General features: G+C 35.8%; 5 protein-coding genes across 6 annotated transcripts; 2 read left to right on the top strand and 3 right to left on the bottom strand.

Annotated features, from left to right (window-relative positions):
* Window positions 1–2372: 2372 nt before the first annotated feature.
* On the bottom strand, window positions 2373–13841 carry LOC110728611. The gene is made up of 2 exons (XM_021908254.1): window positions 13361–13841; window positions 2373–2618 (listed from the first exon to the last, which is right to left on the bottom strand). Exons 1-2 carry the CDS (start codon window positions 13604–13606, stop codon window positions 2454–2456), a joined length of 411 nt encoding a protein of 136 aa, XP_021763946.1. The 5' UTR covers window positions 13607–13841; the 3' UTR covers window positions 2373–2453.
* Window positions 13842–37677: 23836 nt separating this feature from the next.
* LOC110728609 (cyclin-D-binding Myb-like transcription factor 1) lies at window positions 37678–44215 on the top strand. 2 transcript variants are annotated; one of them, XM_021908251.1, is made up of 4 exons: window positions 37678–37823; window positions 38640–42186; window positions 42964–43794; window positions 43887–44215. In XM_021908251.1, exon 2 carries the CDS (start codon window positions 39490–39492, stop codon window positions 40789–40791), a length of 1302 nt encoding a protein of 433 aa, XP_021763943.1. In that variant the 5' UTR covers window positions 37678–37823; window positions 38640–39489; the 3' UTR covers window positions 40792–42186; window positions 42964–43794; window positions 43887–44215. The 2 variants fall into 2 exon arrangements, with proteins under 2 accessions (XP_021763943.1, XP_021763942.1); XM_021908250.1 differs by having other exon boundaries at window positions 38640–43794.
* LOC110728669 (RNA polymerase-associated protein CTR9 homolog) lies at window positions 38676–39467 on the top strand. Its single transcript, XM_021908313.1, has one exon. It carries the CDS (start codon window positions 38676–38678, stop codon window positions 39465–39467), a length of 792 nt encoding a protein of 263 aa, XP_021764005.1.
* A 93-nt stretch (window positions 44216–44308) lies between the features above and the next one.
* LOC110728610 (C-factor-like) lies at window positions 44309–54261 on the bottom strand. Its single transcript, XM_021908252.1, has 6 exons — window positions 53826–54261; window positions 49206–49358; window positions 48355–48448; window positions 48170–48252; window positions 47684–47837; window positions 44309–44944 (listed from the first exon to the last, which is right to left on the bottom strand). Exons 1-6 carry the CDS (start codon window positions 53964–53966, stop codon window positions 44709–44711), a joined length of 861 nt encoding a protein of 286 aa, XP_021763944.1. The 5' UTR covers window positions 53967–54261; the 3' UTR covers window positions 44309–44708.
* Window positions 54262–56458: 2197 nt separating this feature from the next.
* On the bottom strand, window positions 56459–58195 carry LOC110728608 (uncharacterized acetyltransferase At3g50280-like). Its single transcript, XM_021908249.1, has one exon. It carries the CDS (start codon window positions 57987–57989, stop codon window positions 56616–56618), a length of 1374 nt encoding a protein of 457 aa, XP_021763941.1. The 5' UTR covers window positions 57990–58195; the 3' UTR covers window positions 56459–56615.
* Between the last annotated feature and the right edge of the window lie 13894 nt (window positions 58196–72089).

Genomic DNA, 72089 nt, shown 5'->3' with positions numbered 1-72089 from the left:
GTTCAATGGAAATTGTTATTCAACTTAATAGTGTTTTACATTCTTACAAAATTATCTTCTTTCATTGATTCCGTCTTTGCTTTAGCTGAATATATGTTGATCTTGTTCATTCAAAAACCAAAATAGACTGTAACAGTCTGAATGTCTGATGTTGTCTTTCACTGAAACTTATATCGTCGTTATTAACTAGTCTATAGTTATTGGATGAAATTTGAGGTCCAGGGTCGGTCATACTTTCTGATGTTCTTGTTTCTTTTCGGATCACAACGTACATGTAAGTTAATTGGCATACGGATGATTACTGTTAGCTTAGCTCGCCTATTTAGGACAACAGATGGTGGCACAGGGGATGCTGGAAGATTAAAATTTAGCATTTGTGTCAGAAAGTGACTTTAACATTGCAAATTTAGTTATGCACAATAATAAAAATGATTTTGCAACATTATGAGTAAAAAAGTTTGCAGTTCTGCACTATTGTTTAGACAAATTCTTATAGTTCATGTGTTTCTGAATTCCATAATGTCGTAAAAATCATTCGTACCTGCATCGAAATATGACTCTTACCCAATAACCCATTCAAATCGAGTCAATTGGGGTTTTCTAAGACTAACTCATAGTTGAACCAAATCCTACTTATATGATATGGTTAATTTTCTGGCCACAAATAATTAAGGGGCCTTAAAACTTAAGCAACACTCTCTTAGAAGACAACCAAATTACTTGATGAGCTATCACTTGTGTATGGGTGCACCACAAGGGGCTTCAGCCGCGCTTCTCTGCTGTTAAACCATGCCGTAGGTCTCTGAAAGCACTAATTGTGTTTCATATATGACCGAAAACTTTGCAAGGATGCTGCTAATTTGATAAAAACCTTTTTTTGTGACATAGTAGAAAAGACTACTACAATCCAGTAATATACTTGAGTCCTCTCATAGGCTTCATAATAGCAACAACTTCAGAAAAGAAAAGATAAAAATGGTTTCCTATTATATCAAAGAAAAATAATAACCACTTGTATAATATATAGTTTCATTTTGTCAAGAATGCTCGAAAACTTCACACATAAAAAAAGCTCATAAAACAAAATCTCGGAAATAAAAAGTAAAGATGATACATTACCTAGAAAAAACATTTATCCAGCCTTATAAATACCATTTATTCTGGATAAACATTTCGTCAAGAATGCACGGAGTATGTTTTTTGTATGTACTCTTTCCCTTAGTTCACCTAGCCATTTTGATCAATACTTTTTGTCATCATATTTGACTGCATTCTTGTAGATATTAAGCTTTATATGGCCAAGAAATCATTGGATATAGAATACATTTTCACATTCCTTGAGGCCTCATCTTGCCACCTATAAGTTGACAGTTGCGTCGTGGTTTTTAGCAAGTGATATACGGAGTAGAAGGGTACATTTTCACAAATCTATAGAGACGAAGTTGTTTTACACTGCCATCACAAGGTTAAAACTCTGAAAAGCATGTCCAATGTAACGGAATGCCTCCTTTCTTCATTGACGCGACATTTTTCACTATCTGATTCATTATCGTTGATCTTCTCTGTTTAGCCTTTAAAATGCACAGCTCCTGCAGGCACGTAACATTGAGTTGAACTATTTCGATAAAATAACAAAATTTGTAATGGGGCGATAACAAGATTGCCAAGGAGCTCATACCTCAATTACATCATAAGATCTTTTCACATAGCAGGTTTTGGGGTTCTCGGGAATGTAGAGGAAGTGCTAAACTTCTGACTCAAGGAAGTGCGATATTGTAATTTTTACTGGCCTTGACATAATAGACATATTAGACATTAGCACTAAAAGGAGGAAGACAACTTGACAAAAAAGCTTCAACTCACAGCGTATTAAACTGTCTCATACACGGTCACAACCCCATGCTGTATGTAGATCTCTGAAATCGTTTTCAGATAATACCTGCACAGCTGCATTAACAGCGTTTCTATTTCATACGTTGCATTTACATGACCAAAAAACTTTACAAAGATGATTAGCTTGCTAGTTTACCAAGTATATACTCACTACTACAATCCAGTCCAGTGTATTCATTCACATAGGCTTCAAAAATGCAACTTGCTCGATCAAGAAAGACAAAAGATATATGCCGGCTTTCTATTATACATCCCAAAGAAAAGAAGTTACTATAATATACATTTCGTTTCATCAAGAATGCTAAAAAAATTTCTTCCACTCACTCAAAAGCTTATAGAACAAAATCCCAGAAATATATATACTGGCTTTCTATTATACATCCCAAGGAAAAGAAGTTACTATAATATAAAGTTCATTTCATCAAGAATGCTAAAAAAATTTCTTCCACTCACACAAAAGCTTATAGAACAAAATCTCGGAAATAAGAAGTAAACATGATGTGCATGTTATTTAGCTTTATTAGTACCATAGGATTCTTACAATATTCGTATATAGACCCTTAGAGCTTTGAAGTGGGCTTAATTAGATAGTTAGAAAAGAAAGATGATACAGGAGAAGCATAGGCTTTGCTTTTAAGCTCCTCATTGCTTTCACCCTCGAATTCTTTGCCTTCGGCTGCTCTGCTTTCTACTGTTGTTGCTTCTTCCTCGGCGTCATCTACCATCTATTAACTCAGTCAAATTGCTTTATCAGTTGATGTATGTTTGAAGACTCCCCAACATCATGGGTGTGGAAATAAAAAACCAACTTCAAACGGCAACAATGGCTCAATATAACATCAAACATACATGAAATCTTTGTGAAAGACTAAAGCAATACTTGTATATATAGTTTATTATGTAAACCAATTAATGGATTACGTTACTATGTTAATCTTGGAAAAGGATCTTCTCACAAAAAATGGATGCATAATTATGGCCCTTTATTAGGAGGGAGTCCCAATTTCTCATTATGAGAAACACTTATTTTGGAAAATAATGTGATGTTTTTCACTAGTGGGAATCACGTATGTATCATGAGTGGGAGCCTCATATCTTGACACATACCCCATGAGAAACAAAACTTGTTTCTCACAATGAGAAACGGAGAATTACCCCTTTGTTAGATAAGTTTAGTTAAATGAGATAAGTTTCGACAAATGAAGGTAAATAAAACAAACACAACTTAGTTAAGGTGATAATCGAGCATTAGATAGACAATTAGCTAAGACACCCCCATTATGTTTATATTGGAAATGGGGTAACAAATAATCAGCAGAGCACAATTATATATAACACTATATATAACCAGTTAATTGTTAGAAAACTTCATTGGCACAATAAGGGGGATAACCGATGACCTCGAACTCCATCGATAAAAACTTCTTTATCAATATAATCAGGGCATTCATTTGGTATTATTGTAACATTTGCAACTACAACATTTAGATGCAAATTGTTTTGTTTGAAAAGTTTACAAAATTGCAATTAACACCGTCCTTAATGATACCCTTAGGCCTTGTTCTTTGAGCTTCTGAGCAGAGTAGAGCAGATTTCAGCAGAGTAAAGCAGGTGTGAGCAGATTATTAGTACTTAATAGAGCAGAGCACGGCTAAACAGCGTAGAGCAGATTTTAACAGAGTGGAACAGAGCAGACCACATCAGCTTAAAAGAACATGGCCTTACTCATCCTAAAATTACCCCTCCCCTAAAAAAAATTCCAAAAATTACCCCTCACTACTAATACATGCATCTTGCCAACTTTAATTTAATGTGAAAACTCTAGATAATTCTTTTTTTTTAAAAAAAAAAAGAAAAATAGTAAAATACAAGGATTTGATTAGGAACGTCTTCTATTACCTAAATCGTCACTTAGGAAATATCTAACTATCTAAGCCACTTTTAACTTTGCAAACTTTTTTAGAGCATTCGTTCAACTCTAGCTAAACTATTTTAACACTAATATATAAGTTGTGTATGTAAGTTGTAATTGTCATTTGAGAAATCAAATACAGTAAACATTTTCTCTCTTATATTGGTATTAAAGCCTAAGTAACTATATCTAAAGTCCACTCTCTCCCACAGTTAATGAAAGCTCAAATTCTTCACAATTATTGAATTTCATGAAAGTCCCATTGTTGTATACAAATTATACGGAGTATGTGTTTGAAATGCTGCATAAATTATTGAGTTTGTGTGATTTTATGCTGCGAGTTTTGAAATTCCAAAAGCAGTTCAATTATAATGCTATGTATTACAAATTTACAATCTATATATATACTACATATATAATTTTTATAATAATAAAAAAAATAAAATAAAATAAAATTAACCCTTTTTATTATTGGCAATATGATCTCTTATCTCTCCTACCCTTCCCTTCCTTCTCGACTCAATCTACCTACCTCATCGGTTTTTTTTCATTGAAATTACATCTTGAAGCAAATCGTTTGTTATTTTCAGATTAAATATCTTTCCCCGTTAATTTTAAACCCTAATTCATATATTAAGTATTAAATTAATCACACTTATTAAAACTAAATCGAATTATGTTCAATTTTTTTTTTTTTCAGATAATCCAAACCAAACTCAAAACTTTCACTATTTCTGTTCCGTTTTTTTGGACCGTATATGGTTAAGGATACTTTTTAAATTTTTAATTAATTTCTTGAGATAGTTGGATAATTGCAAAATACTATGGGCAGTGAATCATCATCAAATAACTGAATCAAGAAGATCAAAATCAAAATCAAATGTTGAAAAGTTTCTTTGATTATGTATATGATGATGAGATCTGACTATCTCTAATAAATTAATAAGACAATTTACCATCTTAGTTATATACAAATAAAGTTTTAAAATGTAAAAAATAAATAATTTAGGTAAAATATCTTAATCAATAACATAATACTAAAATAGACACCAGAAATGACACGTGTCATTTTCTGGTGTTGTTTTTCCATCCAAAACTTCCCTCTCCCTTTTTAGCAAAAATCTTTTATTTTTGGAATATTTGGATAATACAATTAATATAATATATTATTCTTAATCTTATATATTATTTTTATAATAATTGTATTCCTTTTTATTTCGTATTCTATTTAGTTAAAATAGTTACACAAGATTTGGAGACCTTTTAATTAAGAAAGAATAAGCTATAATTTAGAAGGTTGAAATATGATGGAGAGTGTAAAATAATATTGGGGCTAAAAATACAACATTATTACCATTATATGGTTGTATAATAGTGGGGTTCAATGAAGAAAAAAAAAACAAAAAAAAAAAAACATTTTTATTCGTGGTGTTGATTTGAAATAATAATAATAATAATAATAATAATAATAATAATAATAATAATAATAATAATAATAATAATAATAATAATAATAATAATAATAATAATTGAGTAAGTTTTCCATTAAATATTTCTGTAATAATTTTACCAACTTATAACATTTTTTTCCTTTCAAAAAATCTATCTATTAACTATTACTAAAACAGGTCATGCTTACATCGATCATTTTGGACATATGTCAAGCTATCATTAAAAATATTTCTCGCAAATAAAATATATGATTTCAGCTTTAAGTTTTTTTAAAAAATTTATTCTACTTAGCTTATTTTTTGGAAGTACATTGTATAGTATTTTAGTTTTTGGGACTAAATGAATTCATTTATAAAAAGCCATACAACATCTACATTGTATAGTTTTATTGGGAATAACATGCATCATTAATATATTATAATGTACACTATTTTAAAATATTTTCAACACAATTAATAAAAAATAATTTATTTTTTTCTCAATTGTAGTTTTAATAATGTTTGTCTTATTATTTCATCTTTCTTATATGCATTGCATTTGTTTATTCCACATGAGTTGCCGTATTTTTATATTACATCACAAATTAATTATGGAAAAAAAGATTATTACTAGCGTACATCGCACGGGCACTAATCTAGTAGTATTATATAGTGGTGTGCTGCTTTAGTAATACATAGTGATACGTGATGTTTACTACAAAATTTTCGCATATTAAGCCGTTTTAAATTTTTAGACAAAATCTTAATCATCCATAATTCTGTTTATGATGTAAAATGTAAATATAATGTCAAGTATGTAAGAACACTTGATATTATTGCTTTACTTGAAACGATAAAATAGTCAAAATACAATGACATAAATTGAAATAAATTGCACCAAAAAAGAAAATAATTTGAAATATTTTAATGATGGTAACAAAGAAGGTAGTTAGTGATCCTAATAGGGTTGAAATATAGGAATGTCAATGGGGCGGGGCAGAGACGAAGGCGGATGTTGGTCTTCCCATCCCTATCTTCACCTAACATTTTCATTCCTATCCCCGCCGCCCCAGCAGGTACAATTCCAAAACCATTCTCGCCTCACCTCCACTTGGATATCCACCCTCACCTAATCTCTACCCAAGATTTGCCTAATTCACGCCTCTCAAATACACAATCCTACGTGATTAACATAGATTACAATAAAATAAGTCATTGTTAATATTACAAACTTTTTTGTTGATAATATAAGTGTATTAAAAAGTATTATATTTCCTCCATTTTTTTTACTTGCATCATTTTGGCTTTCACAAACCCCCAAACATTTTTGGAGTAGAGAAAGGTAGAGTAAGAAAAAAAGGGGGTCATGTGATAGAAGAAAGATAGAAAAAATTAATTAGTTAAAAAAGAAAGTGATGTATCTAAAAAAATGGAGAAAGTATTTACATATGTTTTTTTTAATTTTTTTTTTTTTGAAACACGGCCCAAAGGCGCTTAGCTTTCATTCATAGGGGATTCAAGTTCCACAATAGAAGCAATACAACTCGAATAATCCGAAAGTCAAACTCTACTACTAGCACCACATGGCAAGCAATGTGCAAGCTCATGGGCTACTTTATTACATTCCCTATGAACAAAGCTCCACGAAACAAACTCAAGCGAACTACAAACATGATAAGTATCATCCAATATCAAATGAAGACTACTTCCACCTCTTTCTTGCGACTTGATTGCGGTCAAAAGTCCCTGGCAGTCCATCTCCACCGTAAGCCGTGAGAACCTCGCATTTATAGCAGCCTGCAACCCCAAAAACACTGCCTTCACCTCTGCTATAATTGGTTCCCACCTCTCCTCAAACCTCCACGCAGCAATCAACACCACCTACCCCTGGTGATCTCGAACAACAGCTCCAACAGAAGCCCCCAACCCCTCAACAGACCCTCCATTCACATTAAGTTTGAGAAGTCCCTCCCTTGTTGGTTTCCATTTCTGCCGAGACAAAACCCCACCAAATCTCTCCCCTTTTCCTCTTTTTGCAGCTCTTTGACTAACTTCATGACATACCCAATTGATTGAGTGGGATTACACACCTCGCCCTCAAAAATCCATCGATTTCTTGTTGTCCCAATCGTCCAGCAAACAGTAAAGAAGAGACCATACTCTTCACGGTGGATGCGAGCAAGGCAGGCTTGCACCCAATCAGTGACCTCCGCAAAGAACCCATTCTCCTCTAGCTTCAATTTGCAGCAATCCCAAGTCAATCTATCAATCACACAGTCACGAAGACAATGCAGCTCAGTCTCAGCTTCCACCCCATAAATGCTACAAGTTGTCTCTTTGCAAGGAATTCGTTTGCTAAGCCCCCACAAAGTTGGCAAAGCACCCCTGCACGTCCTCCACATAAATTTTTTTATTTTTGGCAAAGTGACAGCATTCCAGATTTTATTCCAAATCGATGTTGAGCTCGAAGCCGAGGTGCTATTTTCCCCATCATGCTCCCCAAAGATCGCCCTATGCGCCGACCGAACTGAGTACTCACCATTCTTCTCTAAATCCCAGCATAACTCATCATCAGGGAGCCTAAAACTCAACAGAATAGCAAGGATTCTTTCACATTCAAAGGGAAGGAAAATATCCTTTATAAGCGTTGTTTAGGTCCAATTTACTTCAATTGGGCCAGTCCATAAATAATTTAATTGCAAAGCCCAAGGTTAAGGTTCAAGTCTCCAAACCATGTCAAGTCAGCTAAGGCCCAGTCAATGTGGCAAGCCCACTTGACTTACGACCCACTTATCTATTAAGAAAAGGTATAAAAGTCTTCAATCCTCTCTCTCTAAGGGATATACACATTAAGCCTCAAGCAATTAATACTCTTGCATAGCTTTCTCTCTCTAAACATTGTATTGACTTTGGCATCGGAGGGGTCTTTCCTCGGCAACACCCCCGAGGCCAGTTTACGTGTGTTTGCTGTGCAAGAAACCCTCGGCCTAGTCATCACTTGGATCGAGATCAGTCTTCATCCCACAAAAAAGGACCTTGTCGAAGGTCCCATTGTTTTTACCTGAAACAAGCTTAACATTCCACGATGCAGTAGGGAGGTGGATAATGTCACAAACTTTCATATCCCGTCTCGACTCATCACATGGAGAAATAACCATCCTAGATTGGGTGTTGGGTATCCACGGACTCCCCCACACCGGAATGCGCAGCTCGTCTCCTACTCTCCATCGAATACTCCTTTGCACCACCCATCTCACCCCCCATATTCCCCTCCACGTATACCTCAGGTTGGTGCCCAACTCCGAGTTTAAGTAATCTCTTCCCTGAAAATATCGGGCACTCAAAATTCTGGCAATAAGGCTCTCGAGGTACTTAATCAATCTCCAAGCCTGTTTTGCAAGTAAGGCTGCATTAAAGAGTTTAAAATCTCTAAACCCCAAACCACCCACCGCCTTGGGTTCACACAACTTCCTCCAAGCAAGCTAATGAATCTTTTGCTCCCCTTTCTTTTGCCCCCAAAAAAATTTTGACACCAAAGACTGCAACTCATCACAAAAAGAAGAAGGAAATTTAAACAAACTCATCACGTAGGTTGGGATAGATTGGGCAACAGCCTTAATCTGGACCTCCTGACCCGCCTTAGATAACATTCCCCCCTTCCACCCTTGTAGTCTCTTCCATAATTTTTCACGAACACCCTTTGTAAGCACCCTCTTTGACCTCCCAACAACAATCGGAAGGCCAAGATACTTATCATGTATATCAACCTGCTGCACACCTAATAGACTTGCCAACTCCCCCCTTCCTTCCTCCGCCACTCCCTTACTAAAAGACACCGTCGTCTTACTAACATTAACCATTTGCCCTGATGCTGCCTCATAAGTATGGAGGATCCCTCTAATTGTCTCTACCTCTTCCACATTTGCTTTAGAAAACATAATACTATCATCCGCAAATAACAAATGTGAAATTGAAGGAGCCATTGAGCCACTCTAATACCGTGCAAGCTACCATTCTCCACCGCTCTATTCAACAAACCAGATAATGCCTCAGCACACAAAATGAACAAATATGGGGATATAGGCTCACCTTGTCGCAAACCCCTAGAAGGGGTAAACTCCCCCGAAGGTGCACCATTTATCAGAACTTAAAACGAGACAGTAGAAATACAATGCATAACACGATCAATTCCACATTTCTGCAAATCCCATATTCACCATTACAACTCTCATAAATCCCCACTCCACTCTATCATAAGCCTTAGCCATATCCAACTTCAGAGCCAAAGAACCACCCGTACTAGTCGAATTTTTCATTTGGTGAAACACTTCAAACACCACTAGAATATTGTCTGTAATTAATCTCCCCGGAATAAAAAGCACTTTGATTCAGAGAAGTAATATAAGATAGAAATAATTTCAGACGATTTGCAAGCACCTTAGTAATCAATTTATACACCGCATTACACAAACTAATGGGACGGAATTTAGTCATTTTATCTGGCTCTTTTTTCTTTGGGATCAACCCAATAAAGGTTTTATTAATTTCTCTCGAAATAAACTCACCATTTAGAACACCCAACACAAGATTTGTGACCGCCAAACCAACAATATGCCAATAAGTTTGGAAGAATAAAGGGCACATACCATCCGGGCTAGGCGCTTTAAGAGGATGCATTTGCTTAAGAGCCACAAGAACCTCTTCTGCTTTATACTCCACGCATAGCTGGTCATTCATGCCATCAATAACACGCCGCTCAACACCCGCAAGAGCATCATCGAACATCGACGGATCAGAGGTGGTAAACAATGAATGAAAATAATCAACCGCCACCCTTCTAATCCCATCTTCATCAGTATGCCGAACCCCATCATCAGTGTCAAGGTGTCAAATGATATATTTATTGCGGCGCTGAGAAGCCTTATGGTGAAAAAACTGGAATTTCGATCCCCCATAGTGAGCCAAAGAGCCCTCGACCTTTGCCGCCAATAAATTTCTTCAACATGAATAAGCTCATTTATCTCCTTCACCACTTTTCTTCTCTCCCTAACCTTATTCACCTCCCTGCCCCCTCTATTTAGAGCACTAAGTCTTTTCCTTTTTTTCCTCAATTCTCTAAACACCCTTCCAAACTCCCTGTCACTCCAAACTTTCAACTCAGCTACACAATATGCTATTCGACTCTCCACCGTACCACCCCCAAGTAGCCATTAATTCTCTACAACACCTTCACACTTGTCATTCTCCATCCAAAATTGCTCAAATCTAATTTTTTTTCCCTTCCTCTAAAGCACCGTACCACCTTCCACCAAATCGAAACGAATTGGCGCATGATTAGACCAATCACGATCCAAGTTGTGAAGTTTCGCCTGAGGGAATAAGTCCAACCAGCTTGTAGTCACAAGAGCTCTATCTAGCCGACATTGCACATTATCCGCCCCACATTGTCCATTATCATTCGTGAACTCATACCCCGTACAATGCACATCACGCTGATTGCAAACATCCAGAGCCTTTCTAAAATTCTCCATTTGCCAAATAGCTCTATCCCTTCCTCCTTTCTTTTCCGATTCTAAGAGAATTTCATTAAAATATCCAATGCACACCCAAGCCTCATCCCTTTGACAAGCAAGATTAGACAAAAGACTCCAAGAGAGATGCCTATTCTGCACTTTAGGCCACCCATAAAAACCAGTCAATCTCCACACCGGATCACCAACCACATATTTAACAAGAACATCAATGTGGTGAACCAACATGGACTGTAAATGTACCTCCACCTCCTTTAGCCAGAATAATGCCACACCACCCGATCTCCCACAATATCTACCACTAAACCATCATAGTTTGGAAATTTTGTACGAATTATAGCCATTTCACCACTAATTAACTTCATCTCCATAAGAAAAACAAGAGACGGGGCCTCCCTCCGAACCAGGTTTTTGAGGTTATCAACTGCAAAGGTATTGCCCAACCCACTATAGTTAATGCTTAAGATACTCATTGACCTTGGCGGGGCTGCATATCAACAGCCTCCGCCACCCGCAATCCAGAAAAAGAACCATCAACCATCATCTTCTTACATAACCCCTCCTACTCCTCACAATTTTTATTCACCTCCCTCACCCGTTTTCCCAAAGTATCATACTCCACTGCTCATATGATGATCAAAAGTACCATTCTACCTAACTAATTTTTTCTATCCCTTTCCCCCACTTACTGACTTCCCTTTACTCACCCCCACCACTAATCCACGTGACCCCACGCACTCCACTCCCTCTATATTCCCTTCCCTTTCTACCTTCCTCTCGTCAAACCCCACCAAAGCAGCCCCCACAACAACACCTTCCTCCCCATCAACGAAAGCTATATTAATTTGTTTATCCCCAAGCTCATCTACCCCCCAAGCACTAAAGGCCTTTCCCTCTCCTCCAACTGCTCAGTCTCACTCTCTACCTTCTCTTCCGAGTCCTTAGTAACAAAGAGTTACCTTCTCGAAGTAATAACCGCAGCTAATTCCTTATCCTCCTTCCCTTTTCCTTTCCTAGGCGATGCCCTAAGCCATCTCCCCCACCCAAGCTTCGTTTTTTACTCTCCTTCGGCACCATACTCCAATCTTTCTCTGAGTGCCCGATCACTCCACAAGCGAAGCAAAAAAATGCATGGCAGCCTCTCATATGTAAACTCTACACACACCGTCCTTCCTCCTTTATCAAGAATGCGCTGGAAGCGGCGTAATGGCTTGGTAATATTAACCATAACCTTTATGCGACGGAAACGATCCAATCCAAGAATATCTTCCTCCAATTCGACACAATTTCCTTGACATCGTCATCGGACCTACAATTAAATGGAAGGTTTTTGATTCGGACCCAAAACAGAGAGTGATAAAGGGGCACTTTTTCAGGTTGTTCATCCCCCTCCACCTCTTTCAAAACTAATAGCTTGTTATTGAAACACCACGGACGGCCATTCAAAACCCCCTCCTAGCCTTGTCCATCCAGTGAAAAACTTGAAACGCATACAAATTAGGGCCAAGAACCCTAATAATTAGTTGATCCGCCCCACTGACATCACTAGTTGAAAATAATAAATATGGAGAAGGAAGGAAGTAGGAAATTTTCAAATGAATCTATACATTTTAATTTCCATTTCTATACATAGATTTGAAGGCTATTCTTTTTAGAGCAAGTTAACAAGTGGTTCATTATTCAATTACTTCTCCATCCTAAAATAATTTTATTGTACTCAGAAATTTTAGTTTTTCTTATCTTATAAGAAATATGTCCTGATTGCGCCCATTACATAAAATGGGCTATGAACTAGGAGAAGAATAAAACTAAACTATCAATTTTAGTTTTGCTGAAAGGGGAGTGGGAGTTTTGGAGGGAAAAAACAGCACCAGGATGTGACACATGTCACTCCCAGTGTCTATTTTAGTATTTAGTTATTATTGATTTTTCGGTAAAATTCAATAATACTCGTTTCAAAGATACTTAAAAAAGAGATGGAAAACTATTTTAAGTAAATGTGCATGGAAAATTTTAGAAAACAGTAAAAAGGAATACATTTTATATAGAGATAATATATAAATTTAGAATAATATTATTTAGTTTTATTATAAAAAACTTCCAAAAATAAAATATTTTTTGCTAAAAGGGGAGGGGGAGTTTTGGAGGGAAAAAATAGCACCAGGATGTGACACATGTCACTCCCGGTGTCTGTTTTAATATTAAGTTATTGATGATTGATTAATGCTTTGCTACATGCTATAATTCCCTTAATCAAAAACTGAAGTTTTTGTACAATCAAAAGCTGAAGCTGATAATAGGATCCCTAAGGCTAATTTGTAAGCTAAGTAAATAATTTATTACTTGTTAGAATCATCATTATTAACATTCAAGTATTATAATTTTTATTAATTTTATTATAAATCAAAATTTTACATTGACATACATACATAGGAGCTAACGTTTCACCTACAAAAATACAGAGTGTCAAGATACACCATTGTTGAATTGTTAAATCCACGAGAATTAACACATCATTTCAAGAAAACTTAGTTCCCACATACAACTATACATATACGAAAGTACTTAGTATAAAACGAAGTACTAAAAATTACCTTAGATGTGAGAGAAGGGGATAGAGAAGGCATAATATCAGCAAGATGAGACTTGATCCTCTGAAGCGCCTCCTTAGTAAGACCTTGCGCCGCCGTAGTAACATCCTTGATCACAGACTCAAAGTAAAGCCTAGCGTTCTCCAACGCCTCGGACGGTACCGAAGCAGCAGCTAGCTTCTCCATCAACCGTTCCTTTACCATACTCATTCTATTCTTTATATCATTTGCTACACTTCTTCCCACCATACTATTTCACTTCACTTCTTCTATTTCTTGTTTGTTGATGATAATATCAAGTATATATATATTTTTTTTTGATAGAAAATTAAGTGTATTATTGTGTTAATTTTTGATACCATAGTTAGGAGAGTATAATTCTCCTTGCTTCTTTCATTTCATCCACAATTTTTTTTTTTTGATTTGATGTCTTTTTTGTTCTTTTATGAAGTTGAACCACTCATAGTTTTTAAAGGTGTTATATGGTTGATTTCTTGCTATTTTTGCTGGCTACGGTTTGATCTTAGGTTTTGTTTTTATATTGTAGTTATATAGTTTGTGCTCTCTCATTTTTTTTTTTAACAAAACTCCCTTTGTCCCTTATATTTTTGCCCGATTGCAAATAAATGGGTAAATTTTTAAAACTTTGATCATAAATTTCTTTTAATCATTAAAAGATAATATAGTCATATGAGGTCTTGTTATATTCGTTTCATTGTATATTTTATTAATATCAAGTTTTTATAATTTTTACGTGTATAGAAATAAACTAATATACGTTTTAATAAGCGTCTTAAAGACCGTGAAAAGTCAAATGAGACAAAAAATAGGGACATAGGGAGTACATTACTTTAATTTTTGTTATACTCTCTCTGTCCCTATTTCTTTGCCCCATTGCAAATAATAGGGTCAAACTTCAAAAACTTTGACTATAAATTCCCATTAATCAATAAGAGGTAATATAGTCATGTGGGATTTTGTTGAATTCGCCTCATTGTATATTTTATTAATATCAAGTTTTTATAATTTTTACGCGTATAGAAATAAGGTTATTTGCGTTACAAGACGCATCTTGGAGACCATGCAAAGTCCAATGGGGCAAAAAAATAGGGACAGAGGGAGTATCCATTTACTAATTTTTGTTATATTAATTGTTTCACTTTTCTTTTGCGATCGTATTTTATTAATTGTTCCATTTCCTTTTTTGGAAACTTTTAACAATAATATTTTCCTCTCAACTAGTAGTCCTCTCATATCATAGTTTAATATTTTCCATAATTTCTTTCCTCCCAACTAATACTTACTTTTTTAAAAAATATATATATTTATTATTTTTTTAATCAACCCCACTTCTATCGTAAAATAATACATTATACTATTTTTCCTAAAAATCCGTGTTTGAAGAAATGGAGCAAATAATAAAATATGGAGAGAGTATATACTAATTTTGTGTCTATTAGCTAAATTTTAGAATAAACTAGATTAGTGCTCGATGCACGGTAGTAATAGTCTTTTTTCCCATAATTAATCTGCAATATAATATAAAAATGAGGCAACTCATGTGGAATAAACAAATGCAATGCATTTAAGAAAGATGAAATAATAATCCAGTAGTTATTAAAACTACAATTGAGAAAAAAAATATATTTTTGATTCGTTGTGTTGAAAATATTTAAACATAGTATACATTATATTACACTAATGATGCATGTTATTCCCAATAAAACTATACAATGTAGATGTCATATAGCTTTTTATTAATGAATTAATTTAGTTTGAAAAAAAATACTATACAATGTACTTCTAAAAAATAAGCTATGTAGAATAACAATTTTTTTTTTTAAGAAAAAAAAATTAAAGCTGACATCATATATTATATTGGCAGGAATTTTTTAAATGATAGCTTGACAAATGTCCAAAATGATCGATATAAGCATGACCTGTTTTAGTAATAATTAATTGATTTTTTGAAGGAAAAAAGAAAAAAAAATTAGTTGGTAAAATTATTACAGAAAACTAACTCAATTATTGTTATTTCATAAGATTTGTCAACACCATGAATTAATGTTTTTTTTTCTATTGAACCCCACTATTTATATAATAGTAATTGCAGGCGTCATTCGAAGCGCGCCTACTTTAGCATGTTGTGAATATGCTTGGCACTCATAGCAAGTGGGAATTGACATACGATTAGGGACAAATCAAAGTAGGGAGCCGCCAACAAGTTTTTAAGGAACTTGTAAACCGTTCACGGATCATTTAAGGCAACAAGATTGACCCGTGAAGGTTACACCCCATTCATAATCCATGAGATTACTAACTCCATATGGTTTGGAACCACGAAAGGAGGATCAGGGATGATGGTATGAAGTGAGTCATGGAGTCACATTCACCCGTATGACCTCTACTCGATTCGTTTTTTGTGAAAAGTAATTCCTGGGATCTCAAAGGCACACAAACAAAGATTTAATTTGCTCCAAACTAAATTAGGCTAAATTGGTTGAATATTAATGCAACACATAATTCTAAAATATTGTGATCACTTGATTAAACAACAAGATTAAAAAGGAACCTAAATCGGTTGTCCAAAATATCTTATTAAGCGTTATATTCAATTACATATTCCCTTTAAACATGCAAACATGTCAATGGCATATGACACGATGTAAACAATGACTCAATACTAACTTAAGAGTTAAATATGGAAATCTGAATAGTTTCAACCCTGGTTGATCGAACCCTAAGAATTGAACAAAAATTGGTGTGATATCAAATTGAAACCTATATTTTTACTAAATCCGAGATTATCTTAATTGAAATCAACACGGTACAGACTAACCTGACCAAAAGTCAATCAATCTAAATATCTCGTGAGTTTATAGTGAAATTGGAAAATCTAATGTAGTCATTTGAAAATTGACAACCACAATTTTAAAATTAATGGCTATGATTTTGATTTTTGAATTATTTTTAAATGCTAAATTAATTAAACTATATTATTCTTATTTTAGGAATTCATTTTAAATTTTTGAAATTTAAGTATTCAAAATTTCAGATTGTTTTACAAATTAATTTATGAAATTTAGCTTTGTTTATTAATAAAATCAAAAAATTAAATTACATTTTTCCAAGATATAAATAAATTGAATTTTAATTAATATTAACGTTTAAAAATAATTCAAAATCCATTAAATCTAAGCTGTTTATTTTTAAAAATGATAGCGATAGAATCATAAAAACTTTATAGTGAAAATGTATACTCTCTCTTTCACAATGATGTTTATTTTCATTTGGAATCTTTTGATTTTATTATAGTAAATCTTCTAAATTTCACTCAATTTTGAAGAACAAACATAGTCATATGGGGTCTTTTACTACAAAAATAAAGTCATTTGGAAATCTAGTTTGATTCGTCTTAAGCAGTTGCCTTATACTTGTACTCCTTCGAAGGTAAATAAAGTTGTACTAGTGTTATCGTTGCCTATTGTTGTTCTCCCCTTGTCCCCTGTATAATAGGCGTCATCCTAGGTAAAGATGGCAACGGACCGGATCTGGATCTAATCCTATTGGATTCGGATCCAAATCCATTTTAAGGACATAGATCCAGATCCGGATCCATTGGATCCAACGGATCCATGAATCCGGATCCGGGTCCACATGTATTTTTTTTGTTTCAAAAATTTGTTGCTTTTAAAACTTTTTTCTGTACAAAAGGAGCTAAAATATAGATTTATAAGTTCAATTATTACATACCTATATGATTAACCCATTATTTTTGTCCAGAATAATAAATAAATAATTAAAGTTTAGTTCATAAAAAAATAAAAAACAAAGTATGTAATATTAGAGAAACTTATAGGTATATATTTATATAAGACTAGTCAAATTAATTAATATATAAATCTTGAACAAAATCATAATAATATATAAAATAAATAAAAAAAACTGGATCCATGGGTCGGATTCGTACCGGATCCGGATCTCAAAAATACCAGATTCAGATCCGGTCCATCATAACGGATTCGGATCCAGATCCACCGGGTCCAAAAATTAGGGATCTAGATCCTGTAAAACGAATCTAGATCCACCGGATCCAGATCGGATTCAGGATCCATTGCCATCTCTAATCCTAGGATAGTTTATTATGTGTGATATTGTAAGTAAGTAAATAAATAAATATATAAATAAAAAATAAAAAAAATTCATAGCCCTAGTGGATTTAAAAACCATCGGAAAATATAAAATTTCCTATGGTTCTAAAAGCCATAGGAAATATTCGATGGTTTTAAAAGATATAAGAAATTTTCAATGGCCTAAAACCATCGGAAAATACAAACTTTCCGACGGTTTAAAAGCCACCAGAAATTTCTGATGGCCTTTATGAAATAAACCATCGGAAATTAATTTAATTAAAAAAAAGTGGAGAAACCCTTATTCTATACGCCCTCTTATACCCTTTTACCAGTCGCCCCCTACTTTATTTCTTTCTCATTTCCCCTCTTCTATTCTCTCTCCTCCTCTCCTCTATTCTCCCCTCTATCTCTCTCCTCTCGATGTATCTTCTTCTCATTTCCCTTCCTTCTCCTTTCCTCTCATCCTCTTTCTCATTTTTCAATCGTCGCACCGTCATAAGTCGTCGCACCGTCGTAGGTTCCCTAGTTGCCGCCTAATGTCCATGTTTTAAGATCCATTTTTATATATATTTATGATTATAAACGAATTCAAGGTTTTTAGATCGAATTCGACCATGAAAACTCAAGATCTAGAGTTTTCATGGTCGAATTTAGCCTCATAAAACCGAATTCAAGGTGAAATTCGAAGGTATGAACTTATTAAGGTAAATCTGGGATGAATTTATGGCCGATTTAAAGGTGTGTTTGTTTTTTTTTTAATTTCTTTCTTCTAATGCTGTTTTTGAGTTTCTTTTCCTTTATTTTTGAATTTTTTTGCGTTATGGGGCGTGCATTTGTGGTAGTGGTTATGCTGGGTGGGTTTAAGGGGGTTTAATTTGCCTGAAGGTGGGCTAGATTTATGGTGGGTTAGTGTGGTGGGTTAGGGTTAATGTGGTAGGGGTGGCAGTATAGGGTTTTCATGGTAGTGGAGAAGGAGAAGGTGGTGGTGTGGTGGCTGGTTGTTAATTTTTTTAATGTGTTATTTTTTCTAACGTAACTAAAGTTAATTTTAATGTAATATTTTATTGGTAAGGTTAACGTGGTGGTTTACGGTGGGAGGGTTTAGGCGATTTTGGGCCATGGGTTGCAAATTTGGGGTTGGATGATGGCGGTTGAAGGGGTTGTTTAAAGTGGAGGAAAAGAGGGAGGGGACAGCCTTTTTTTTTTTCTACAGTCATTTTCGACGGCCTAGCCATCGAAAATTTCCGACGGATTATCTGACCATCAGAATATTCCGATGGTTTTGGCCATTGGAAATCAACCAAGATGGCCGAAAATTTTGAGCTTCCATAGCTCAAATTTTCGGACCTCTTTAGTAGAATTTAGGAAGTTAATTTGCTAGATATTAAGGATTAAAAATGATTGTGTAAATAATATATATTGTATAAAAAAATTAATTAAGAGAATACCAATCATTCACTAAATAAATTAGCTAAGAAAATCAGATTTTCCACACTAGGAAAATTCGAAATTAATAGCCAATCATTAGGAATTTTCGGTGATGAGTACCTTTCACGTTTTAATTGTGTCAAAGTGGGGGCTTCTGTAGAAACCTGATTGTGTCTCCCCAAAAAACCAAACCCGGTGATGAGTACCTTACACGTTTTGGTTAACGAGTTCGGGGAAGAGTTGAAGAGTCTCGTGAAATTTCCCTAAATCTTGATCATATTTCTAACCTATCCAAAAATGTTTAATCCAAAATCATTTATTTCGTGTCTTTAAACCTAAAATAATTCATTTCTTGTCCTCAAAATCATTCATTTCGTGTCCAATCATAAAAACGTTCAAACCAGATTATTTAGGTCCATAATCCTAGTCCAATTATTATTTAGTTGGATGGGGTTTGAAAAGAGCTTTCCAACGATATATTATAAGTCCAAATCCAACTTAAAACGAATAAGTTATGGCCAAAATACTAAACCAAGTTCAAACCGAGCCTAGGTCCACCTTACCTACGACCCAATGATCATGTGAGGGTTCAAATACCTTAATCCCAATCTTAAACCAATTAGGATTTATTAGGAACTTCTAGAAGTCTCTAGAAGGTTCTAATCTATCCTTTCCGAAAGATAAAGATCAAAGAGTTCGAAATTGAACAAAACTCCTCTTTTTGAAAATCCTTGTTCTATTCGAATTTAAAGACGTTCAGATATGATTTTTGTGCCTCATAATTTTTATCCAAATATTGAATAGTTGGATAGCCCTTGAAATTATCTTTCCAATGATATATCATAATCCCAATTCCGAGTTATAACGAAAAAGATATTAATGAAATACCAAACTCTAACCAAAACTAACACTATCCCACTATTTCGATCATATCTTTTATTCTAAAAAAAAAGATATCAATCTGATTCCAATTGGGTTGGAAAGTAGACTTCCAGAGCTTTCCAACGATATATTATTTATCTTATTCCGATTTTTGGATCAAAATATATGATAAAAACAAAAACCGCAAAAACTGTTGTTTATGGCACAGCGATAAAGCCAGCGCACCGCGATAAAAAGAGTTTTATTCCAATTGGAATTCTGACTCTTTTCTGATCCTTCGACCCTCTTTTTTCTTATAAATAGAGGTCATTTCACCCCGTTTTCAATCATCAACAAGCTTGATCACCAACAATCATCATCTTATCCTTCTCTAATATTCTCTCTCTCTTGATTCTTTATGTTCTTATCCTAGCCTAAACACATCCCAAACACACATCCTTGATATTCTCCCCAATTAAACACTCCTTCACGAGATTTGAACACTCCTAGAGTCCTAGCCAACCTCGACGTTGCCTTCGACCTCGATGTGAAAGGTTGATAGTTCGAGGATTTGGTCCCAAATCCATATTTCAATTCTTATTTGATTTATTTATTTGATTTAATCTTTCTTGAAGTTTACTAACGTGTGTATTGTTTTGATAGAAAGAAGTACGAGGCATCAAAGTAAGTAGATTACTTAATTATTCTTTTGATATAGAAATCATGTTTAGAAAATTATTTTAATTCCTAGTATCATGTTATGATTCCTAATATCATGTTAGGATATTGCTTTTGATTCTTAGTATCATGTTTAGGGTGTTAACTAATATTTCTAGTATCATGTTGATTTCTAGTATCATGTTTAGGGTGTTAACTAATATTTCTAATATCATGTTGATTTCTAGTATCATGTTTAGGATAATGCTTTGATTATGATTTTTATTAGTGATATGCTAGGATTTGTTATTAATTCGTTTAGTATCATGCCTAGGATTTTGCTAATCATGTTTTGATGGTATTCTTATGATGATGATTGTTGTGTCAATTTATACATTGCTTGATTATTCATGATTGATTGCTATTGCTTGATCACGCCCCTTTCTGCAGGTTTAAAGGGAATTTGTACTTGAAATCACGCCTAATAAGATAATTAATAATTTGATTTAGGCTTAATATGATTTTAATTCAAGTTATCACCAATAATAGATTTGATTGTGCATTAATAATCAACTAACGTAGATTAAATATTCTTAGGATTAATTTGATGTATATATGTTGATCGAAAAGCGCACATGAATATCATAAGAATTAAGTAGAGGCCGATTAAGGGTGGGTTCAATCGCTTTTAGGTTGGATTCGTACCATCATCCCCGAACATCCAGTCATGGTTCCGGACCACTATGGAGTTAGCGATCTTTGTGATTGTGAATGGAATGTAACCTTCACACCCGTGAACGGTTTACAAGTTCCTAAAACTTGTTGGCGACTCTTCTATCTCTAGCTTCAATTCTTTCCCTTTGGACGCCACCATGCTTAAAAGCATATTACAGTGGGGCTCAAAGTTGAGTTTGAAAATATCTCTATAGCTGCATTTTATTACTTAATCAATTTCTTATTTTTGGAAACCTTTTACAATATCTTACTAATTTTTTCTCTCCTAATGGACCCTTTCAGTTATCATACTACTCATATTTCTAGATTATCTCTCCTTCCAACTACTTCACCAACCCCACTTCCTTTATATTTTATTTTATACAAGACTTCCTTTATAATTTATTATTTTAACTATTTCTCCTAAAAATTCCGCACATGAATTGAAACAAGTAATAAAATACGGAGAGAGTATAATTTTGTGAAAAAAAAATACTCCCCTAAAAAAAAGTACTCCCTTCGTTTTTAAATACTTGCTCAACTTTCTATTTCCGACCGTTTTTAAATACTTTCTTCATTTCCTTATTTGGAAAGATTTTTTAATATTTAATTCATTTCTCTAAACTAGTGAACCCAACATAAATCATAATTTTTTAATTTTATATTCTCTCTCCTCCAATTCTCTCAAATATTTTTGCTTTTTACAATTTTTTTTAATGCTTCCACCTACCCCACTACCTCTATATTTTAATTACGTTCTCCAATTTATCTTAAAACTCCGCGCATGGAGAAAATATTTTTTTTTTTCTTTTTTTAAAAGAAAACGGAACAAGTATTTAACAATAATGGATGGAGTATATTTAAAAAAAAAATTATACGTTATACGAACATGTTTCAAAAAAAAAAAAATTGAAATTACGAAGTACATGTGTCAAATTATTAAAAAAAAAGTACATATCTCAAACCTTCCAAATTCACAGTCTCACATTCTCTTGCTTCTCCACTGAAGCGGCTTCTGAGCTCTCCTCTCCATTGAAGTGGCTTCGGAGGTAAGTTGTTTGTTTTCTTTTCTGTATATCAATTTCACAATCTAGGGTTTTGTTTCACACTATTGTCAATTTAGGGTTTGGATTATTGAACTTTTATTGAAGAATATGATCTGCTTGCATTTCCGACTTCGTTCCTTCTTTTTTTTTTTTTTTTTTGAAAGTAAAATTGCTAAAGTAGATAGTAATTGCAAATTCATTGAATTGAAATTCGATTTTTTTTTATTTTTTTTTTATAGTTTTAGATTAAATATTAACATTTCATATCAAGAGCTTATGCCTTTTAGATTAATTGAAAACACTCCCAATGTTAGAAAAAATTGACCTATACTAATTTGAGATGTTTAGGAAAAAGCTTATGCCTTTTGTGAATTAGTATGAGTTTCTAATTGTTAGTTCAAGTGTTGCCTGATTAGCTATGCCCTTAGCGTATGTATTCGAGAGAAGGTGGGAGTAATTCAACTGATATAAAAGAGTTGCTTTGCAAAACATGTTTCTATCATATTCATGTTTAAGGCATTTTGACAATGTTATCGACAAAGCTTCTACCAATCCTACGTGGACCATATTATGGGAATAAGTTTTTAAACCGACGCAAATAGGCAATTTATTTACAATTAAGAAATTTTTAGGGAAATCGTTCTTTATTTGATTGAAAAATTACAAAAAATAGTTAATTAAATAACATAGTCTACAATTCTTCAAAATGTAGTTAATTGATATTGACATCTTATGAGTTTTTCTGGTGCGGAGGGTTATCTAATTCTTTCATTTTTTTTTTGACCTTTACTTTACTAATAGTAGTAGTACTCCACTACTCCCTCCGTATTTTATTACTTGCTCTACTTTTCTATTGCGGTTGTATTTTATTACTTGCTCCATTCCTATTTTTGAAAACATTTCACAATAATTTACTAATTTTTCTCTCCTAATGGACCCCCAATTATTCGTACTTTAATATTATTAGATTCTCACTCCTCCCAACTATCATACTCTATTATTCTACCAACCCCACTTCCTTTTCATTTTATTACTTTCTACTACTATTTCTCCTAAAACTCCGCACATAAATTGAAGAAGTAATTAATATTATTTGGAGAGCGTATAATTTTGTTAAAGAAAGGGAGAGAATTCATGCTTATCTCCTAGATAAAATGAATTTGTTTATCAAGGGGTATTTTTGTCACTTTGCGTATTTAAGTTGTGGTACTTATGTAAAAAATCAAACCTTGTAATACCCCGTATTTTTATACGTATTTTAATTTAAATAAGTATTTCTTAAAGTATAATAATTCGAAATGAATTATTTATGGTTTTTATTAATTAAAAAAGAATTGTTTTAATTAAAAAGTTTATTTTTAATTATTTAATAATCTTGAAAATATTTATTTTATGATTTGGAAATATTGAGGCATATTATTCTATAAAAAGATAATTTTTAAAGTCAATGGTATTTAAGGAAAGTCAAAATACTAGTTTGACTAGGAAAGGGATCATTAAAGGTAGTAAAGGAATTTTAAGTAGGAGGGATATTGAGAGGGGGTATAAATACCCATCGTATGCCTAAGGTGGAGTGCACCAAAGGTAAACTCTCTCTTTCCTCTTATTTTCTTTTCCCCTTAATTTTTCCCCTTCTCCTTTATTTTAATTTTAATGTTTTTAATCACCACCACCCACACACACCACACACTGGCCGACCACCACCACACGCCACCAACGGTCGGCGGCCACCACCACCAGCCCTCGCCAGCAGCAGCAGCGAGCCATGGTGTTTGTGTGTGCCGGTGGTGTTCAAAAAAAAATTTATTGTTTTTTATTTTTAATTAAATCTACCCTTAATCTAATTATTGTTTTTGGGTTTTGTGATGATTTTAGGATGTTTAATGATAAGTATTTTATATATAAATTTTCAGATTTGATTTTGAATTATAAAGCCCCAAATTGAAAACCCTAGGTTTCTAAATTGATGTATATTGAGGGGAATTGTTTATGGGTGATCTAAATTATTGAAATAAGTGTTTTTAAACATAATTACAGCAATTTTATAAGTTTTAATAATGCAGGTTTTTTTATATATAAACTATAATTATGTTTTTTGAAAGGATTTTTAATTACCCATTAATTGGGAATAAAAGTAAGGGTTTTAAATTAAATTTCAGCTTGTTTTAGAGGGTTTATGAGTGATTTAAAAGTGTATATATTACTGGAAATTTGTGTGGAAGAGGTACTAATACTTCTTTGTAATTTTGGTTTGTAGGAGACTTTCAAGTGAGTGATTTTATTTAGTCGTGGCGATTTTGAGATCATATTCAAGGTATGTTCGCCTACTTAGTAATTATTTGAATATGTAGAAGCATGCTAGGCTTTGTTTGATTAGTTCCAAGTAGTATCATGGTAGGTGATGATTGGAATTTGTTGATTGGATTGATGTTGGTGAATGATTTGTGATGTATGAATTATTTATGGTGAATTGGTGATTGGAATTAATTGTGTTGGCATGTTGATAATGAACCACACTTTTATTGTTGGCATGATAGAGAGCATGTTTAATTAAACTAAATGTTTAATACGTTTATATAATTTTTATTGATGCTTTAAGCATGGGAATTGAGCTATCAAGTGTCTTAGTATACAGGAATAAATTATATTGCGGTGCTTATGTGCACTTCAGATGTTTTTGACACCGAGTTGATAGGATTTGCGGTTGTTTAAGGTGTCTTTGACGCCGAGGTAGATTTAAAAGGGTTCAACTATTAAATTTATGTGGCCACTAATTATTCAAGAATTAAATTGGTATGTTTCATTGCTTGAATGAATTATAATGTTTGATTGTGCTATGGTTTGAGAGTCATCACCAAATATAATAATATGTAAACAACGTAAAGTGAAAGAGATTACACATCAAAACTCTTGGAACGTATATACCTTGAGTATAAACATATGGGGGAGTTATGGGGTTTTATATTTAATCATGACTTCTATTGAGAGTACAGGACGCTGTATTTTCCTTCTTTATTTATCTTATGCGCAGGACGTTCAGTCACTTCATGTGACATTTACCTACCCGGTTAGCTCCCGGTGTAGTTTACCTCAATTTATTTGAGGTAGGGATTTGGTTAGAAACCCGTTCGATGTGTGATCAAAATTAAATGAATGTTGGTATTTTTCTAGGTGTTGAATGTTTTGTATGCTTGTATACAGGTGCAACACGGTAAGTTGTGTGATAATAGGATGAAAGCATGTTAGTGTGTTTTTATTACGCTTATGTACTTTGCATTGGTGATTGTGTATTTGTATGTTTGTTTGGCCTTGTCTTTACCTTGGCTCTACGACGACCCATTTCTAATGGCGAGTAGTGGGGACAAGTAGAGATAAGCTTTTTCAGGTGGTGAAGCATTTTTCATGAAGGACATGAGTGAAGAGCGAATCATACTTAGTTCTCATAGGAATATGATGTGTTTTATTTGCTTTAAATATTATTTATTTTATTCTGCTCATGAGACTAACGCAAAGGTTTTACTATTGTTTTGTTTTGAGGGCCTACAATGGTTCCAAATTATAGGTTGACTTCGTTTGACTTTGTTTAACTTTGCTTTCGTTTGGTTGACTTTTTAAATTGACTTGTTTTTTAAATGGTTTTAAAGATAGTCTTCCGCTGTGTGTGTCTTTGATTATTGACTTAGCCGTTTTCACGGTGGCGGTAATATCTTAGATTTTCCTATTTCGTATTTTTAAAGGGCAAAATAGGTATTTTAACGGAAAGGAATTTCTAGGGTGTTACAAAGTGGTATCTGGGAGCTTTGGTTGAGATTTTTATTACCACTAAAGCTAAAACGTGTTTTAAAGTGTTTTGTTTTAAAATTGGCCAAGTGCTTATTTAATAAAGTTATTTTAAAAGAGAGTTATTTTTAAGTTTTGGAAACTAGAAAAATTTATTTATTTATTTATTATTTTCTTTTTAGGTCCGGAAAACAAAAATTATCTTATTTTGAAAATTTCGAAATTTTTTTTCAAAAAGGAATATCCGAAATTTTTTTATTATTTAAGGTGTCTGAATTCTTTTTTATAATTGGTCGAATATTTTGATCTTTTTCAGGTTTATTTTTGAAAATTAATTTTAAAAGAAAGTCAAAAATATTTTTTTTAAGTATGTTCATTTTGTAAGAAAGCAAGGATTGAGGTAAGATTATGTGTTAAAAGCTTTTAAAAGCATGTCGGTGAGCTTGGGTAGGAAAGAATTTGGGCATATAAGTTAGAAATGATAATGTTCTTGTGTGCATTAATATTTTAGGTTGTGATGTTTGATCATGTGAATTGATTGAAAGCATGTGATTATATGATTAGAATAAGTGAAATTATTTGATTGAACATTGAACTTAATTCATGCAAGAACTGTATTGTTTTTAATTTCTTTGGGAAGGGAATTCTTTGCTAAACCTTTTCCTTTACAGGATGCCAATTCTTCCTAGCAAATTTTCCCAAATTGATACTCTAATCAAGAAAGACTATGAACATCCGTTTGACTATGTCAACAAAATTCAATTCTATTATGCCCAAATGAGTAATGTCTTAGGAGACAAGCACTATGATCTTCCTAATCGTGTTTCTGCTATGATTATTCATTGTCTTCCAGATGAACCCCCATATCTTGCTGTTAAATGAATGTTCTCTGATTTCTATTTACCAGGGGATATCCCAAACTACTCTAATATAAAAATTTCTATGGACAGTGGTACCCTGATTACAGATACTTGATCTCTTACCTTGTTAAAGATGAGAAAGATTATTGTCAGCACTTAAACATTCCATATCCCAACTGCTACTATAATATTCTGGCAGGGAATAATTCCCCTTCAACTAGTCATCAGTCAGGAAGTTCTTCTCCCACTCAGGGTAATCAAACAGGGAGAGGTGGAGAGCAAGAAGATGGAGAGATGATGGATAAGAGTAACCAAACTGTTGATAGTTCCATTATGGAAATTCCAAATCCAAATCCACCTCTAACTCCAATTATAATTGATATTTCATCTGACGATGAGGAAGATGAAGAGTTTGTCCAAGTAGAGCAAGAACCAGAGTCACTTGAACTAATGGAGGAAGAGGATGACCCTGAATTTACATGAGTGATAAAGTTCAAAAGGACTAGATTTTTGTAGTTTCATTTCCTTTAGGATTCTTAGATTCGTTTCCGCATTTTAATTATTTCAGTTCCAGTAAAGTAATAAGTGGCATGTCCATAGTGAGTTAGTAAACTCATTTTATTTCAGTATTCCATTTATTTTCTTACTCATCAATAAAATTTCATTTATTTCCTTGTCAAATAATTCATTTTATTGACAAATCATTCATTTCGATCCCCAAATCATTTATTTCGTATCACTACTCCAATAAGCCTTTCCTTACCCAAAAATATTCCAATAATTTATTTCTAAACTCTGGGAATCCATGGGAATTATTTTTATTTATTAATGTGATGCTTTATTAAATGTGTGGTTGGTTAGCAATCAATATTTGTTTGTAAAGCTGCAAATTTTGGGAATTTTAATCCCAATGTGTTAGCTTAAAATTTAATGTGTATGTGTCAAGGGTTTGAGTTAGTTGGATGAGTTTCTAACTTGAGAGCTAGCCAAGACCGTTTTTAATAAAGACCTCTTTGTTTGAATCCAGGTGAAGAAAGATGGTAGGAGGGAGTGGTAACAACAACGATGGAGGAGAGTTGAGTGAAGTTGTGAAGCAGTTGGCAGCTGTTGCCTAACAATTAGCAAGGAACTCAACCAATGAAGTAGACGCTCAGGGAAAGCTATTTAAGAAGGTGGCGCAGAGCAAGCTGCGCCACCGACCTATCAAGGAGAGCTTGATCCAACTGTACTGGAAAACTGGTTGAGGGAGTTTGAGAAACTGTTCGGGGCAGTAGGGTGTCCAGAGAACTCAAAAGTAGGCTGTGCTACCTATTACCTTAGGGGTAAAGCTGACCTTTGGTGGCAGCAAAATGAAGCTACCATTAAGGCATTACCTGGATTTAATTGGATTATGTTTCAGGAGAAGATTAGGGACAAGTTTTACCCTAGCTTCTTACAGAAACAAAAAGTTGAGGAATTTTCTAATCTTGCTATGGGGAATATGTCGGTCACTGAATACTACACCAAGTTTATTGAGCTGTCACAATTTGCTAAGGAGTCTATTTCTACAGAAAAATCTAAGACTAGGAAGTTTGAGAGTGGTCTGACTACTGATTTGCCGTTAAAGCTATGTGGTCAAGTATTTGAAACCTTGGATGAAGTGTATGGGAGACTGCACACCTATATGCCTTAGAATTAAAGAAAAAGAAAGAGATAGCTGAGATAAAAGGGAAAGAAAAGAGAAAAGAGGTGGGACAGAATTCTGGAAACCCGCAAAAGGTAACCAGAACAACTTTAAGAAGCAAAAGTACCACCGTAATAACAATAACTTCCGCAACAACAATAATTTCCAAGGCAACAATCGCCATGGTGGACAAAACTTTAATGGTGGAGCTAGGAACTCTAGCCAGGGAAATAACAGGGGAGCAAGGCATTTCTATTGCAAGAGGTGTAAGAACGGCCACCCTGGAAAGGATTGTGATGGGAATTTGGTTACCTGTCGTGCGTGCAACAAGCTAGGACACAGGGAGTATGGATGTTTCTCTAAGGACCCTAATAGAAACAGGCAGGGAAATAATCAAGGTGGGGCGCAAAGGAACTTTCATGGGAGTAACAATTATTCTGGGAACAAGGGGCCACAACAGAATGCGGCGAAAACCAACAACAATAATGGGAATAACCAGCGGAAAGGTGGAGCTACAGGAAAGTTGAATGTTATGAGTAGGCATGAGGCTGATTCCACGAAAGATGTCATCACTGGTACTTTTTCTATTAACTCTATTCCTGTTAAAGTTTTGTTTGATTCTAGTGCAACTTTTTCTTTCATTTCAAAGGCCATTGTTTCGAAGTTATCAAACTGTTTGAAAACTGTAGATGATGTAGATTTGCCTATAGTTATTCCTACGGGTAGGGTAGTGAAGTGTAACAAGACCTTTAGAGATGTACCTTTAGAAATCGAAGGAAAAGTGTTTTTGTCGGATCTCAATGAGTTTGGATTGAGTGACTTCGATGTCATTTTGGGAATGGATTGGTTGAACAAGTACAGTGCAGAAATTAGTTGTAGATCACAGAAAGTAAAAATGACTACAACTGATAATGAGTCGGTGACATATTGGATGCATGGTGAAACTAAGTGCCCAAGGATCATATCTGTGTCAAAGTTGGAAAAGTATATTAAGAAGGGACATCTAGTGTATTTTTGTAGTGTGAGTAATATGGAGCATGAGGAGACAACTAAGCCTGAGGATATAGAAGTAGTGAATGAGTTTCTGGATGTGTTTCCAAAAGAGAATCCTGGAATGCCACCTAAAACGACAATTGATTTCACAATAGAGCTAGTTCCAGGAAGACCACCAATTTCCAAGGCACCATATCGAATGGCACCTACAGAGATGAGTGAGTTAAAGGAGAAATTGCAGGATTTGTTAGAAAAGGGTTATATAAGACCAAGTGCATCGCCTTGGGGAGCGCCAGAGTTATTTGTGAAAAAGAAAGATGGAAGTATGAGACTATGTATTGATTATAGGGAATTAAATAAGGTCACCATAAAAAACAAGTTACTAGGCCATTACTAAGGATTGATGACCTATTTGACCAATTGAGAGGCGCAACTGTGTATTCTAAGATTGATTTAAGGTTTGGATACCATCAACTTAGGATTGCAGATGAAGATATTCCCAAGACTGCATTTGGAACAAGATATGGACATTATGAGTTCACAGTAATGCCTTTTGGATTGACGAATGCTCCAGTAATTTTTATGGACTTGATGAATAGGGTGTTTCATTCATTTATGGACAAGTTTGTCGTAGTGTTCATAGATGATATATTGGTGTATTCGAAGAGTAAAGAAGAACATGTAGAACATCTAAAGATAGTTCTGCAAACACTAGGGGAAAACAAGCTTTACGCAAAGTTCTCTAAGTCTGAGTTTTGGTTGGAGAAAGTAGCATTTCTGGGCCATTTTGTGTCCAAAGATGGGGTAGAAGTAGATCCTGCAAAGATTGAAGCAATGTAAGGTTGGCCTACGCCGAAAACAGTGTCTGATGTTAGGAGTTTCTTAGGTTTAGTAGGGTATTATAGGCGTTTTGTGAAAGATTTCTCGAAGATTGCTAAACGTATGACCTCTCTAATGAAAAAGGACAAGAAGTTCGAGTGGGATGACAAGTGTGAGGAAGCATTCCAACTCTTGAAACAAAAGTTAATCACAGCGCCAGTGCTTACACTGCCAGATGATAGTGGTATTTATGATGTATATAGCGACGCATCCAAGAATGGTCTAGGATGTGTACTTATGCAAAATGGGAAAGTGATTGCGTATGCATCAAGACAATTGAAGACTCATGAAGTAAATTACCCTACTCATGACTTGGAATTAGCTGCAATCATTTTTGCACTAAAGATTTGGAGGCACTACTTGTATGGAGTGAAATGTAGGATTTACACAGACCATAAGAGTTTGAAATACATTTTCACTCAAAGGGATTTAAACTCACGCCAAAGGAGATGGTTAGAATATACGACGGATTATGACTTAGACATACAATATCATGAGGGGAAAGCAAATGTAGTCGCAGATTCTCTAAATCGTAAAACTAGTCATGGATTGAATACTTTGATAGTGGCTGATGAGTTATGTAGAGAGATGAGGAAAATGAATCTAAAAGTGGTAGAATGGGGAGTGCCAGCAGGCATACTTGCGAATCTAAGTATTCAACCAACAATATTTGATGAGATAAGGGAAAATCAAGCAGGAAATGTAAAGTTGGATAGGATTCGTGAGAAAATAAAGCAAGGAAAACCTACAGATTTCATGATTCATGAAGATGGGAGTTTAAGGTACAAAGGTCGTTGGTGTGTACCAAAAAAATGTGATGAGGTAAAGAGAAAGTTGATGGAAGAAGGTCACAATAGACCATACTCAGTACACCCAAGAGGGGACAAGCTATATAAGGACTTGAAAAAGGTGTATTGGTGGTCCAGAATGAAGAATGAAGTTGCGAAATTTGTGACAAAGTGTCTAACTTGTCAGAAAGTGAAGATAGAACACAAAAGACCGCAAGGAACTGTGCAATCATTGGAAATTCCTGGATGGAAATGAGATAGTATTTCAATGGACTTTGTGACTTGCCTCCCAAAGTCAAAGAGTGGAAACGACACCATTTGGGTAGTGGTGGATAGACTTACAAAATCAACGGTGTTTATACCAATGAAGGAGACCTGGAAGATGGAACAACTTGCAAAGGTTACATAAAAAATGTGGTGAGGTTACATGGAGTTCCAAAAGATATTGTGTCTGACAGAGATTCTAGGTTTCTTTCAAGGTTCTGGAAGAGTGTGCAGGAAAACTTTGGTACAACACTTAAGATGAGTACAACTTTTCACCCTGCCACAGATGGGCAAATTGAGAGAACCATTCAAACCTTGGAGGACATGTTGAGGGCTTGTGTCATATATTTCCAAGAAGGATGGGAAGATAGCTTGGATTTAATTGAATTTTCCTATAATAATAACTACCATGCAAGCATTGGCATGGCTCCATTTGAGACATTATATGGAAGGAAGTGTCGCAGTCCAATCTGTTGGAATGACATAAGTGAAACAATGATTTTAGGGCCTCAAATGATTGAGGATACAGTTAAAAAGGTAAAGGAGATTCAAGCTAAGATTCAAGCGGCGCAAGATCACCAAAAGAGCTACGCGGATTTGAAGCGTAGAGAGGAGGAATTTGAGGTCGGTGACAAAGTATTGTTAAAGGTGTCACCAATGAAAGGTGTAATGAGATTTGGAAAGAAAGGAAAGCTTAGCCCAAAATATATTGGTCCATATGAGGTATTGCAAAGGATAGGCAAAGTAGCTTATAGGTTGGCCTTACCTATGGAGCTAAGTAAAGTGCATGATGTATTTCATGTATCTCAATTAAGAAGGTATATCCCTGATAAGTCACATGTGCTACAACCTGAAACTATTGAGTTAGATCAAAGCTTATTATGAGGAAAGACCTGTCAAGATCCTTGACAATAAGTGCGTAGTACACGCAATAAGGAAGTTAAGATTGTTAAAGTGCTATGGTCTAACCAAGAGTATGAGGAAGCAACTTGGGAAGCGGTAGATGAGATGAAAAAGAAATACCCTTAGTTGTTTAAGGTATGGTGAGTTACGGGGACGTAACTCGTTTCCTTTAAGGGGGGTAGAATGCGGTAGAATTTCGCGCTTTTTCCCTATATTTTTAGTTATTTTTGTGGTTTTTCACATTTTTGACGTATTTCTAGTAGTTTTGATCTCAAACTCTCAAAGAGATGTTAAAGGCAAAAGTATGACAAAAGATTACAACAATATTATACAAAGTGAGGAAAAAGTTTGATTTTCGTTGCCCAAGTTTCGGGACGAAACTTCTTTTAAGGGGGGTAGACTGTAATACCCCGTATTTTTATACGTATTTTAATTTAAATAAGTATTTCTTAAAGTATTTAAATAATTTGAAATGAATTATTTATGGTTTTTATTAAATTAAAAGAATTATTTTAATGAAAAAGTTTATTTTTAATTATTTAAATCTTGAAAATATTTATTTTATGATTTGGAAATATTGGGGCATATTATTTTATAAAAAGATAATTTTTAAAGTCAATGGTATTTAAGGAAAGTCAAAATACTAGTTTGACTAGGAAAGGAATCATTAAAGGTAGTAAAGGAATTTTAAGTAGGAGGGATATTGAGAGGGGGTATAAATACCTATCGTATGCCTAAGGTGGAGTGCACCCAAAAGTAAACTCTCTTTCTCCTCTTATTTTCTTTTCCCCTTCCCCTTCCCCTTTATTTTAATTTTATTGCTTTTAATCACCACCACCCACACACACCACACACCGACGGCCACCACCGACCGACGGCAACCACCACCAGCCCTCGCCGGCAGCAGCAGCCACCAGGCGATAAAGAAGCAGCCAGCCATGGTGGTTGTGTGCGCCGGTGGTGTTAAAAAAAATTATTGTTTTTGATTTTTAATTAAATCTACCCTAAATCTAATTATTGTTTTTGGGTTTTGTGATGATTTTAGGATGTTTAATGATAAGTATTTTGTATATAAATTTTCAGATTTGATTTTGAATTATAAAGCCCCAAATTGAAAACCCTAGGTTTCTAAATTGATGTATATTGAGGGGAATTGTTTATGGGTGATTTAAATTATTGAAATAAGTGTTTTTAACATAATTACAGCAATTTTATAAGTTTTAATAATGCTGGAATTTTTATATATAAGCTATAATTATGTTTCTTGAAAGGATTTTTAATAACTCATTAATTGGGAATAAAATAAGGGTTTTAAATTAAAGTTCAGCTTGTTTTAGAGGGTTTATGAGTGATTTAAAGAGTGTATATATTGCTTGAAATTTGTGTGATTCTTTGTAATATTGGTTTGTAGGAGACTTTCAAGTGAGTGATTTTATTTAGTCGTGGCGATTTTGAGATCATATTCAAGGTACGTTCGCGTACTTAATAATTATTTGAATATGTAGAAGCATGCTAGGCTTTGTTTAATTAGTTCCAAGTAGTATCATGGTAGGTGATGATTGGAATTTGTTGACTAGATTGATGTTGGTGAATGATTTGTGATGTATGAATTATTTATGGTGAATTGGTGATTGGAATTAATTATGTTGGCATGTTAATTATGAACCACACTTTTATTGTTGGCATAATAGAGAGCATGTTTAATTAAACAAAATGTTTAATTTGGTTTGGAATATGAAAAGGGAATTTTATTATGGTTCATATAATTTTTATTGATGCTTTAAGCATGGGAATTGAGCTATCAAGTGTCTTAGTACACAGGAATAAATTATATTGCGGTGCTTATGTGCACTTAAGGTGTTTCTGACATCGAGGGATAGGATTTACGGTGCATTATGCGTTTAAGGTGTCTTTGACGTCGAGGTAGATTCAAAAGGGTTCAACTATTAAATTTATGTGGTCACTAATTATTCAAGAATTAAATTGGTATGTTTCATTAAGTATGAACATATGGAGGAGGGGAGTTATGGGGTTTTATATTTAACCATGACTTCTACTGAGAGTACAGGACGCTGTATTTTCCTTTTTTATTTATCTTATGCGCATGATGTCCAGTCACTTCATGTGACATTTGCCTACCCGGTTAGCTCTCGGTGTAGTTTACCTCAATTTATTTGAGGCAGGGATTTGGTTGGAAACTCGTTCGATGTGTAATCAAAATTAAATGAAGTTGGTATTTGTCTAGTTAGGTGTTGAATGTTTTGTATGCTTGTAAAGAGGTGCAACACGGTAAGTTGTGTGATAATAGGATGTAAGCATGTTAGTGTGTTTTTATTACGCTTATGTACTCAGCATTGTTGATTGTGTGTTTGTATGTTTGTTTGGCCTTGTCTTTACCTTGGCCCTACGACGACCCATTTCTAATGGCGAGTAGTGGTGATAAGTAGAGAGAAGCTTTTTTAGGTGGTGAAGCATTTTTCATGAAGGGCATGAGTGAAGAGCGAATCATGCTTAGTTCTCATAGGAATATGATGTGTTTTATTTACTTTGAATATTATTTATTTTATTCTTCTTATGAGACAAACGCAAAGGTTTTAATATTGTTTGGTTTTGAGGACCTACAATGGTTCCAAATTGTAGGTTGACTTTGTTTAACTTTGCTTTCGTTTGGTGTGACTTTTTAAGTTGACATGTTTTTAAATGGTTTTAAAGATAGTCTTCCGCTGTGTGTGTCTTTGATAATTGCTTTAGCCGATTTCACGGTGCCAGTAATGTCATAGATTTTTCTATTTCATATTTTTAAATGGGCAAAATAGGTATTTTAATGGAAAGGAATTTCTAGGGTGTCATAGACCTGTCACACAAGTCATCAATTGACGTATACCATAATTAACTATTAAATAAAATTAGAATTGACTTAATTAAAAACAAAATAAAGCTTAAGAATAACTTTAAATACAAAAATTTATAATAAATAATTTTTAAAAAAGATTGCGGTGTCGGGTTGGTGTGGAGGGCTGGGTGGTCATAGGTTAGTGCCGGATAGGGTAGGTGGAGGTTGTGTGGGTTCGTTGGGACTCAATGGGAGTTTGTCGCATAAGTGGGGTTTGAGAGTAAGGGTTAGGGTTTGGGTGGGAGTTCGCCACATAAGTGGGGTTGAGAGTTAAGGTTAGGGTTTGGGTGGGTGTTCGCTAGACTGGTTGGGATCGCTGACTAGGGTGTAAAGTCAAAATATATCCAATAAAGGAATGGATGGAGTATTAGAGCAATTCCAATGGTAAACTAATTAGCAAACTAGCTTTTTAAGCCACATAAGATTTTTAAGCTAAATTCTTTTGTAGCTAGCTAATTTGTGCCATAACGGTTAGCTACTAGCTTGTGGTGTTTGCAAGAGAGGTGACGAATATGTCATGCATGCGTTATAAAGATTGCAGCTTAGCCCGAGCAATTTGGAGTAAGTGCGATTATTCTAGGGTTTTGTCCCACTCTTATTGTATGACTGGTGGGAGCACTATTCTGGTAATTTTAGGGAGGGGGATATGGGTAATTTAATTTCCATATGCTTAGCTATTTGGGGTGCAAGGAACAAATGGATGAATGATGGTGAAAATTTGAATGTTGAGCAAATTGTTGCCTATGCTTTGAAGATTAGTAAGGAGGGGCGTGAGGTGAGAAAGTTGAATAACATGGAGAATGAAGGGGGTGGAAAGAGTGTCTCGATGGGCTGGTCTCCTCAGGCATCTGGTGTGGTTAAAATTATTGTTGATGCTAGTGTTTAGGAGGAGGTGAGGACGGGGCTGGGTGCAGTCTGCAGGAATAGTGAGGGGGTGGTGCTTTGGGGAGCTACTGTGCAGTGGAGTGAGAAATGGAAGACTAAGATTGCAGAGGCAAAAGCGATATTTTGGGGCATGAATATTGTGAGACACAAGGGTATGAGTTACATTGAGATCGAGAGTGATAATTTGGTGGTGATTGAGGCACTAAGGAAGCGTTTGTATGACTCCAATTCCTTTCATCTGATTGTAGAGGATATTCTAGATTTTTTTCTTCTAATTTTACTAGTGTTTCACGGTCTTTAGTAAAGCAAGGGGGGTAATAATGTAGCACACGAATTGGCTCACTTTCAACCTTGGAAGTTTGGCCAACGGGTGTAGAGTGATGTAATCCCACCTCACATTTTGGAAAATTTTTGGTTGATCTAGTAATTTAATAGCCCTTGATGAGTTTTTTTCAAAAAAAAAAAAGTACTCCCTCCCGTTTTTTTTTAAAAATGCATCACTTTGATTGCACTATTCACATACCATGGTTGACTTAATTTTTCCACCTTTATAAAATAAATAAATGTTATTATATAATATATCATTAGATTAGTCATTATGTCTTGTTTCATAATATAATTTTGTTATAATTTTTACTAATAGACAATTAAAAATATTAATGGTCAAAGTTACATCTCGGCAAATGTGTCGGTTAAACTGATGCAAATAAAAAATTAAAAAAAAAGTATTAAAGCTATCACTTCCAAAGTTATTCACTAATAATTTACTGTTTTACATAGATCACTAATTAACTCAAACAATTTTACACTTGCTAGTCTGCAATTGCATTCAATATAAAATGTAAGTGATCGTCAACTGATGTTAAAACCGCAGAGGTAACACTACCTATACAATTGCATAGTATAAAGTTAAGCCACGATAAAAGAGTCATCTCAACCACATTTTTTTGAGGAAAACTCGTTCTAACCACATTTAACACATGATAACTTGTAATTGACTTATGTTACCATAGTTTCTTTTTGTTTGTTGTAAACTCGGTTTAATTAATGTAATTCCAGTCGTTTTCAAAATTAAAAAAAAAATAAAAATAAACTTACAAATAATTTATACAAGCTTTGGTGTGTACAAATAATATTTGAGAAATGGAAGTGTAATGTTTAGGGTTTGTTTGGTATTGCTGTATTTTTCTGTTTTTTTGGTTTTTTGTTTTTTGTTTTTTAAAACTATAAGATTTATGTCATTTAATTAATAAAAAATTAGTCAAACTTATTAAAATCATGATAATTTTGAAAACTGACTATAAAACGTGGAATCACCTTTTTATTGTTTCATATTTTTTTTAATTTTTTGTTTTAAAAAATAAGAAAACTGTAAACAAAAAACGATACCATACAAGCTCTTAACTAGTATTTGTATTTTTTAAAAAAATAGGTTTACTTTAAAGTTTAAACCCTTATAAGACCCACCCTGACGCCCTGTCCCATAATTGGACGATCGTATAAAGATCCAGCCCATTTAATTATTAAACGGATCTAACCCATTAATAATTGTGGTGGGTCAGGGCTTTTAATAGGGCTCCACCAAGGCGTCCAACCCATTGAATTGCTCTCTCTCAGATCTCCATTGAAGCGCACTCAACGTTTTCCATTGAAGCGCAGTTGACGTTCTCCATTGAATCTAGTTCTTGTATCCCCCATTGAAGCAGCTTCAATTCTGAGGTAAGTTGTTTGTATTTGTTATCATCATTTCAATTTCACAATCTAATGGTTCGAAAATCTGAACTATTGGTTCTAAATTCTAAGATAGCCAAAAGAAAATTATGAGCCTAATTTGATTATTGAATCAAATATCCCTAAAATTATGAATCAGATATCCCTAAAATTATGAGATAATTGAATCAAATTTGGTTGCTAATGTATTGCACAACCCTTTGATGTTAGGATTCAACTATGAAATTAGAGCTCTTTTCCCTCCTGCCCTGCCTCAGTGTGTATTAGTTATGGCAATTTGGGTATGTTAATTTTCAGCTACAATATTGTTTTTAGATGTTGAAGATATTTTACTTTAAGCATTACATACTTACATTAGCATAAGTAAAGGAATAAAGATACTAATTTGAAATACTAATTTGAGGTGTTTAGGAAAAAGCTTATGCCTTTTGTGAATTTGTATGGGTTTAAAGTTGTTAGCTCAAGTGTTACTTGATTTGCTATGCCCTTAGCTTGTGTATTCGAGAGAAGGTGGGAGTGATTCAACTGATATAAAAGAGTTGCTTTGCAAAACATGTTTCTATCATATTCATTTGAATCATAACTATGAGATGTTTAAGGCATTTTGACAATGTTATCGACGAAGGGGTGTATAACAAGATTTCTTCTTTTCTCATTCCACCCACTGTTGTCTCAGTGTTTGATCTTTGAATCTGATTTTGGTTTATTAGTATATTTATTTTATTATTTAGTGCAATTATGTGTGAAGGGCACTCAAAGATTTATTTTTTTGTGCAAATATTATGTATTGCACTTTTTTTCCAGATCTTTGAAGGAGATTGTTGTTGAACTAACTGCGTCATGAGTAATGAAGGGGATGTCTCTACTAGTGGCAAGAAGAAACATAAGAAACGGAAGAATAGTGAGATTAGTGATTTAGGAGCAGAGGAGGGTAATGTAGAATTAGCTGATGAAAGCCGTCCCAAAAAGAAGCTGAAACAGAAGGTTTTGAGTGATTCAGGTGTAGACGTAGACTTTGGTGCAGATATGGATAAAAGTCTTAGGAAGAAGAAAAAGAAGGATGTGAATGGGATAGATGTAGACACACTATGGGATGATAATAAAAGTAAGGGAAAAATGAAGAAGGGTAAATCTGGAGACAGGAGAGAGGCTTCTAAGGTTTTAGAATCATCAGGTGAGGCTGTCAATGAGGAGAATTTAGAAGTTAGTAGATCAAAAAGGAGTAGAAAGAAGAAAAATGATAGAGATAATGTGGATCATAAAGAGAATAGTGGCATTGAGCTGGTGAAGGGAGGTGTGGCACACTCTGGAGAAGAAGGGCATGCTAAGAAGAAGAAGAAGAAGAAGAAGAAGAATCAAACAGATTTCAAAATGAAAAAGAAGTCGAATGATAATGTTGGTGATGCTAGTTTTGTAGAAAAACAGGCTCATAATGAGGTTATTGCGAACAAGAAGCAGAAAAATGTGAAGGACAGTTTGGGAGATAGATATTTGAGTGAAGATCATTTGGGAAATAGCCATGTGAATGCACACAAGAGTGTTGAGGACAGTCAACTTGGAGGCAATAGTAACAATGAGCAGGTGATTAGGAAAAAAAAAGAAGAAGAAATCAGAAAAATGCAAAGATACTGATTCTGCTGGTGCTTCAGAGATCATGGATACCGAAGGAAGTACTGGTCATACCAATTTGATTGTAAATCAGTTTGACAATGAGGTTATTGAAAACATCCAACCTGTAAAAGACAAAAAAAGAAAAAAGAAAAAGAAGGATACTTCAGGAGCAGTTAATTTGGATAAAGAACTTGAGATGAATACCCATTGTGCGTCAACCAACGGAAGACAGAAATTTAGGGATAGAGGCAATAAAAAGAGGAAGGAGAAATCTCGTGGGTGTTATACTGAGGTAGATGCAACTGATTGTATGCCTGAGATGAATAAAGCTGCTGAGCCTTCTGAATTATCCACCCATAAGAAATCAAAGAAAGTCCAATTTTCTGAAACTGTGGAAGTTTTCCCTCTTTCTGATGAATCGATCAAGGAGAAAAAGAAAATGGTTGAAGTTGGAAATGAGGAGAACAACAATGTTGAAAATGGGCTGGTACAAGGTAAACGATTTTCCAAAGAGGAGGATGAGATGGTCCGAAATGCTGTATATAAATACGTAGAGGATCACCAGCTGGGTGAAGAAGGTGTAGAAATGGTCATGAACTGTAGATTGCACCAAGAACTGAAAGGCTGTTGGAAAGAAATTGGAGAATCTTTGCCTTGGAGACCTTATTTAGCTGTCTATAGCCGAGCTCATGTACTTTTTGAACGAAGTGAGGATCGCAAGTGGACCCCAGAAGAGGTAGAACTAGTCAAGAAATTCTATGAAAAGCACGGACCAGATTGGAAAACATTGGGTGACGAACTCGGTAAACATCGGTTTCATGTTAAAGATGTATGGAGGAGGACCAGGTATCCCAATTTAAAAAAGGGGACCTGGTCCCAAGAAGAGTACCAGAACTTATTTAATCTTGTCAACATGGATTTGAGCATGAAAGTATTTACAGAAAAGAGATCAAAGCATGGTATGCTACGAGATAACATAGCTTGGGATGCAGTTAGTGATCAGCTTGCAACTCGAAGCAATTCTTTATGTTGCATGAAATGGTATGACTCATTAACATCTCCCATGGTAGCTGAAGGGAAGTGGGCTAATTCTGATGACTATAGAATGTTGATTGCACTCGTAGATCGTGATGATGCTTGTGAAGATGATGTGGATTGGGACAACCTTCTGGAACATAGATCTGGTGATATTTGCCGTAAGCGTTGGAATCAAATGGTACGCCATATTGGTGAGCATGGTAGGAAATCATTTATTGAGCAAGTTGAAATTCTTTCCCAGAGATACTGCCCAAATATTTTAGAAGCAAGAGAATCTTATGACAACAGACCTGCTGTTGATGCTTAATGCTATTTTTGTGTTGTAACTGGTTATTAATTGTAGAGACGATGTGATTTTCTACTTTATCTACTTATATTCTAGAGATTATACTCTTACATGATAGTAATTTATCTTTGTGGCCTATTTTTTCTTTTTTTTCTTTTTTTTTTTTGGCTGTAATTTATTGACCACATAATTTCCGTCTATAGCCTCTATAGTTTCTGAACTGAATGTTTTGCCCTGCTTTGAAGCAGATTCTTATATTTACTTGGTGTCCACTTCTATTGTTATTGTATATGTAATTTGTTATATCTTATATGAGTATGATTTTTTTGTTTGTGTAGTGAACTAGTGATTGTGCAAGTTATTGAATGCTCCTAACATATCATGATTTTAGTAAATTCACGGTAAGAAGGGAACTGTAATCAGAAAAGAAAGATGGAGCAAGAAAGGAAGAGTATGGTTTCTTATGATGTCATTTGCAGTTCATCATTCACATCTATAGTTCCTTGATGCTGAAAGCCTATATGTTTCTTGACAAAAATGTCAGAATTCGGCACCTTTATTTATTTAAGAATTATCTTAAAATAAAGTTAGTAAAATGTTGCTGTAATTTCTGTCTTATAGTTTTAATCTGTCAACTTAGTGACAAGTTTGTTTTATAAGAGCTATTTGTTTATAGATGTGATTTCTTCTCATTTTGTGTATGTGGGATTGGGTAGTGCTTTTGTTGATTTAGCTGTAGCCAAATATGGAGTAGTTTATTCATTGTCCTGTTTTAATTCAACACACTCAAATAGCTTGCAGACAAATCTTCTAAGAATCTACCTAATAGCATAATTATTAACCAAAACAGGAAAAGAGAGAAACAGGAAAATAGAGGAGCTTGTGACTTAGGGAAAACATGCCCTTCTTTGAATTCCGGTTGATTGGGGTTTTTCGTTTGTTTGCATTAACTTTCTATGACATGTATGCATTATGCCTTGAGCATCTGGATCTTCTTAGGTCGAATCTTATTGTCTGTTTTCTGTATTTTTGACCGGGTAGAAGTTCCTGTTAGTCATGTTTACTTTCGTTAACATGCATTGTTTCTTTATTGTTTTTTTTGTTGGTTACAATTATGTTTTTGAGTTAAATTTCTTGTTGCATGCCCGTCTTCTTCTTTCCTTCAATCTAAATTTGCGGTTCCTCTACCATCTTGTATGTTGTATACTTAGCTTTTCGTTTAGGCTATTAACGACTTTTCCTTGTTAGTTAATACTGCTTCTGTTCTGTATCTCCTATCAAGTTAATTTGTAGATGATATTTCTGACTTTTAATTCCTGATATGAGGGGAAAAAAAAACACTTAGTGCTTGTGTAGGATCCTTGCTGGCCTGGTGTTGATGCAGTCGTGAGACTCTGTGCAGCTGGTGGTGTGAAGGTACAACATTCTATGCAATATTTGTTTGTAGTAAAGTATTTTCTGTGAGCTTAAATGTAAGAAAAATTAAGTATATTGTGAGAGATCAGCAGAATCAATTCACTCGACTTTTTTTATAAGCAAGAGATGGGGAGAACCCGCAAAAGTTTCTACACATCGGGGGAACCCATCAGTTAATACATCCCTCTCCAATGTCCCCAACTGGAGAGCTAAAACAAGCAGCAAGATGGGTAACAGTTTTTGAGCTAGCTAAAAGGATTCCATATTCTATGAGAAATTGTGATGGTAAAATCACGGGTTTAGGGTTTTTGATAAAAAAAATGCCTAGAATTTTGCCTTTCTCATCCTAAGGGATTTAGATCATCAATTCACTATTTTTTCTTTTTATTTTATTTTTTATATAGTTTGATTGTTTTTCAGTTAATTTTTGATGAAAAATAGGTCATGGGTATGATCGAACAATTTGTCGTATATTAATGTTTAGCATAATATTGTTCATGTATATTACTTTCTTAGGATGTTGCTATTATTTAAGGTTTTGCTGATTTGAATGATGAAATATGCTGCTAACTAGCTCCTGATGATCATGAAAATTATGTTTTGAATTGTGCTATCTTGATAATTATCATCAATCAATCACGTTGATTGGCCCTATATCACTTAAATTTTTTAAATCTTTTTCTTTGATAATTTGAATGATCATTTTTGTGATTCGTTTTGGATTTTTGTGTTCACAATCGTTATGTGTTTGCTTTAATCGACTCTTTTGTGCAACAGACTTTATAGAATTAGCCTTGGATTTTAATTGATCTTGGACGCGATTTGGTTCGGGTGGTGCTGATAGTAAGCATTGAATTGAAGACTCCTCTGGTATGTTCTAGATATGTTGCAGAAGAGGTTAAATTATAGGCTCAGTGGTTATCGGGTGCCTTTCATTTCTAGAACTGCGAGGCCTGGTAGGGTAAATTCACTTCCTTTTGATTATCTGTTGTGTTGAGATTTTGTAATTTATATGAACTTGCTGAAGAGATGCCTGATTTGAGAAAAAGCTGTGGACAAAAAAATTGTGTGCATTTGATTTATTGGTTACTGTTGCCGGGAAATTACTTGAGGGAGAGAGTTTTCAGAATCTGCCAATCAAGAACGATCAGCTGGGCAGTGAACAAGATGTCGTTATGCAGGACAAGATGAAGGCAATCTGTGTCTGAAGATAAGCATTGTGGTAAAGGGAGCAATGAAGTTGATCCCTTAATTTGGATCTTGGATTAAAGGTACAGGACCAAGACTGCAATGTAAAGGAAAATTCTGGTCCACAGAATGAATGAATATGAATGATGACAAGAGTGATTTCTGTAGCTATTCCTGGAACACAGTAGGATTTGCTCCTGCTCACACCGATTCTTGTGTTTCGAAAGTGAGTGGACCTACGGAAGAACATGATGGCAAAAGAGAGATATTGTCTGGCCACAGGCTATTTTTCAATGGGAACACTACCTAGTACAATGAAACCTGCTAGGTTGCCTGCTCGTATAGGTGCTTGTAGAATAAGTAAGCTGTTGGCATCCAAGCATTTGATATTTAGCTCAAGGACTGATCATTCTGTTACTGGTAAACTATTGCTCGGTTGCTTGTTGTGTTATCTATTTTCTCTTTCATCGTTTGACTGCTTGAAGGCTGATGATGGTTTATTAATTTTGCAGGATTATGCTGCATTTACCACAACAAGAGGACTGGTTGTAAGTGCCAGAGATCTCAAAGGATCTATCCTGTTAAGAGGAAGTTCTATCACCCATTCACTATGGCTCTTTACTGAATTCTGATGGAGATTATGATTGTAAAGGTGTGTATGATTTTCTTGATAGGCCTATTGATCAAATCATCTGTGCTTTTAGTGCAGTCAGGCATAGAGTCCTGGCCTCTGGTATTTGTGTTGTTTATTATCCATAAATGTGTCAAATTGCTGCTAAATGTACAATTGTACATCCTGTTATATTTAACTCTCATACATAATGAATGATTTACAAATGAATTAAGGTTTGTTCTGCATTATTTATATTAAAGAACCTTGATCAGTTTTATAATTATCATAAACTTGTTGATTAACTCATAATAAACATGCATCAAAAGCGTTTTTACTAAAAAATGGCACTTACCCACGACTAGTTAAACAAAAAAAAAGTTACAGCGTACAAGACTACAAGATATAATGTTAAAGGTATGTTCGGTAACACAACTTCAACAACTAAAAAAAAAAAAAAAACCCTGAACCTGCATGACCATTCGGCTTATGTTGAGGAGCAGAACCAAACAACAAATTCCAGTACTATATTCAGTATTATTTGACAGCAGTAATATACATCAGTTATATACCTGTATGACAAGTATATTCACTTGTTTCCTAACTGTTCGTACCGTGAAGAATTCAGAATGATTTTCATTGGCGAACAAATTATTTATCAATGAAGTGATACAAAGGCAAGCAAATGACTTGAAATCTTAATGGAATCCAAGACCATCAAACATCACCAAGGAATTTCTTGACCATCCCAAGCAAAAAACTTTCCGTTATCATGAATCTTGGCACCATCGATGATGCTTAAGAGCTTATTCACAGAAAACTCTTTGGTGAATAGCTTGTCCTTTGGGACATTTCTCTGAAAAGGCTGAGATAAATCGGTATCAACTGTGCCAGGATGCAGCAAGAGGCAAATAATTGGATCCTTCTTACGAGCAAATTCCACTGAAGCTGTTTTTGTCACTGCAGATGCAAGAAGCAAGGGTATAAATACCATGAACAGAATAACCAATTGTTTAAAGGATCAAAAGACAAGACTGCACCATGGCACAGCCGTACAGGTAAGGTGCAAGTTTTCTGTCATATACTAATGCTAATTCCTTCCATCAAAATGATATGTACCTACATACATTGTTATGGAATGTCCAAAAAAATTATCATCTTTCTTAGAATTTACAGAGTAATAGAATATAAAAATTGTTATCCTAGTAAATGAGATTCCAATGCATACGTTAGTGAAGAACCCTTTGAATTATGAAATGATACTTGCCTACTAACAATTGTACCATTTTACAAGAAGCATGGGCAATTTTCACTATCAAGAGAACACAAAAAGGCAAGTTAAGCTTAATTTTGCACCTATTATACTAACTTAGGCCTCTTGCCATACACGGTAAGTCTATTTTAAAAAAAAATAAAATAATATATAACAAAAAAAAGTGATACTTTAAAGTAATTTCTTTAACATCAATAATATGAATCAATTTTATCATGGAGTATTACTTTTTAGCAAAATCTAATATTACTCCATTTATCAGATAATTAAAAAGGAGTCGGAACAGCACCAAGATGTGACACGTGTCACTCATGGTGTCTGTTTTAGTATTAAGTTATTAAATTGCCTAATAACTTTTTTTTTTTTTTTTATTTTATATTTACACATGTTCTAAATATAATTTTGGCTCATGTCACAGGATGTGACAAAGTTTTACACTGGCTGTCAGTGACAGAGTGGGACCATGGAGAGATTAAACGAGGGAGAGGGAGACCGAAAATGACTTGGTTGGAAGGAGTTAGGAAGGACATGAAGCATTTGGATTTTGCATGAGAATGAGGCATTTGATCGTAAGGGGAAGAAGAAGATTTTTGTGGATGACTATACGGAATAATCACTTTTAGTTCATGTAGCCGACCCCACTTATGGGATTAAGGCTGTGATTGATTGATTAACACATGTTTCAAATGAGCAAGTTAACGAAATTCTGTACAAACTTGCATGGAAATGAAGGATAACATGCATAGTGAAGAGCTGAAGATGATAAGAACTAGGTTTGATTTTAGTAAGGATAATGAGATAACTGAAAAAATTTCGATTATCCAAAGGGGAAAAAAAAAAAAAGCAATTTGCAAGAAATCAAGTCTTTCATAAAGGAACTAAGCTTATCAAAGAATGGTTTTGCTAGCTAAGAGAAGCTATAAATGAAGAAGTCAAGCTAGTCCATTAAGGAGAGGATCAGCTTAGCAAAAATATTCACTGAAGCCCTACCATAGGGTTGGGATGAGAGATAAGGGTGCCAAGAGGAATGTTGACATATGGTCGTCTTCTCACATCCATAACATTTGTAAATCTTTAACAAGCAAAATGTACTCCGAATTTAATTGATCTATAGCATGAAACAGAAAAACCATGATCTCGTTTTTTGGGAGTCATTACAGTCAACAATTTTGCAGCAGAGTTAAGCTTTGGCTGGGAATCAGATGTGAATTTATCACTGTTATAGCAATGGTGAGATGGATGAAACAAATTGTATCACTGTTATAGCAATGGTGAGATGGATCAAACAAATTGTATCACTGTTATAGCAATGGTGAGATGGATCCAACAAAATCTGATAAATTACCAGATTCAGAAGACAAGCTTATGCTGCTTACTATGCCGGCTGTTATGTATTACATCTGGTTGGCAAGGAGTGATGGTTTAATACTTGAGTGGTTTATTTGTTGTACATAGTTTGTCTCAAGCGATTGTACCATTTTGTTGGTAGAACTTTTTACCACTATGCGATCCTGCCTAGGAAGTTTGTCCATACTTAAAAGTTCTTAAGTTGTAATTGTCAAAATTGGAAAGAAATATAATACTTCCTCCGTTCTTTTTTTATTGCATCATAGGAGATTTCACGCTTGCCAATGCATTACTTTAGCTATTAATATCTTTAATTATACCTTTGTAAAAATTATAAAAAATTGATATTTGGAAAGTAGATTTCGAGATGAATTTAACTAGATCCCACATGACTATGTTTTTCATTACGAATAAATCACAAAAGATGGTCAAAAAAGATTATGTGAATAGTGTAAAAGTCTTAGTGATGCGATAAAAAAAGAACGGTGGAAGTATATATTACAGTTGCCTACAAAAAAAAAAAAAAAAAAAAAAAAAAAAAATTCGCTTTTAATTGATTAACAAGGACAAATGAGAAATATTTAAACCCAAGTTACTTGAACACATTTTTCCTCTCTATGAGATTTCTGATCCAATTCTTTTTCCCTAGTATTCTAGCAGGCAACTTTGGCTTACAATAATATTCATGTAACAGTTTTAAAAATTTTATATATAATGTACTTCCTCCGTTCTTTATCACTAAACCCGCTTTGACTTTTACACTATTCACCTCCCCTCATTTGACTGTCTTTTGTGAATAATATGTAAGGAAAAACATATTCATGTGGGATCTTTTTAAATTTGTCTCAATAAGTACTATCATAATATATAACTTTTATAATTTTTACTTATGGAGAATTAAAGTTATTGACCGTTAAAGTTTTACATTGGCAAGCGTGATAAAAACAATAGGTCAAGTAAAAAAGAACAAAGGAGTATATACAAACACCTTCATAATTTTAACTGTATGTGTATATGTTTCTGAAAATCAACCAAATGCAGTCATAAGCTTTTATAAAGTACTCGTATAATAATCTTACACTGATTCAATGCTGTCTTTGAAGCTCGATATGAATGCCATCCACCTAGATTATTGTCACCAATAGATCCAACTCTTGCACTCAAATTTGCCACAACAGCAGCATCCCTCATAGTCCCTATTTTCCCTCCCGATTTAAGCAGGGGCCACATGTGCTGAGAAAAAATGGAATTGAAACAATTACTATATAAGTTCAGCCACACAAATTATTTAACAAACATCGAAGATAATTTTCTTAAACAATTGCTCGTTTAATACTACTGAATGAATTACTCTTGTCAAAAGATAACCACAAAATAGAGTGTGACATCAATTCAACAGATATTACAAGCAAAACATGTGTGTTTGATTGAAATTAAACATATGCTACCTTGGTAACATTGTATAAAGTTGAAAAAATCTTGCATTGCTGGCTTGCTATTGTTTGCAATAACTAAGCTCAGATGATAGGCAGTATTGAATACAAGTATACAAAAATTTAGTATACCTTCATCATTAGCAGAGGACCCACTGCATTAACTTCATATGCAAGCAGTAAGGCATGTTTCTGTACTTTAGTCAATGTCGTTTCTACGTTGGAAATGAAACCAGTGAAGGATCAGCTTTTTGTTCATGCATGTTTAAAACTTTCTACATCAACATTGCAAATTTGAAATTCATGAAAAAGAATACCTGGTTGTAACAAATTGGGTATAGACAGAATTCCAGATGTATTGAGAAGAAGATTCAGATAACCATATGTTTCACTCACAGAAGTTGCTGCAGCCTGAAAGATATATCCAAAAAGTATATTTTCTTTTCAGTCTTCATCAGCCATACATGTCATTGTCACCAATTCGACAGAAAAAATAACCATATAAACCTTCCGAAGGGAAAGAAGGCTTATTATATCAGGTAGGATTTACACAATGATGTCCATCCAACATAAGTAGGAGAATAAATGGCTGAAATGGAGTTCTAGCTTTAAGTCCATCTATTATTGTCAAAATAAACCATATCTGATGCAATGATTTTCTAATTTAGTACATTTAATAGAAGGAAGCAAATGACCGACACCTAAGAATACAAAATCAAACAAAATACTGGGAGTTTTCTCCAATTACAGGCAGCTTGGGCCATTTACAATCATTGACAAAACCTTGGAACCATGATAAAATACAGCACAAAGTTGACCAGTTTCAACACAGCTATCAAGATGTATAAAATGCTATCAAGATAGCTGTTGTTGAAAGTAAAAAGGGAACCTTATGTGATGTTGGCTGCAGAAAGTGGGCAAGTTTGTGTTGTATTTGTCATAGAGCCAAGATTGTATCAATGGTTGTCGATGTCCCAAAGCGTTTAGGTCATTGGAGGAATTTTTTTTTTTTTTAATATATATAAAAGTTCCCAAAACTTGATACTCCATAATAATGAACCAAGTAATTTTTCCTTGTGGAAAAAAGAGCTCAAAAGTAGATAGGTAAACTAATGCTGACGCCCATTGGGACTTCGGAAATACTATTAAATAAGCTGGTGTCCCAAACCTCAATGGTGTTTTCATCTATCACATCAACTTTCAGAAGTTTAAGTCGATCAGAGTATTGATTTTTCAGCTCCTGCAGCCCAGTAGATTGATCAGGATTTCGACATGTAGCAAGAACATGCCCTTTCTGGTCCCTACCCAGAAGCTGTTTTACCTGTAAAGTCAATCATCGGGTCAGTACAGTGATGCAATACAAAGTGATTATTCAAATCCATCATACTACAGGGGATTCCACAAGCTAAGATTTTTAGTTAGACAGACAAAATACACAAATAGCAATTCAAATGGTAACACTGCAATATTACCAGCAAATATGAGTCAGAGGGAACACAATTCAGAATTTGGAATGAATTTCTTTAAGATAATAATGGGAACAGCCTCATAATCAAAATACTTGAGTTTGTAGTCTGTGATAAAAACAATCATAATTCGTCACACAGTTGTTCCATTATAGGAGAAATGAGAGTGAACCACTCTAAATTATATTCTTTTTTTGTTTTTCACGTTGATTTTGTGTTAAGACTACCTTGCTTTCTTCACCAAAAATTAGCTCGTATAAAAAATGGCTCAACAAATATTAGCTCAGATGATAATGGCATCTAAGAAGTTTGATATCTTTAGGGCGCAAGATATCAGGACATATCTATGTGGGGTGAAAGACTGAAAGTAGCCTGGTGATCTTTATCATTCTAATTGCACTAGTATCTCGCTCAACTGCTTTCTCTCAGATAAGAAGACATTCATTTTTAGTTCCCAAGAGAGATTTCCCTTAGAGGTTCCCCTGCTTCAGTCACATTGTCTTCTCACATCAGGATATTGTTATGTATGTGCAGTGTTTTACAGAAAACAGCGAAGAAAATCTCAAATTATTCAGAATTTAGGGAGACAAGAGAAGGCTTGATAAATATGAATGTACATCTGCTGTAACATGATTATAAAGGAACGCATAGACATGTAGTTATGCGGACTTCATATACTCTCATTACCTGGAATTGCATAGCAAATCAGCTAGGATACCTCATGCACAGTTGGCCAATAATGATAGCGTGTTGAGCTCATGCTCATCATATTAGCACTGCTACTCAGAAAATTCTAAATTCCCTCCATTAGCGCTCCCCCCCCCCCCCCCACACACACACACACCCACTGACATTGATGATTGAAACTACTGTATATCGTGATGTGTATGCAAGTAACACATTGAAATTGATAACTGAACCTCATCAGCTTTGACACTATTGCATCACTAATTTAAAAGGTTAAAAATATGGTACTAACATAAGTTACATAATTACTTATCTAAGCAACTATCCAAAGTATGATTAAACAATTTGTTATCAAATTACCCTGTTTTTGCCATCAAAGTCAAATATAAAATTAATTAAAATCACAAATAGTAGTATCTATTTTCATTTAATTTTTTTCATATATATATATATATATATATATATATATATATATATATATATATATATATATATATATATATATATATATATTATTAAAAAAAATAAAATAAATAAATAAATAAAAAAATCCCTGCTCAAGGTCTTCAGTATCATTCAGCAATTATACAAATCTATTAACTATTACTAAAACAAAAAAATGCTGACATCATCCTCTCCTCAAACTGTATACTTGTCGCTCTCTCATAAAAAAATTTCCCGCCTAATGCACTTATGATGTCATATTTATTTTTGTTTTTTTTTTTAGAAATTAGTTATTTTTAATTATTTTTATTTCAATCTTTGACTGTGTCAATAAATAAATAAATAATTTTTTTTGGTTGGAATAAATAAAATTGATATTGAGCTAAAACATTTTAGGTAACTACAAAAAAAATTTAAATTTTTTTTTAAGGTTTTACTATTATTTTGTGTGTAAACTTAGGATTGTGCAAGCAACCTAGTTATGAAGTCATGTAATAATAATATGGATGTTTGTTATACAAAAATGAACTAATGTTGTCGTTAAATGTTACCATTGTTTCGGTATTTTCAAGGTGTTTCAATTTTTTTTTTTTTTTTTTTTTACATCGCTTCAATTTATCTAAGTTACATGTATTTTTAATTTGTATTTCGAACTCTTAGATATATAAATTCGTATGCATATGGTTTGATTAGATCAAATTGGCTTTCATTTTTATATTTTGTTACTTAGTAATTTATGATGAAAGATATGTTTTTATGATCTAATTTATAAGTATGTACGGGAAAATAATAAATAGAAACAATTTATTTCATTCTAATAATTTTTTCAATTCGTGCATCGAACAGGTCTAATCTAGTAATGGATTAAAATATGTTGTTACCCCAAAGGGATCCTGTCAAAGATTGAGAAAGGGATGCGTAGAATTGTAACTATATGATGACATTGTGGCCAGACGAACTCTGACAGGGATTTACAACTTCACTATAACAGTATAACTTTCGATATCCCTTCTTTATTTGTTATTAGTATGCATTCCTTCAACTCAGTTATTTTCCCATGATCCACTTATTACACATGGTATAGCTGGTTGCAACAATGGTTGACTTCACACAGGATTTGATCTGTTGACAAATTATGTTCTAAAATGGTATGTCTCCCTCAACAAATTTAGATTGTTCATCAAACACGTGTTCTTCCATAAATAAAATTATATTTACCATTGCAATAACAAGAATTGGTCATTACTGGATTAACTAAGACATAAAACTCTGCTTGAAAAATAACACCATCATTCTCTTTTGCTAGATACTCAACTTCCAAATTTGTAAATGTATGACCTCTTGTGTACAACAATGAATATTTAACATTTATTTTGGACTAGAAAACAGTTATAGCTTTCATACTATCTTCTTATTTTCTTCATTTTCATAGCTTGGCACCTCTAACTCACATATATGCAAATAATGCAAGAGAATAACAAATTGTTGCATAGAGCTTAGATCTTTCATGTACCCCAAAATGATCACTGCAGACACATCAAGTTGCTCTTGATGTTGAACAAGATCAAGAGAAATCTTAGAAGATTAAAGAATATCTTAAAATCAACACCACCAAATGACTAATTAGAGCAAAAGAAACCAATCCTGATTGAGGCTTCACTGTCCTAAATGTATCAGATTCTAGATTTCTAGGGACATAACTTACACCAGCTTCACTCACTATGCTATGGTTCTTTGGAATTTGCTTTGGCCATAACCAAAGTAATGCAAGGATTACATTAATTCACTTTAATGGAAATCTAATTAATATATTCAAGGAGGGGTGTTGGCTACAGAATAGTTCTAGATCATTTCTGAATTATCAAAGATTCAGAATGGTAATAATACATCAAATATTTCATAAGGCAAAAAGAATATCTATCCTAACACATGCAAGAATAAGATGGCACAGCAGCAGCAGCAGCATCAATACGTGAAAACATGTTATTTAGATAAGTTTCCAAACTCACCAAGTCTTAACACCTCCTCCTCCCCCCCAACCCCCCCCCCCCCCCCACTCTCTCCCTCGCTAACATAACTGCCCTAAGCTAAGATAGATTTGAATGTGTGTCCTTCGCTGCCAACTGAAGCACATAGATTGCTCCACATGAAGCTTGTCAGCTTGTTAGGACTCGCAAGTGAACCAAATCCAGCATCAATCTTTCTCACATCCCAATACCCATATTGTGACCAATTCACCAATCAAAGTAAATGAGTGCCAAGTAACTCCAGAAAGCAAACAAAAACCCAAGGTACAGTCCTAGAAATCAAAATTGAACCAAACCAACTCCCAGACAATCCATGAAACAAAAACTCGTCAAATCGAGAATGTGTCACTTGCATACATATCACTCTTTTGTGATTCTAAGAGGTTGTATTAAACACTCATTATATATGTAATACTTATGGGGGAATTACTTCATTCTTTAAATCTACCAATAACCACAAGAATATCCTTAACACTGATTTGAACCATGTATATTGTTTAATATTAATTTATTATGAGTATAAAAAATAAAAAATCAGCACTAACCCACATTGTCATTGGGAAATCACTTAAAACTTTCACATAGTATTCAACAAATAGTACTACTTCCTCGGTTCTTTTTTACTTGACTTGTTTCTTTTATCACGCTTGCCAATGCAAAACTTTAACGATCAATAACTTTAATTCCCCACAAGTAAATATTGTAAAAGTTATATATTATGTAGTACTTATTGTGACGAATTCAAAAAGATCTCACGTGAATATGTTTTTTTCTTATATATTATTCACAAAAGACAGTCAAAGGAGAGGTGGTGTATATTGTAAAAGTCAAAGCGGGTCAACTAAAAAAGAACTTAACCGTTTTTTTTGCCAATGCATACCAAGATAGAATTTGATCACGATCAGCGGGCGGTCCATAACTGCCCCCAACGAAGCAACGACATCCACATAACTTAATAAATTAAACAAATTGAAGAACTCTTAGAGCTCCTGAATTTTACCCATTTAGAGTCAAGAAAATTCCAAAACTTGCATTTATATGTCGTAGTATATGAAACTTTAAAAATAAATAAATTAATAAATAAATAAATAAATAAATAAATAAATAAATAAATAAAATTAAAGAGATTATAAATAAAATGAGGAAAAATGGAAAATTACATACAAATTCAAGGCCAATGCCTCTTGAAGCTCCTTGAACCAATGATACCGATGCTTCTCGATTGAACGAAGAGGAGCAAAATGGCCTCTGTATAAATCGGCACCTTCTTGTAAAAATCAAATTAAATTGCATCAGTTTCATCATATTACAAACCCTTTTTGTTTTTATTCACAATTCAAGCTTCCAACAGACCAATTTCTGCCTTCAATGTATTAATTTTCTTTTTTCCAAATTTTGAATTTTTGCATGAATGTGGGTGAAATCAGAAATACCCAGATGAATATTCAGAGTTTAGATAAGGTGGGTGGGTTATTATTGTTATTATGGTGATGAAACAATGCAAATTAATAACAGAGGAAATGGAGTGAGAATGTGAGATGTTGTAAATGTGAAAGGACTTAAAAGAGCGTTAACGAGATTAAAATCCCGTACAAGATTTTAAAATATTTTTTACAATAATATTACAAAATATGAGATATATAAAAGATATACAGAAATATTTAATTTAGGTATATATGAAATATGATTTTCAACCTGACAAGAAGATATCATAAAGTATGGTTTACTTAAAGATTTTGCCAAAAAAAAAAAAAAAGGTAATGTGGACCCCATTACAAGTGAAAGCTTATAGAATACTAAGTTTTTATTCAAGTATTACTGAGAATGTATTTAGTATTACTGAATATACTCCGTACAATTTTATTGTTTGACCACTCAATGAGGAACACACTATAATACCACTAGAAGCTTATATAACACCAATGATAGTGTATTTAGTACCACTACAAGCATATATAATACCACTCGATATATACAATGGTATTATTTGATCACCCAATGATACTACATGAAATTTTGCTCAATTTAAAGCGAAATGACTGCAGTGTGCTCCTCATTATGTATTTGTAAATGCCTTCCTAACCTCCCTTTGGAATCCCTCAATGCAAATTAAGTGGTTATTTTCGTAGTGAAATTGCTCAATGTAGCACTATTTATAAGTTAAATCATTAATGATGCGTGGATGATCAATTATTTTAATTTGTTAAAGTTTTAAGGGAAGAAAGTGAATATCTGAAATTACTAGGGTGGCTAACGTGTGCGATGCGCGCACATAGTTAGCCATGTCCGAGAATTTCTTTCAGTTTGGTTTTATGTCACAATATTATTAGTTTGTAACATTAATGAGGGGAAATGGTAAACAAAAAAGTTTTGGGTATCAATTTCTACAAACTATTCTTAAGAGTTCAATTAAAAAAAAAAAAGGTCAAATAACATTAATGTGGGCAAATAAGTAGATATTGTTATGAAATGATTGAAACATTTGTGAATGCCAACTAGGTTTTATATAAACCGGGCATTGCACAGCATTGGGATCTCTCTCTCTCTCTCTCTTGGGATCTCTCTCTCTCTCTCTCTCTATATATATATATATATACACATACGATTACTATTATTCAGTTTGGTTTTATGTCACAATATTATTAGTTTGTAACATTAATGAGGGGAAATAGTAAACAAAAAAGTTTTGGGTATCAATTTCTACAAACTATTCTTAAGAGTTCAATTAAAAAAAAAAAAGGTCAAATAACATTAATGTGGGCAAATAAGTAGATATTGTTATGAAATGATTGAAACATTTGTGAATGCCAACTAGGTTTTATATGCACAGCATTGGGATATCTCTCTCTCTCTCTCTCTCTCTCTCTCTCTCTCTCTCTCTCTCTCTCTCTCTCTCTCTCTCTCTCTCTCTCTCTCTCTCTTCTCTCTCTCTCTCTCTCTCTCTCTCTCTCTCTCTCTCTCTATATATATATATATATATATATATATATATATATATATGATGAATTGTTAGCATTAACATTTGAACCCATGACCTCATGGATGAGGTTATTATGCTATAACTTCAACCACTACTCCAACGACACATATTGTGTCTACAATTATTTGTTAAAAAAAGTTAATCATATTAATAAACTTGAAGATAGCATTTAATTGAAGAACGAAGTAAACTAATAATTTAATTTTAAGATACTAGATATTGGATAATATATATTGATGTTTAATAATAATTGGAAAAAATATATTTTAAATAGTACGAGTACTAAAGTAAAATTTTAAATCTATATTTATATTTCATCACATAGTTTTTATTATCAAAGCTCATTTCAATATACATATTACGATTCGGGGCATTGTCCGAACCAAAAACTAGTTCTCTAATGATTTACTCGTACAAATATGACAATAAACTATTAAAACTGCTATTGAGAATTTACACTTTGAAATTTTAAAATAGTAGAATATTTTTATTAAAGTGAACTAACCATCGTGTGCTCATATACAATTAGTACATACGATCATCTTGCTCGAAATTACCATAGGAGCAAGGAAGTAAAGTAAGGTTATTTAATTTCATTAATTAATAAATTACATTAATTTATTGAGGGCCGTGCTCCGAATGGCCCCGTTGGAAGGTCTCGGCCCTTTCGATACGGAGTATATATTAGAAGGCATTGTGTTTCACTATCATCACATGGCCTCCTTTCCATATAGGTTAACGATACGCAACATTATGCAATCTTCAGAGTTCAGACTTTTCATTTGTTGATACAATCATCGTTCATCTCAACAAAGAAATAATAATAACAAGAACATATTATTGAACTTATATTATTATTGGCTTCACAAAACAAAGAAAACACCTTCAATTCTCTGTATAATAAATTACAAAGATGACAACAAACAGGTCTGAACTTGAGAACAATCAAAACATGGACTACAAAAACTTAATCCTTAATTATAGAACTTAGGTGATGAGACTGCAGCCATGAATTCGTCGTCTGTTTCGAGAGCTCTCATCGAATCAGGAGGCAAACATATCTCAAGATCCACACTTCCACCTCCTTCATATCCAGGGTAAGCAATCACAACCCCAACAGCTTTATTTGCTGGTCCATTTCGGACTGCAACCGGTTTCCCTAGTCCGAATTCATTGCCATACATGTCGAATCTTGGCGAATGTTCTATGGCTATAGTGTTATAGTCATGCAGGTCTTCAAGGTGGTAGCAATAAGGTGATTCTAACCATTCTTTGACAAAATCGCGTATAAATTTATCAGTCAGATTTACTACGGACTGGTGCAACAGAGATGCTGCCCATCCTAAGCTGTTTTCGAGTAATTCACCCGCTGTAGTTTTTGTAGTGATTCCTGTAATACAAGCACCGAAGTAATTCTGAGGTAAAGGCGGGTTTAACCTGTGCCTGTTACTCGCGTACATGTAGTTGTAGAGAATTTGATCACGCGGTAGAATGTTTGCTCGAACCATTGACCTCCAGACAAGAGCAGACAGGGCTTGGAAGGAAGAAATTGTATCAGTTTTACTTTCATCGTTTGCTTTGGCTCTTACATTGGCTATGGACTCAGACGAGAAATGGAAGACCTTTTCTCGGAGTTCAGGAGCTTCAAATCTTTTTATAAACTCGTCTTGGTGGGTAAATGGCAGGGGAATAGGCAGAGCACATCCATCAGGAAACCAACGGTTGTGCACTGGCAAACGCGACACAGAAATTTGCTGTCCTTTGGCTCTATGTATTTCAGACCATACATTCCAAAAGTGCCAGTATGAAGTTCCATCTGCAACAACATGGTTGATTGAACACGCGATAAAGACCCCATCTAGGAGCTCAGTAACCTGAACTGATAACAAAGGTTTTGTGTGACCGTCATAGTTTACAGTCGCCTCATTGTAGTAAAAAAATGACCTGACTACCAAGGGAACATCATTTGGTGACAAAATATCAGAAACAGTTATGTCCAAAGCCGAGGCATGGCTAAACCATGCCCCAGGGCCTTTGTTACAATCAACATAGATGCGACATTCATGTTGGTCATCATCGGTCTGTATGACAAGCTGACCGGCTAATGGATAGAAATGGACAAGGGTATGAGAAAGAGATTCTTTGAGACTTTCAAGGAACGAGTGGATCGAAAATACTTGGCCATTTACATGTGAAGGTTTGATGAAGAGAAGACCATTTTGGATATACTGAAAAGAAAGCATAATTAGGTCTAGTGGAGCTAAGTGATAAGGTTTTTTTGATTCTTTAACCTCATATTTTGGCTTGACATAGTTGTTAGAAATTTGCTTAACAATGGAAAAATCCATCTTAAGATTTTTTTTTTGTTTTTTCCTTTTGGTTTTTCTGTTCTAGGTTGATGAGAGGTGGATAATTTTGTACACAGGTTGAAGGGAGGCCATATCACCACCTTATATAGAGTGGCAGATTGTTTATTTTATAGAAAGAAAATATTAATTAAGCTTGATTAATCAAAGTTGCTTGAAGAGGAATTCAAAAGTATTTTGGTGAACAAAGCTATCATACTCCCTCCATCCCATTGGATATACTCCGATCCATGAAATTATTGTTAAATTTAAATTTTGATTAACTAAGTTGATGGGAGAGAAAATTGGTAGGACCAAGTTAGTAAGTAATTTGTATATGCTATGTAAGCAGAGGTGTCAATACAGATAAATGGATGGAGTTTGACTCGGGTCTATTCGGTTCGGGTCTGTTCGGGGCGGATATAATCGGTTTAAAATTACCCTTTTAACCAATTTCGGGTCGGATCGGGTCACTTTCAAGTTCGGTCAAATTTGGGTCAAGATCTATTGAGTCCAAATCGGGTTTGGGTCGGGTTAACTTCAGATCGATTCATAATCGGTTCGGATAAAATTGGATCGGGTTCAAAATGGGTTTGGCCGAGTTAATCTCGGGTCGGATGACTTTGGATCGGGATGGTTTCGATTCGATTGATTTCGGTTCTGTTAAGTTTGGTTTAATTACTAAAGTAGATTTAGTATTCGGTCAATTTTGATTCAGATACTTTTCGTGTTTGGCTGAGTTTTGGTTGGGTTGACCAAATTTAATATTCAAATGAGTACATTTTAAAAATTTGAGTAATTATTGAATTTTTTTTTTTATCTTGTTATTGGGTCGATATCATGTTATTCATGTGTTATTTTTCCATATCGTGTCATTAATATAGGTTTAACAAGTAAAAAAAAAATGTAAATAATGGGTTAGGTTTAAAATTATGGTTAGTTTGAAATCATGTCAAGTCAAAATCAGGTCGGATTTAAATCGGGTCAGGTTAATATCAGTTCGGATAAAAAACAGATCGGATTGAATCGGGTGCTTGTCAGGTCAATTTGGTTTGGATTAATTTCAGGCCGGGTCAAACCGGTTCGGTTTGAGTTTAATTCGGGTCAAATCGGTTTCGGGTCGAGTTCAAGTCGGGTTAAATCGGTGTCAGGTTAAGTTCAAATCGGATTAAATTCGGATCGGATTGAGCTCAGTTCGATTATAGATCAAATTTTAGTTGTTAGGTTTCTCGAATCAAATCGGATCAGTTACAATTCGAAACAGATAAATGATTTTGTTCGGTTGGTTTTGATTTTGACACCCTATATTTAAGTATAAAAGTAAAGGAAGACTATTTATATTATCAGTAGAAAACTTTATTTGTTAACATTTGAATAAGAAATGTGGAGTAATTCATGTGGGACATACTCCCGTCGTTCCATAGTACCTGATAAAGTTAGACTATTTGTTTTTACTGTTTACTTTGTTACTTCGTTTTTCACTTGACCTGTTTCATTTATTATGTTTGTTAATGTATAATTTTAATTAATCCCTTCGTGTTTTAATAAGTGTTACACTTTGACTGACACATAGTTTTAGGCAATTTAATTGACTTAAATAAAATAAAAGGTAAGTGGGGTTGTTGGAGTGTTAAAAAATTGTAAAAGAAAGATAGTGGGGTTAATAGTTTAATGAAAAGTAATGAATGTGATAAGAAGGAAATAATGAAAAAGTAGTAGTGAATTTCAGTGGGGGCCATGAGAGAAGAGATATATAATTTTAAATTGAAGATTTTTGCCAAAAAAGGAAATGTATCACTTATTAAAACACGGTCGGATTTGGTAAGTGTAACACTTATTAAAATACGGAGGGAGTATCAATAACATTAATTCTCAATAAGTAAAAATTAGAAATAATGATAATATTTATTTAGACGAATATAGTAAGATCCCCCGAAAATATGTTTTTCTTTACATATAACTCATTAAAAATGGTCAAAGAAGAGGATGTGAATAGTATAAAAGTCAATATAAGTCAAGTAATAAAAAAATGAAGATAGTACATATAATAACTTTGATCATATTTTTTATTTAATTTTATTGTACATATCAAGTTGTGTCTCCTCAATTAACACCCGATAATTAGAATATATACATTCACTAATTTGGTCCGACCTTGTGAAATGGGTTGACAAATTGCTTGAAATTTTCTTCATTAACGAAACCAAAAAACCAAGCCTTAGCTTAAGCTTTTGAGCATACTGTTCTTGTTCCTTAGCCCAAACCCGAATTCAATTGATTTGTTTTATACTTCCTCTATTCTTTTTTTTATTGCACCATAAGTGATTTTAGACTTGTTAATGCATTACTTTGCCTATTAATATTTTTAATTATCCTTTTACAAAAAATTAATATTTAAAATATAAATTTCAAGACGAATTCAACTTAAACTATCCCCCCTCAGTCTCATCCAAATTTTGTGTGTTATCAAATTCTTCGAAAACTTTTTTTGTAGGTTCCCTATAAATATTTCCTATTTCACCCGAATTTGACTCACAAACAATTCCCAAATAATTAGCCTTATATGTAGTACCCCGTATTTTAAACCATTTACTAATAATTAATTATGAATTTTTCCGAAATATTTTAAATATTATATTTTATTATTATATAAAAATATTTATTTAAGTCAATATATGATTTTATTAAGAAAATTTTATTATAATTACGCTTTATAAAGGATTTAATTATACGAGTCAACTCAAAATTGTCGGATTTTAAACCTTCAGTATTTTGCTTTCGAGTCAAACTACCGAGTACCAAATTATTTTCCTCCCGTAATCAAAGTCAACCCTTATTTAATCTTACTCCTATTCACTACATTTATTGGGCTAGCTGCATTTATTAGACCAACAATATTTATTAGGCTGGCTGCATTAATTGGGTTAGCAGCATTAATGAGTATGGTTGGAATAATGCCTGAGTTGGGGCTATATATAGCCATGGATGGAGTCCATCGTTGTCACCCCATCTTCTTCCTCCAAGCTCTCTTCTCCTCTCTTATCCTTCCTTCTCCATACTTACTTGCTTCTAGCTTTTGTTTTGTGGTCATGTGCTTCACCCCGAGCACCTGTCGCCAAGGTTGTTAGGATCGGGATCCTACCTTGAATCGATGAGGGGGGGGGGGGGTGGGATCGAATCGATAGAATTGGATCGTACGATCGTAAGATCCTACTTAATAACGAATAATATTATATATTATGCTATAAATTGACTTTAAAATATTTCTTCTAACGAGTTTCAATGCTAAAAGACATTGGTTTGCTTAAGAAAGGTCGATCTTCATTTAGTTTTGTCTGTATGGTAGTTAGAAGATTAATAACACAAGTTTAAATTAATTAATTATGTGCAAATTTGTCAAGAATGAGACCTTAACTATGACAATTGCAAGTTGTCAATTGATAAAATCATATTAATGTCTCGGATTCGCTAATTTATTAGCGATAATTATTGAATACATTAAATTTAGGTGCATATAACCTAATGAGTAATAAAAAATATGTCAAAATAAATCAAAGTCTCATATTTTAGTAAAATGTTGGATCGGATCGTAAGATCGTAATAAAATCGTAGGATCGTGTTGAGATCCTACCACTCATAATTAATATTGGAGTAGGATCGTAAGATCCTACAAATTTTAAGATCCTACCAAAGATCCGGATCGATCACACAATTTTGGATCGTAGAATCGTAAGATCGTAAGATCCAGATCGGGATTTTAACAACTATGCATGTCGCCATCCAGCCACTGCCCTACCGGCAGCCACCGAAGGTGACGGCATCTACCTTTATTCCTCCCTTAATCATTAATTTTGGTTTCCACTAATTTTAATACTAATTATTAGCTACTACTACTAATTTAAGTACTACACTACTACACATATACTACTACTAATCTACAATTGTCATGTTATTATTGTTATTATTATTATTACTGATATTTTGATACCCCTACACTATTACTCCACGTACTATTTCCTACTCCTAATGCTACTACTACATACTACCTCTTATTTTTATTATCATGATTATAATTATCCTTTTTATTACAGTTGTCTCTTTAAAAGTTACTACTACTACGTACCTTACTACTCATACTATGCTACTACTATTTGTTATGATATATTTATTACATTACCATTATTACTGCCATAATTACCAATGTTGTTATTATCACTTCATCAATATGCTACTGCTATCACTATATATATATATATATTACTACTACTAGACTTCTACTACTACCACTTATACGTACTACATTATCATTATTATTATTATTATTATTATTATTGATTAGGGGATTTTGCTCCCACCAATCGGAATGCGCCACGTGGATCAATCAGGTCCTGCCAAGTGTCCCCCAGTTGGAACAGCCAGGGCTTCCCACGTGGCACGCGCTTATTCGTCCACCTTGGACCTGTTATGTCAAGACATGTGGCATACTCCATGCCTAATGGAGAAACCGGCCACCCAGGCCCAACTTCCGAGGGAAGCCCAATCGGCCCTAGGTTTACCTAAACCTAGGATGGGCACGTTTCCCAAGGTTATAAATACCTCCCTTAATCCTCATTAAGGGGGATTACAAAAAAGAGAACGGAAACATTACGGAAAAAACACATTAATTACACACAGTAATAACCGGCTGATCTCGCTAACAAAGCAGATTACCTACATTAAACACTCTCCCCTAGAGAGACCAAATCACTTTAATTTCAGCATTAATTACTCCTTAATCAGGTACTAACTTGACCGTTGGAGGCGGAGCTCACAGGAGTCTCCGTTATTTTGCAGGTACAGGCGTCCGGTTCCAGTCTCGGAATTGTAACTCTCCCGCAGGACATCAGAAAACCCCGAAACATTTGGCGCCGTCTGTGGGGAGAGTACTTCTGAGATGGCATCCAAGTCTGTACCGACTCCTGAAGAGAGGCGTCCCCTAGACGACCCTCAAGTTCAGTCGGACCATGATACCGAAAGTGAATTCGAAGTTGAAGCTCATACAGCTTCAGACGGGACCCTAAGGGCCCGACGTACCCGTCATACCGAAAGGAGGGAACGGGAGCATCTTGAAACAGGAAGCGAGCCAGCAGGCGCACCGCCTGTTCGGCAACAGCCGACTGATGGGTCTGCTCCCATCACAAGGAACGAACTCATGACCTTCATGAGGGACTTCAAGGGAGAGATTCAAGAGTTGATCAACAAGAAGCCGCCTGCTCCAGTCAAGGAGCAGTCGGCCAAGAAACCCTCCACTTCACTGAAGAGGAAGCCAGTTCAAGGGCGAGAGGCGACTCCTCATCCTAAATCTAGGAAGCGGGAGCCACCTGCCCTTGATTTCACAAAATTCCGTTATCCTACAGGAAATAGGAAACCTGTTCGTCATATTCAGGCGGACGGGTCGAAGCAAACATTCACAGATGCTCGGCTACTGTTAGAGCAGAAGAAGAGTGACCGATTGTCAGAGTCGGCCTCTACTTCAAACTTTCAAGACAGTTTGCGAAATGCCTCGATGAGGCATACTCAGTCGTACCATGAGAGTCAGTCAGGCGGCACCTCCCGTCAGTCCGGCTTTCATAGTGACCAGGCGGTACCAAACTTACCATTTGTGCCGCAACAACAGTATTTTTTGCAGCCACCTCCGTTTGGTGGACCTGCAGCAAAAAACGTCCAACCTATGGACTGGCAGCTACGGTTGCTTAGACTTGGTGAACAGCCGTCGGCCTTCTCCAAGGAAATTACTGAAGCCGCTCAGCCGGCCAAAGTGAAAAATGTACTAGTAGGCGCCTATGACGGCACTACTAACCCAGAAGACCATCTGATGGCATTCACCAACCTGATGTACCTTCAAGGGTTGGATGATCCCACTTGGTGCAAGTGTTTCCCAGCGACTCTCAAAGGAATCGCACAGCAATGGTTCGGCAACCTGCCGACTGGTTGTGTAAATAGCTTCAGGACGCTTGCTTACTTATTTGCCTCCAACTTCTCCATGAACATCCCTGCGAAGAAAACGACCCTTGATTTGGGAACAATTCAGCAGGGCGAGAAGGAGGGGCTTCGTTCTTACATCAGGCGATTTAACCTGATGAGAATACAGATTCAAGGGTTACCGGATGAGGTAGCTTATACTGACTTTTTCAGAGGTCTCAAAGACGGGTCTACCTTCAAATTTGATTTGGTTCGAAAAAGGGTGGCGACTCTTCAAGAGGCCTTGATTGAAGCAGAAGCCTATATACAGGCGACTGATCTTTGTACGATAAAACAGTCGGATGGGAAAAGGTTCGACAAAAGAGAAGGACGACAGAAACAGTCGTCTAACAAAGATGAGAAAAGAAAAGAGGTCTGGGCGGCTGATTCCTCTAAACAGCCGGCCCAGAAAAAGAAAAAAGAATTCAAACCATACTCCCCAAAGTATGCGTTTAACAAGGATAACCAGTTTATCCTAAAAGAAATCAAGGGATGGATCTCAATTGAGAAGCCGGTCCCCATGAAGGGTTCAGCAAACAACCGGAACCAAGATAAATTCTGTGTTTATCATGATGATGTTGGTCATCACACCAATGACTGCATCAGTCTCATGCGGTATCTGGACCGCTTGGCTGAGCAAGGTGATCTTGCCACTTATGTCAAGAAATCTACGGGGAACACTTCCTCAAAAAAGCAGTCGGCCAAAAAGAATCAACAGGCCGACAGCTCTGATACAGATGATGCAGTCGTCTACACCATTGCAGGCGGCTTCTCAGGAGGCGGCCCCACTATTAGGGGCAACGAAGACAATATCAGGCGGTTAGATATAAATTCCGTTCACCAAGAAGGTCGTCCAAATATTCATTTCCTGAGATTGTCATAACTGAAGAAGATATAGGAGGGGTAAGGGGGCCGCATGACGACCCTCTCGTTATTGAATGTAAAGTGGCCAACCAGAGAGTTGGCCGAATCCTCATAGATACCGGAAGCTCCTCAGATCTCATCAGTAGCAAATGTCTGTCGAAACTAAAATATCAGACTGATTGCATACATCCGGCCTCCCACCCTTTAGTAGGGTTTGGAGGAGGAGTCGTCCACCCACTGGGACGAGTAGATTTACCCATCCGCCTGGGCGAAAAAGGGGAAGGACGACACATGGTAGTCCGGTTCCTGGTAGTAGAGGAACTCTCGGCCTACAACATGATTCTGGGTCGACCTACCCTGAATAATTCCAAGGCTGTTATAATCCCGTCTCTTATGTTGCTCAAGTTTGAGAGGGATAATGGAACAGTCGGCTCCCTAAGGGGAGATCAGAGGATGGCCCGAGAGTGCTATCTCTCGGATGTCAAGCCCACTGTTATGGCTACTGGGTCAAGCGGTGAAAAAACAGACCTTGACAAGGAGAGTGCGCCTGTTCAAGAAGCAGGCGGCAAAAAGAGAAAGGCATCCCAGACAGGGGCCGCAAGAAAAGCAAGAAAATAACAATCATTGGCAGAGGAGCAGCCGGATGAGTTCCGCCCTCAGCCGGCTGGTGAGCATGCGGACCTGATCTTAGACGACTCACGTCCTGACCGAACAGTCAAAGTTGGGACGACTGCTCTGAGAAACCTTGGTGACAACTTTCACAAACTATTGAAAGAATACAAGGACATCTTTGCATTCGAAGTCCATGAAATGCCAGGCATTAGTCCTGATCTGGCGGTACGTAAACTCGCCGTGGATCCGAAAAAGAAGCCGGTACGGCAAAAGAAGCGGAACCATGGCGAAGAAAGAAGTCAGGCGGCAGCCGCCGAAGTTAAAAAATTACTTGATGCAGGGTTCATTCGGCAATGTTACTTCCCAGACTGGGTTGCAAATGTGGTGCTTGTTAAAAAGCCGAATGGCACCTGGCGAATGTGTGTAGACTACACAGACTTAAACAAGGCGTGCCCCAAAGACAGTTACCCTCTGCCTAAAATTGATAACCTGGTCGACTCAACAGCCGGCCATGCCTTGATAAGTTTTATGGACGCCTATTCTGGTTTCCATCAAATTCCTTTATGGAAGAAAGATCAGGAGAAGACGGCCTTCGTCACTGATCAGGGGTTATACTGTTACACGGTCATGCCGTTTGGTCTTAAGAATGCCCCGGCTACCTTCCAACGAATGATAAACACTGTGTTCTTTGATCAGATTGGGAGAAACGTCGAGGCATACATTGATGATATGATTGTCAAGACTAAACTTCAGAAAGATCATCTGTCGGACCTCCGAGAAACTTTCGCCACACTCAGGCGGCATCATGTCATGCTCAATCCCAAGAAATGTGTCTTTGGAGTTGAGTCTGGGAAATTTCTCGGATTCCTTATCAATCAGAGAGGAATAGAGGCGAACCCTGAGAAGGTGCAGGCGGTCATTGACATGCAGTCGCCTCGTACCATCCGAGAGGTTCAGAAGTTAACAGGTTGTCTGGCGGCCTTGGGAAGATTTCTAAGCCGATCAGGCGACAAATGCCTATACTTTTTCCAGGCAATTAAGAAAAAGGCAAGGTTTGAATGGGGGCCGGATGCTGAGGCCGCCTTCCAGAAATTGAAAGTTCACTTGCATTCCTTGCCGAGGCTGGTCAGCCCTTTGCCCAAAGAAGTACTCTACATGTACCTGGCCATCTCTGATCATGCGTTAAGCGCTGTTCTCCTTGCTGAAAGGGACGGCTGTCAGCTCCCGGTCTACTTTGTCAGTCACGTACTGAAAAATGCCGAGTTGAGGTATCCCCTAGTGGAGAAATTTGGTCTTGCACTCTTCATGGCTGTTAAAAAATTGAAGCCCTACTTTTTGGCACATACAGTCGTCGTGTATACAGACCAACCTATCAAGCGGCCACTTACCATCATGGAGTCGTCAGGCCGAATGATCAAATGGGCCATAGAAATACAGAGCCTCGAAGTTACATTCGAGCCTAGAAAAGCAGTGAAGGGGCAAGCCTTTGCTGATTTTATTGTAGAGATGACTCGTCCTCCTGACTCTCAAGTTCCAGACCAAGTATGGAAGGTATATGTGGACGGAAGCTCTACTTCAAATGGTTGTGGAGCAGGCGTCATATGTCAGTCGCCAGAGGGCGACAGGTACGAGTATGCTCTACGCTTCAGTTTTCAGGCTTCAAACAATGAGGCAGAATATGAAGCTTTACTAGCCGGGATCCGCATGTGCAAGGCGACAGGGGCAAGAAAAATAGACGCCTGTTCCGATTCACAATTGATAGTGAGTCAGTACAATGGCGAATACGAAGCAACCTATCCGGCCATGATCAAGTATTTACAGGCGGTCCGACAAGCAGTCGGCTCCCTTGAGGATTTCCATCTGATCCAAGTGCCGAGATCAGAAAACAACCAGGCGGATGCACTGTCAAAATTAGCATCATCCGCCTCCTCTGATACTCCTCGAACTGTTTTTTGGGAAGTAATGGAGAAGAGAAGCATCGAGGAAAACCCTATTGGAATCCTAGACAGAAGCTCAACCTGGATGGATTCAATCAGGGCATATATGACAAACGGTACACTGCCGGATGGTACTCAACAGGCGGCAGCACTGAAAAAACGAGCCACCTGTTTTGAAATGATAAAGGGAGAACTTCACAAAAAGGGGTAACTTCAACCCTTCTTAAAGTGTGTTACTCCAGAAAAGGGACGAGAGATACTAGACGATCTTCACTCTGGTTACTGTGCTTCTCATATAGGTGGTAGGACGCTTGCTCAAAGGGCAAGGCGGCAAGGCTACTTTTGGCCTACTTCGGAAGCAGATGCGATGGAGATGGTGAAAAAATGTGACAAGTGCCAAAGGTTTGGCAAACTAATTCACCGTCCGGCTACTGACCTCACTACCATTCACAGCCCACTACCGTTTGCTAAGTGGGGCATGGACATTCTGGGTCCATATACGCCTGCTACAGGCGGAAGGAGGTACATACTTGTTGCCGTCGACTACTTCACTAAATGGGTAGAGGCGGAGGCTGTAAAGGGAATCAAGACGAAAGATGTAATTTCATTCATTTGGAAAAATGTCATTACTTGGTTTGGGGTTCCCATGTCTATGGTTTTTGATAATGGTCCCCAATTTGAGACGCCTGTTCTCAAAAGCTGGTTGGGTGATCAAGGAATTGCAAACTACTTTGCATCTGTCGGCCGTCCACAAGCAAACGGCCAGGTAGAAGCCTTTAATAAAATCATCTCAGACGGTCTCAAGAAAAAGATTGAACGAGCAGGCGGCCTATGGGCGGATGAACTACCACATGTTCTCTGGGCCATTAGGACGACTGAAAAAGGGGCAACTGGAGAAACTCCATTCCTCCTAACTTACGGTGCGGAAGCTGTTCTTCCAATAGAACACTACGAGCCGACTCTTCGAGTAATGCTATATGACGAAGAGGCAAACTGGGAAGCCATGCGCCTGGCATTAGACTCACTTCCTGAAAAGAGGGGCAATGCTGTCTTGCGCCATGAGATCTATCGCCTGAGAATGACTAGATCATACAACAAAAAAGTACACAAGCGTCCACTCAAAGTAGGGGACTTTGTACTTAGAAAAATGGAAGCAGTTGGTAGGGCTAATGAGTCTGGCAAACTAACTCCCAACTGGGAAGGTCCCTACCGAATCTATGAGGAAGTCAGGGACGGTACCTACCGTCTGGAAACACCAGACGGACAACCGTTGCCTCGAACTTGGAATGTAGATAATCTTAAGAAATATTTCTTTTGAATGATGTAAAGTAAAGAGCTACTTAATAAAAGTTTGCACTTACTATTCAATTTTGTACTACGAGGGGCATGCCGTCTGTACCTTTACAGTCGGCTACTCTCCATTGAGTTTTTCACTCTATCTTTAGAGGGGCATGCCGTCTGTACCTTTACAGTCGGCTACTCTCCATTGAGTTTTTCACTCTATCTTCAGAGGGGCATGCCGTCTGTAAGTTTACAGTCGGCTACTCTCCATTGAGTATTTTACTCACAATAGGGGCATGTCGTCTGGGCATATAGTCGGCTACTCTCCATAAGAAGATGGCCGACTGGTTCCAAACACATAGCCACCCCTCTAATACTTAGCTAAAAAGATTAGGGCCTGGCCGACCCTGTGCCTAACAGGCGGCTACCCTCCTTTTACTTAGCACCTACGTTCACCAAGAACTTACCAAGGCCACAGGCCGAATGATCAGACCAGGCGCCAAGCCAACTGATCAAATCTACAAAACTAATACGACCTGTCCCAACATCATAGCAGGCGTCCGACGGCATCCCTCCGGATGAAATTCGTCGCAGAGAGCAACTCCCTTTTGGGTGGAACATTGTTCTATAAACTAATTACACGGCACCTATACGACTGTCCCCAAATCAGTGGTAGCAGTTGACATCTGAGTCAGATGACCGCCTGTATTACTTGGGATAAATGTAGGGGGTACCTCTTGAGTTAATAGCCAACAAACACTGGCGAATCAAGGGGTCTAGCCGGCCTACGCCGCCTGGTACCTCTACTTCTCAAGCAAAAGTGACGGCGACTGAGTAACTCCAACGTTAACTCATAGTCACTCCCTCAAATTTGGTATGGAACCTAAAAGGTTTGAGTAGACCACCTGTTTTTTGGCTAACAGGGGCACTCAAACCCCTATTCCTACTAGGTAACCTATTGAGTTAATAGCCCACAAACATTGGCAAATCAAGGGGATCAGCCGGCATCCGCCGCCTGGTACCTCTACTACTCAATCTAGATTGTGACGAAGACTAAGTAACTCCTATGTTAACTTAATAGTCACTCAAACTTAGTATGGAGCCTAAAAGGTATGAGTCGTCCGCTTGTTTTTAACAAACAGGGGCTCTCAACCACTACTCCTGCTAGGTTAACAAATTATGAGTTAAAAGCCAACAAACATTGGCAATAAAGGGAAACAACCGGTACCCACCGCTTGTTATCTCTACTACTCAGTTCCTTGGCGACTAGGTAATGCTCTATTTACTTGGTCAGACCACTTTCCTACTTGGTTAAATTTACAAATGACAGGACCGCCTGCCTAAAAAGGATCCAGACAAAATTGTTCGAATACTGATTGGATAAATGGCCGACTGATCGTCTATCCTGGAAACAGACAACCAGTCGTCCAGGGGCATAGGCGGCGTACTAACTATCCGTACCTGTCTGCAACGTTCGGACATGTAAAACAGTCGGTCTAGTGAACAATTGGATATTAGTTATGGAATACTTAGACAAATTTGAAGCAAAACAAAAATTCATTAAAAATAAGCCGGTCATTAAAGACCAGCAAAATATTCAAAGCCCCGGCCCCCTGGCCGGGTAAATACAAAGCAAACGGCACGCAGGCCGTGGAAAGAATACATAAAGCTTAAGAAGGGGGCAGTTCAGTATTAGCAGCTGCCGCCTGGTCAGCACTCTTCTTGCTAGACTCGGCTTCAGCTGCATCCTTTTTTGATGCCTTACCCCCAAGCGGCACAAGCGCCACTACCGGCTCCTCCTCCTTCAACGCTTCCCCCAACGCCTCTTCTTCAGCAGCCGCCAGGATCTCTTGATTATATGTATTCGAACACTGGCGGTACGTTCTTTCCCATGAGGCAAAGTCGGCACTGGGGAAGAGGCGGCCCCAGGTCATGCGCTGGATTTGAGCGGAGTCTTCCATCATCTCCCGGACCAGCTCTTTCTTCTCTTGCTCGGCCTTTTCCGAGAGCTCTTGGGTAAGACTCTTCTCCTGGGTCACCAGGCGTTCCTTTACGCTGGCCAAGGATTTCTCCATGGCTTCGTAAGAGTACATTTTCAGGCGAAGAGGTTTCAGCTCGGCCTTGAGATTTGTGATGGTCGCCTCCAGCTCGTCATTCTTCTTCTGGGCCGCCTCTAACTGAGCCCGAACAGCGGCGGTAGCCTGCGCCTGATAATAAAGAATATCAATGGTCAGTACTTCATTTTGGGCAATTTGAAACATTGCCTTATCACAGTCAGAGGCGGCCATAGCTTTTGCAGCCTTTACCTCTTTGTTCTTCCGATCAAGCGGCTTGCGAAGGCCGTTAACTCGGAGCAGGGCCTAAGTACAAAAAAACAGGCGTCAGTTTCCAAACAAAAAAGAAAACAGGCGTCCAGAAATTCAAATACTCAAAAATATGCTAAGTATACCTCAGCAAGGACCCCTGCAATCCCGTCAAGGTCAAGGGTGCCGATACCCCTGACCGCCTCCCTTTCAGCTGGAGGAACTGCCCTGATCATAGACTTGGCCATCTCTACCAAGTCAGGCTCCTGGGGGCCGGCTGCATCAAGCATAAACAAACGGATTAGACTTAGTAACAAAGGGAGCAAGTCTAAAATTTACAAGGACAACTTCATACCTCTAGGCGGCCCAGTTGGAGTTTTAGAAGAAGTGGCCGGCTGTTTCTCGGCCGCCACCTGTTTCCTGGCAGAACCAGGAGAGCTCCCAACAGTCGTCTTCCGGGCCTTGAGGTACGGCTGTTGGGAAGATGAAGCTCTTGGAGCACCCGTCTAAAACAGAAGAAAAAAGTCAGTATATGCATAAACACTCCAAAAAGAGGGTGAAAGGTTCGGAGCTCACCAAGGGTGCCCCCTTTTTGGGGGAGTCGGTTGAAGCTTGTTGCATAATAGAGGCCCGCAACATGGCCGCCGCAGTCTTAGAGGCGGTGATTTTGCTCATGGCGTCAGCTGCAAAAACAAACAGCAAAGTTAATAAAAGATAAACAACAAATGTATGGAACAATAGAGTATTCGACAGGCCGACTACCTCTTGAGCACCGACTGCTGAGGCCGCAGGCGGCCAAAAAGTACTCGTCATAGAGCCACTTGAAGCTCGGGACGCAGTGCAGGGGTACTTGCTCTCGTACCCCTGAAGTAGAGTCGACCCTCGACTCTACTTTAAAGAGTCCTTTATCAAGGATCTTTTTCTTAGCCTTGGGGGGAACAGGCGGCATGCTACGGCCGCCTGCGAGAAGGGGCGGATTCCTGTTCCACCTATTGAAGCGCTTGTTCAGCTCAATGTCTGAACTCTCAATGATGAGGAAGGTGCTCCGCCAGTCCTTCCACTTGTTTGCTTTACCTCTTGTCATGAGGTAGCCCCTGTGGCTTGTC

Source organism: Chenopodium quinoa, unplaced genomic scaffold (genome assembly GCF_001683475.1).
Source record: "Chenopodium quinoa cultivar QQ74 unplaced genomic scaffold, ASM168347v1, whole genome shotgun sequence".
Lineage (NCBI taxonomy): Eukaryota > Viridiplantae > Streptophyta > Magnoliopsida > Caryophyllales > Amaranthaceae > Chenopodium > Chenopodium quinoa.
Note: the sequence above shows the minus strand (reverse complement) of the source record. Positions and strands in the feature narration are given on the sequence as shown.

Coding starts and splice junctions, on each gene's coding strand:
- LOC110728669 (XM_021908313.1), top strand. CDS start 38,676: ATGAGTAATGAAGGGGATGTCTCTACTAGTGGCAAGAAGAAACATAAG.
- LOC110728611 (XM_021908254.1), bottom strand. CDS start 13,606: ATGGTGGGAAGAAGTGTAGCAAATGATATAAAGAATAGAATGAGTATG. Junction 2,619..13,360: donor CCCCTTCTCTCACATCTAAG/GTAATTTTTAGT, acceptor CTGAGTTAATAG/ATGGTAGATGACGCCGAGGA.
- LOC110728609 (XM_021908251.1), top strand. CDS start 39,490: ATGGATACCGAAGGAAGTACTGGTCATACCAATTTGATTGTAAATCAG.
- LOC110728608 (XM_021908249.1), bottom strand. CDS start 57,989: ATGGATTTTTCCATTGTTAAGCAAATTTCTAACAACTATGTCAAGCCA.
- LOC110728610 (XM_021908252.1), bottom strand. CDS start 53,966: ATGATGAAACTGATGCAATTTAATTTGATTTTTACAAGAAGGTGCCGA. Junction 49,359..53,825: donor GAGGCATTGGCCTTGAATTT/GTATGTAATTTT, acceptor TTGACTTTACAG/GTAAAACAGCTTCTGGGTAG. Junction 47,838..48,169: donor GTCCTCTGCTAATGATGAAG/GTATACTAAATT, acceptor ATTTTTTCTCAG/CACATGTGGCCCCTGCTTAA.